General features: G+C 49.4%; 1 protein-coding gene and 2 long non-coding RNA genes across 4 annotated transcripts; 1 reads left to right on the top strand and 2 right to left on the bottom strand.

Annotated features, from left to right (window-relative positions):
• Positions 1 to 17,202: 17,202 nt before the first annotated feature.
• On the top strand, positions 17,203 to 26,609 carry LOC135969336 (olfactory receptor 10Q1-like). Of its 2 annotated transcripts, XM_065538793.2 has the most exons (3): positions 17,203 to 19,317; positions 19,943 to 20,093; positions 21,878 to 26,609. In XM_065538793.2, exon 3 carries the CDS (start codon positions 22,229 to 22,231, stop codon positions 23,060 to 23,062), a length of 834 nt encoding a protein of 277 aa, XP_065394865.1. In that variant the 5' UTR covers positions 17,203 to 19,317; positions 19,943 to 20,093; positions 21,878 to 22,228; the 3' UTR covers positions 23,063 to 26,609. The 2 variants fall into 2 exon arrangements, with proteins under 2 accessions (XP_065394865.1, XP_065394866.1); XM_065538794.2 differs by lacking the exon at positions 17,203 to 19,317 and having other exon boundaries at positions 19,733 to 20,093.
• Positions 26,610 to 28,113: 1,504 nt separating this feature from the next.
• Positions 28,114 to 28,773, bottom strand: LOC141409428 (uncharacterized). Its single transcript, XR_012430115.1, has 2 exons — positions 28,637 to 28,773; positions 28,114 to 28,362 (listed from the first exon to the last, which is right to left on the bottom strand). It is a non-coding gene; the product is annotated as an uncharacterized lncRNA (long non-coding RNA).
• A 10,331-nt stretch (positions 28,774 to 39,104) lies between these two features.
• LOC135969340 (uncharacterized) lies at positions 39,105 to 40,036 on the bottom strand. Its single transcript, XR_010584523.1, has 2 exons — positions 40,005 to 40,036; positions 39,105 to 39,831 (listed from the first exon to the last, which is right to left on the bottom strand). It is a non-coding gene; the product is annotated as an uncharacterized lncRNA (long non-coding RNA).
• Positions 40,037 to 64,005: the final 23,969 nt, after the last annotated feature.

Below are 64,005 nucleotides of genomic sequence, written 5' to 3'. Positions count from 1 at the left end.
AAACAATGTGTCTCCATTCCTAATTGTTTTAAACACTTTAGGAGGGATTGGATTATATAGATTGGTTGTGTGATAAAGGAGATATTTTAATTATCATTTATCTTTTTGTACTGCGAGAAATTTCTTGTTCGTGAATCAGATTTTGCTGTATGTAATAGAAAGCATCCCAGGTGGCTGTCTGAAATGGCTATCGGTACATTTCTTGAAAAAAAAAAAAAAAAAAAAAAAAAGATTCCTGAAGCCTTTAAGTACTGCCACTTTCAGTCAAACTTTAAAACTGTTAGCAGTTTCAAAGTGCTCAGGAGGTGTGTGCAAAGACAGGTTTAATGGAGCTTGCACAGGTTGCTTTTTCCTTTGAACCTTTGAAAAAATTTACTCTTCACATTTTCTGACTCGAAAATTATTGAATCTTGTTGAACAAAACTTTTACATATTGAGATACTGTTTCCTTTTCATGGCAGAATTCTTTATAAGAGTTCGTTTGTTGAAAACCAGGGATCCTTTTGAATACCACAGCCTTAGTTCAATGTTGCTTTTTAATATATGGAAAATAGTTTTAAAACCAAATAGGAGTAATAGTGAATTATGAGGAACAACATAGACTTACAAATTCCAAAAATACTAACCTGGTGTCATAAGTTTGTATGATGCAATACATAATAATACTCTCACTTGAGAAGCTGTGATTGAGTACCCAGGCTAAGACTTTGCCCCTGTCTCAAATGCTAATCGCTTGGAGGGAGAACACAGCTGACTGCTGTCTCCCTGAATACGTTTGACAGAGACTGTCCAGTTGGGGTTTCTGGCAGCTGAGACATCCAGGCAAGTTCCGACTTATGCGGGAAGGCCAGCACCGGGGCGCTGTCCCAGGAGGCATGGGGCCGCTGGTCACCAGGGCGGGCAAGGAGAGAAGCGTGAACACAACCCTTGCACACGATGACGCTGCTGTAAACGTGTACACCACAGGCTGTGGCTCGGCACGGGCTATCCGGTTCCCTGGAGGGCCAAGTGGCAGATACTCAAGCTGAGTGTGAAGAGATCTATCTAGGTCCCAGCGGAAAGAAGCGGGCCAGACCCCACTCCCAATTCAGTGCCTCCCTTTTGCCTGTCCCCTAAGCCTTCTCTCCAGCCCAAGAGAAAGTGGCAACTGGTCTGGAGGAGCCCTAGGCCCTACCCTGCTGGTTCTGCTACCAGCCCAGCACCTGTTGATGCCAAAGCTGGTGTGTGTCACGCCCCCTCACCAGCACTGTAGACACAATGACTCGGCCAGTTGATAGTAGCCAACCTTCATCCTCAGCTATGCCAGAACCGGCATCCTTTAGCATCATGAAAATGGACAGTGAGACTGAGATATCACCACATCATACTTGCCACAGTGAGATGCCATCAAATACTTAGTAGAAGGGCTAACATGAGAAAGACTGACCGTGCCAAGTGTTGGGGGAAATGGTAGAAAGAACCGAACTGTTGGAGATGTGTCCGAGGCTTCTTGTCACTTCCACAAGAGTCCTACAAGAGGAAGATGAACTTGGACTAGAGCTAGGAGTCTGCAAGCCAGAGCTGGGAGGGGATGCACTTCTGAGAGCGTTGCTTTCCTCCTCCTGAGACCTGAAGTCTTTGTTGAATGAGAACCTGAACATTTGGAACCTTACAGGCTGAGAAAGCTAACTACTTCTAAAGCTCCAACTGCAGCCATTTGCGCAGGTGCCCTGGAATCAGCATCCTGAGGAGGCGATACAGACTTTAGGAGCCAGTCAAGTAGTTAAGATCAGCACTTCAGAAGTGAGACAGCCCAAGCCCCATTCATGAGGGATTCACCCCCATGACCCAAAATCGAGCTGGCACTTCACATGGTGAAAACAGGAGGGAGGGAGGGAGGGAGGGAGGGAGAGAGAGAGAGAGAGAGAGAGAGAGAGAGAAAGAGAGAAGAGAGAGAGAGACAGTGGGGGAGGACGTGCCACACACTTTTATTTATTTGTTCATTTCTTTGAGACAGGGTCTCACTCTGTCGCTCAGGCTGGAACACAGTGGTGTGATCACGGTTCAGTGCAGCCTCAACCTCCCTGGCTCAAGCATTCCTCCCACCTCTGCATCCAGAGTTGTTGAGACCAGAGGTGTGTGTCACCACGCCCAGCTAACTTTTGTGTTTTTTGTTGAGACGGGGTTTCGCCATGATGCCCAGGCTAGTCTCAAACTCCTGGGCTCAAGCGATCCACCCACCTTGGACTCCCAAAGTGCTGGGATGACAGGCGTGAGCCACTGTGCCCAGCTGCCACACACTTTTAAAGACCAGATCTCGTGTGAGCTCAGACTGAGAGCTCACGCATCAGGAAGGAGACAGCCCAAGCCCCATTCATGAGGGATTCATCCCCATGACCCAAAATCACCTCCCACCAGGCCCCACCTCAAACACTGGGGATTACAATTCAACATGAGATTTAGTGGGATCAAACATTCGAGCTGAATCACTGCATGACCTCCAAGAAGGCCATACTCCCCAATGCTCACATCAGGTGTGGCCCAGGGGGACAGATGGATAAGGAGAGACCGCCAGAAGGCAGAGCCAGTGGCCACAGAAGGCAATGTGAGGACAAGGGGTTCTTTCCCAGATGACAGACCCAAGGGCTGCCTGATGGAATAACCAAGGACTTTGCTCCACTGCTGGAGGAAAGCCCTCATGTTATCCCTGCCCAGAGGGATTTGTTCCATTGCTGCGAACCAGAGACTGCAGTGTGTCTCCCATCTTCCCCTTCTGGCTAACTTCAAGTTACCCTCCAGTAATGAGTCTCACCTTCTTCCTTTTTGAAATAAAGCTCGAGTTTTACCCGTGCACATTACCGTCTAGCTGGGGACTTATACCCAGGCTCCCTCGTCGTTAGATATGATTCCATGTGACCAGGGCCAGCGTCCTGCACACGGGACCTCTGCATGGGGCCCTGCTCTCAAAAGGACCTCACTCTTGGTCCAGTGCTCTTCTGTGGCCTCTGAAATTCCTCATCATTTTATATTTGAACTTGTGTTATGTAGGTGAAGTCCCTTGGGACAACAGAGCGTGTGCAAGGGCAGAGGAGATACGCCGGTGTCAGCATGCAGATGTGTGGGCCCAGGCCCGCAGGTGCCAGAGGCAGTGGGCAGCACCCGTTCCATGCCTGGGGCAGTCTGGGGTGACATGGGGCCTTGACAGGTGGCCAGGGTGAGGCCTGGGCCCAGACTGGCAGTGGAAACAGTGGCTGGGACACGGAGGATGTGAAACCCCTGAGCCCTTGGCCATCCACTTCTAACTGCCAGTGAACAGACTCCCCCAAGTTGGGCCAGAGTCACCAGAATTCACATCCCTCCCTTTTGATTCATAAGCCACCGTGCTGTGACTTCTGCCTCTGCCCCTCTACTGAAACTAAGGAGAAGTGGCAGGTGATGGTGAAGGAGGAGAGGACAATGCACAGGTTCTGGTGGAGTTCTTCATAAACCTGATGGGAGATAAGAAGCCTAGAAAGAGAAGCGGGCCTGAGTAGAAGGAAGATTAGGTCACCTGTGCTGTCTAATTCCTGCTGAAATAACCACGCAGGAGAGGTTGACCGACATCAAGCCAGGGGAAAGATATGAGGTGTTGTCGCAGCAGAGAAGAGAGGGGAGAGCCAGGAAGGTCCCAAGGAGGAGCGGGAAGTGGGGCGCGAGCTCTGGAAGGGGCTAATTTGCTCCTGCCGAGGGGTTGGGAGGATAACGGTGACGGATGAGAACGACGAGACCACAGAAAGAAGAGATGAGGGAAGGACAGCATCGTGCACGGAAGGGCAGAATCACAGGGTCCCCAGACCCAGGTCACTATGGCCAGCAGACTGGAGGGCTCCTGCTCAGAGGGTAGCCCAGGCTGACCTGATGGAGTAAAGGCAGACCACATACTCTGAGAAGTACTTTAAGTTAAGACTGCAATGAACGGGGGGAGGAAAGCCATGCTAAACTTCAGGAAGAGAGGAAGCATTGGCAGGGCAGCAGGGCAGGGCTTTCCGACGAGACGCAGGCAGAACAGGGGGAACTAGCGTCGCCATAGCTCCTTGACTCTAAGGGGACCTGCTGCTTCTGTGTATGCAGATGCTGTGTTCAACCTGTCACAGAGAGTAGAGTCAGACTGAAGCCTCCCATCGGAGCCAGGCCCCAGCCGTCCCACATGGCCAAGACCTTGGGAAAGGGTACAGAATGTACACCATTCACTTCAAAGGATCTGGAATTTCTCAATGAGGCATTGTGTGGCCACTGAAACAGAGAGAGGCATAACTAAGCATTCCAGGCACAGGGAGACAGACGCCTTCCCCTCACCCCCTGGGACAGGCTCAACCTGGCAACATGAACACCCCATCCATACCTGGTGGTGTCCAGCCCCAGGAATGACCCACCCACCTGTCACCCCAGATACAGGCAGATATGTTTTCTAAATAAGGTCACCATGTATGAGTCGTGCTCAAACTTTGGTACATATCAGAATCTCTCAGAGCCTGTTAAAATATGGACACTCCCCACCAAGCAGCAGTTAGAAAAAGCAAGTGCAGTGTGCAGCAAATGTGCTAAAATAAGGTCTCTGGGACTTGTTGGCAAAGTTTACGTGTGGTTCAAACGATCTATTTCTACCTAAAGGTGGGTGGGTGGGTGGATGGATGGATGGATGGATGGACGGACAGACGGATGGACAGGTAGATTAGCTAAGCAGATTGGCTAACCCCATTTGTCCTGATGCGATGATTACACATTGCATGCCCATATCAAAATATTTCAGGCACCCGAAAAATGTATCCACCTACTATGTACTCATAAAAATTAAAAGTCAAAATTAAAATCAACAAATAGATTAGATAGGTTGGACAGGTGGATGGGTCATGTAAATACACAGACGCCTCCAGGGCCAGACCTGCCAGAGTCTCCCTCCCACAGGAATGGTGGTCCCTGAGTGGCCAGTTACACCCCTAGCCCCAGCTCCACACCACCTCAGGTTCCGCACTAATATACACTGGTCTTCCCCCCTCCCAGCCTACCAAGTTGATCCTTGAGGTTGTCGATTTCTTTCTGCAGCAGAGGACGCTAGCCCTCCTGCCGGCAAGGTCTAGGATAGGTCTGTCCTATCACCCACCATGGTGTCACATGCTCAGGGCATCAAGACTTGGCCCCACAAGTTACTCTCCAGAGAGCAGCTTGCACAATCTTATTTCTCGGGGCATAGATGACAGGATTTAGCCTTGGGGTCACTGCTACAAAAAGCCACCTCTTTTTGTAGATGGGCTCCCTAAAAGCCATGCGAGCCTTCTAGGGATTAACCTTCAAGGGATTAACCTCCCTTGCACCAGGAAGATGGGATCTGACATCTTGGTGGGGGCTTGCTGGAGAAGACAAAGCCGGCCCCAGACATGTGTCTGACTCCCATGTCTATGCTCCCAGCCACTGTGCTACGACTGATCCACAGACCTTCCGTGCCATTTATCCAGGTATGTACCTCCATTTGTGCATTTGCCGTCTCCTTAAATACCACTTGATCAACATCGAGCTCGTTATCTGGTCCTGTTCCTTTTGGAGCCAATGCCGTTTTCGACTTTGCCGTCTCCACCAGTGTCTGGCACATATGAGGGGCTCCCTGAATGTTGGATCCCTTCTCCGTCTTACTCTCCCTATGTCATCAGTCAACCAGCTCTGTTAATGTGTTCATTTAATTGAATAGGCATTTACACACACACACTGTGGAGCGGGTGCTGGGAAGACTCTTCCTTTGCAATACCCCGTATAGCCATCCCTTCTTCTCTATTCGTAAGTTTTGGGGCACTCATTACCTCACTCCAAGTCTCACTACGAGCAACCTCCTGCACAGAGTCCCTGCCCTCAGGGAGTTCACAGTCTGATGGGAGGGACACGGAAGAACAGACAATTAATTCTTATGTGATATGTCATATGTCGGGGTAGGCTCAAGGTCCTACGGAGAGCACCCAAGAAGGGTGCCTAACCAGTTCTGATCAGGGACGAGGTGACATCTCTGCTGACACACGAAGAATGAGTAGGAACTAGCCAGTCAAGGAGTGGAGGAGAGGTGCGAGGAGACGCAAAGGTGAATGCCCCAGTTCCTGCTCACCATCTGTGGGGTAAGAATCTGACTATTCCAATATAGGATGAGGAGGGTGAGACAGAGGGAGGCACCAGAGAGGAAAGGACTCGCTTGGCTTATGAGTGGCTCTACTGATGAGTGGCTCATCAGTTACCACAGACAGATGCGTGTGCTTAGACCAGGGGCTCTCCAAGTGGGGCCTGTGGACAAGCGGCCTCAGCTTCCTCTGGGACTTGTTAAAGATATGTGATATGGTTTGGCTCTGTGTCCCCACCCCAGTCTCACCTTGGATTGTAATCCCCATAATCCCCATGTGTCAAGGGCGGGACCAGGTGGAGGTAATTGAATCGTGGGGGCAGTTTCCCCCGTGCTATTCTCGTGATAATGAGTGAGTCTCACCAGATCTGATGGTTTTCATAAGCGTCTGGCATTTTCCCTGCTCACACTCATTCTGTCTCCTGCTGGCCCTGTGAAGAGATGCCTTCCGCCGTGATTGTAAGTTTCCTGAGGCCTCCCCAGCCGTGCAGAACTGTGAGTCAAATAAACATCTTTTCTTTATAAATTACCCAACGTCGGGTACTTCTTCACAGCAGAGTGAGAACGGGCAAATGCAATATGGATCCTCAGGTCCCATCCCAGACCTACTGAGTCAGAGACTCTGAGAGTGAAGCTCAGAAATCTGTGTTTGAACAAGTCCTGCAGCTGATGCGGACGCCTCTAAAGTTTGAGAACCACTGGATGGAATAGAGCTTAACTATTCCCTGGTGGTTTTCAATTTGCATCTGAAAGCAGGAAGGAGTAACACACACACACACACACACGCACACACACACACACACACACACACACACCCCACGTTTTAAACCTAGCTTCTGGAATTTTTCATAAGTTTCATCAGTTGCAAAGATATGATCTCTGGCTTACTATAAATATTCATCGTTGAAAACTATCCGTGCCTGGGTATTCTTTGGAGAGACCTTGTTTGCCCTCAGCAGTGTGCATACCTGGCTTTGAAGAGCAGGCACTGAGACCACACAACCACGCCAAGGCTGTTGACGGGGCTTGCTCCCCGGCGAGCTCCCACTGAAAGACTTCCGCCATGTTCTAGAGCACGGGATGGGCTAGTCATTCTGGGAAGCGGTCTCTTCCTGTTGGCATCAGGGCCAACTCTGACCTCAGGCAGATGTGCCTGAGTGAGTGGACTGACTCTTCTCTTCTGGGGACATCATGTGGATGATGCAGGCAATGCAGTAGAAAGTGAGCATGTGGACAGAGCCGAGTACTTCTTCTTTCCCAGGGGTGTGGACTAAATGTCCGTCTTTTTCCATAACTATCAACATTTCCTAACTAACTAGTTGGCACCCAGATTCTGAGGTCCAGCTGGGACAGACACAAGGGACAGCTCTTTAGGTACAAGATTGCCAAAGATGCCAGAGGTCAGGGCTGTGCCAAGAAAGTCACCTGAATCCAAGTGACCCTGCAGCCCTCCACTGTCGACCCATGGCCGATGATTCGGGGCTGCAGTGAAGCCAGGATAGGTAACGTGAAAGTCCGGTCCTCTTGCTAGGGACAGACAGAGGCCAAGCCGCAGCTGGCACATGTTCAGCTAGACTCTAGGAAGAGAGACACTCCAGGAAGAGAGACCCACTTTCCAGAATCACGTGGATCCCAGAGTGGCTCAGTAAAGCAATCCAGACTTTTCAGCCTGAAGTTGGGCTGACTTGGGGGTTAACTCCGCTGACCTGATTAAGCCGAGTCTTAGGAAATACAAAAGGACCTTGGCTAGAGAGGCTCGAGGGAATCACTTAGAGGTATCTGCCAACCCTATTGCTGAAGTTGTGGGTACCCTCTGCGGGCAGCCACGATTGTAAGTGTCGTCCCTGGTGGAGCAAACAGACTGACTCTTTGAGCCAACGAATGACGACAAATAACAAGTCCCTGCTGCAACCTCACAGCCCAATGCATGGGATTTCTGCACTCCTTGTCCAAAACCGAAGACGACCATGGGAGTTCACGGTTCCTTTTGGGAAACAGTGACTCTCATGTCAAAACATAAGAATTATGGGATGGACTGCCATCATTTTCCCGGTGCCGCTTCTATGCCAGGTCTGTGCTGGCAGCTGTGAGGAAGGCTAACACTTGGAGTGGACGTTAAGAATTCAGCATCAGAATTAAGTCAGCTTAGGATGCTTACATTTAGAATCAGCCTGCTTAGAAGGAAAACTGAGGGCGAGACTTGACTGAGGGAGGGACTTAAGCTGGAGCCAGACAGATGGCCAGAGGTCAAGCTCAACTCCACCCCTTCCTGGATGTGTGATTTAGGGCGAGCTAGGATACTCAGCCTCTCTCTCTCAGCTTTAGATGTTTCCTCTTTCACGTGCAGCGAATAATAGCAGCTAGCTCACTTCGTTGTTTGGAGGAATAACAGAGAGAACATGCGGATACCTAGTTCCTAAGTGCAGGCATCCATTCAGAAAAGAAGCATGACACTCCCCCACTCCCACTAGTGAGGCCTCACCCTATGGCTCTCGGAGCAACTACACTGGAAAACAACGGTCCTGTATCAGCACATACCGGGGTATTCTGTGGTTAGCAACAACACACAGAGCATTGGCAGCGTAGGCAGGTCCGGCTACTTTGTCTCCCATTCTGTGCAGAAGTGGAGATGGGCCTGAGACAGCCCCAGCACGTCTCCCAGGGACATTGAATGTACTCAGGTGGAATAACTCCTGGGGAACAGGAATTACACAGCTAGATGCACGGAACAAAAACAGTTTGGTGTTGAAGAAGAAACAGGAAGGCTGGTCAGTGAAACAGATTTAAGAGTCCAGACATAGATGGGTTTAATCCACGTGGGAATTTGGCGATATAATAAAGGAGAAATTTAAATTTCAGAAATGATAGAGGCAGCATTGAATAAATGGCGTTTCGGGCAACTGGCTCTCCATTTGGAACACACAAAGGTGGATCCCTACCTCTAACTTGTTGTGAATAGTTTCTCATTTGTCTTTTGCTACCCATACACTTTTAATTTTATGCAGCCACTTTATCGTTTTTATGGCTTTTCTTCTCTGTGGTTTCTTAGCTCAGAAGTGTTTTCAGGACGCTCAAACGAGAAAATATTCACAGCAGTCTGATGAAGCCAACTTTGTTAACAGAGAATTTTAGGACAAGACAAACAACCCGATTTTAGAAATGGGCTAAAATATGAATAAGGAGCTCACAAGAAAAGAAATACAAAAGCAAATAAGCACATGAAAAGATGCTCAGTTTCACCAATTTTTAAATAATTTTCATTTCCTTCTTCAGCTTTTTTTTTTCTTCTTCTTCTTGAGACAGAGTCTCACTCTGTCACCCAGGCCAGAGTACACTGGTGCAACCTCAGCTCACTGCAACCTCCGCCTCCTAGGTTCAAGCGATTCTCCTGTCTCAGCCTCTCGAGTAGCTGGGATTACAGGTGCGTGCCACCACACCCGGCTAAGTTTTGTATTTTTAGTGGAGACGGGGTTTCATCATGTTGGCCAGGCTGGTCTCAAACTCTTGATGTCAAATGGTCCCCCCGCCTTGGTCTCCCAAAATGCTGGGATTACAGGCGTAAGACCCCCCCGCCCAGCCTCCTTCTTTCGTTTTTAAAGAAAAATTAAAACAATGATTTGTTTTTCCGTCTGATTGGCGAAAATTTAAATAATTCCCATCAGTTCGGCAAGGATGTGAGGCTAGCAACACTGTCATAGGCTGTTGATGACAGTGCATATTGGAGGGCAAGTTGGCAGTGATGTAAGATAAGGGTAGGGGAAGGAGAGTCCAGATGGCCGGGGAATCTCCTCTGGCCAGAGCAGAAAGTACTGAAGGAAGAGAAAGAACAGGCAGGCATACTGAGCACCTTGTCCTGTGTTTTAATTGAGGGGTTTCCTGGGGTCTCACCCTGTGCACTGCAGAGAGCAAGTCAGGACTGTGGAACAGCCTGAGCTGCAGGGAACCTGAAGGAAGCTTTGGCAAAACTTGGTGATGTGGTTTGGCTGTGTCCCCACCCACATCTGATCTTGAAGTGTAGCTCCCATAATTCCCACGTGTCATGGGAGGGACCTGGTAGGAGGTAACTGAATCATGAGGACGGATGTTTCCCGTGCTGTTCTCGTGACAGTGAATAAGTCTCAGGAGATCTGACGGTTTCATGAAGGGGAGTTCCCCTGCACACGCTCTCTTGACTGCCGCCATGTAAGACGTGCCTTTGCTCATCCTTTGCCTTCTGCCATGATTGTGAGACCTCCCAGCCATGTGGAACTGTGAGTCCATTAAATCTCCTTCCGTTGTAAATTACCCAGTCTTGGGTATGTCTTTATTAGCAGCATGAGAACAGACTAATACACTTGTCCTCTCTCCCAAACCCGTGCTCAGTGTCTGTCCTGTTTGGAAAGCCTTTCCTGGAGATACATGCTCACATCTGAAAGACACCATCCTTCCACCCCACAGCCATATTAGCACATTGGCTTTCATATGTGTTCATTCAACCACCATTTATTTAGCATCCATGAAGCAGCAGACACTAGGGCCAGGCTCTAGCGACGTGCCCAATTGCAGAAACTCCTGGGAACACTAGGGACCCAGCTGCCGCCACTCAACACATGCTTGTCCCAGACTGGAGAGCTCATGGGCTAGAGAGAAACATGGAAAGAGTCAGCAGAAGAAAGGTGCTACGTGTTTGCCGGTCAATCCTGAGGAAGTCGTTTCCTTACCCTTAGACTGGCGTTCCATGCCATGTCCCTTTCTTCTTGTGTCTCCTTTTGGTGACCTGGCATGACGGTGTGGTGTCATTGAGCCAGCTTTCACCACAGGGGAAGGGCAAGAAGAGAGCCAGACAGGCCAAGGTCCCCACGGAGCTACTGCATCTGGAGATCATTGTCATGTACATGAGCCGGTACTTTGCTCGAACTGGCTAACATCCATATTCCCATCATCCCCTCCTATCTGTCTCGTCGGCCAACACTGCAACGCAGACCACATCCAGAAGGCCCTTCTGGCTCCTTCTTAGTGGATATGGGAGACTCAGAGAGATAGTCCTGATGATGTTTTAGAGCAGGAGGGTTTTCAAGTTACTCCACACCTTGACTGTCACCTGGGGATAGAGTTTGGATATTCGTCCCCTCCACATCTCATGTTGAAATGTGATCCCCAGTGTCGGAGGTGGGGCCTGGTGGGAGGTGTTTGGGTCATGGAAGCAGATCCCTCAAGAATGGCTTGGGCCATCCCCTTGGTGATGAGCGAGCTCTTTCTCTGAGTTCACACGAGATCTGGCAACTCCCTACCCCCTTGCTCCTGCCCCAGCCATGTGATGGTCCAACTCCACCTTTGCCCTCTGCCATGACTGGAAGCTTCCTGAGGCCTCACCAGAAACAGATGCTACTATGCTTCCTGTACAGCCTGCAGAACCATGAGCCCATTCAACCTCTTTTCTTATCAATGACCCGGCCTCAGGCATTTCTTTATAGCAGTACGAGAATGGCCTAATACACCTGTAAATTTGGGAGCTGGCTGCGGTCATCCTGGGAAAAGGTGCAGAAGACATTTGTCTTCAGAGAAAAGGAAGAAAGGAGCAGATCCACGGGGCTGAAAGACACAGGGAGGGAGGAAGTCTTGATGGTGTCTGAGTCTCTGGCTTCAGTTTGTTCCTGAGACTCAGCTGCAGTCCTGTCCTGGGCTTCTGAGAGACAACCACCCCGCATCCCATAAACCTGGTATTCACATTAGAAGGTCCCATGCTTTCCTGACCTTGGTGGAGTTGCTTTCTGCTTCTTTTGACCCACAGAATCCCAGCTGCCACATCTGCTTGATCATTACTACAGTTTGGATGTTTTTGTCCTCCAAACCTCATGTTGAAATTGATCTCCAATGTCGGAGGTGGGGCCTGGTGGGAGGTGTTCTGCTCAGGGGGGCGGATCCCTCACAAAGGGCTTGGGGCTGCCCTCATGGTGGCAAGTGAGCTCTCCCTCTCTTAGTTCCCAGAATATCTGGTTCTTAAAAAGAGCCTGGCACCTCCTCTCTCTCTCTTGCTTCCTTGTCCTGTGACCTCTGCACATGCCACCTTCCCTTTGCTTTTCACAATGGGTAGAAGCAGCCCGAGGCCCTCCCCAGGAGCAGAGCAGACGCCTCCACCATGCTTTCTGTACAGTCTGCAGAAACCTGAGCCAAATAAACCTCTTTTCTTTATCCATGACCCAGCCTCAGCTATTCCTTTGGAGCAACACAGATGGACTAAGACACTCATCTTTACAGAGGAAGGTCTCTGTCTACCAAAATTGGGAGTTAAGGAGGCTCCATCAGACACACTGTGTTCCAATCTTTCAGGCAGGATGAAGAGAGAGGGAAACAGTCTAGACTCTCTGTGGTTCTACTTTCCAGCTAAGAGATCTGGTAAAATGTGAAGAGCGCAAGACAATGGCAGCAGAGAGGTGGGGCCGTGCCCCCTGACCCAGCACATTCCCCCTCAGAAAGCCAGATCATGGCAGTGGCCAGCCCTTTCCACGGTGCTGCCACATGTAACCAGTATAAGGCAGGAGTAGAGACTCCTGTGGACTTCTCAGAAAGCTGGACTTCCAGGGGTGCTGGTGGGGCCAGATGTTTCTCCTTCCTCCAGCTGCTGCAGAACTCAACCTTGCTTCCAACCCAGGCCCCTCTCAGTTAGTGGGTGTGATTCGCCAAGATGCTGTGTTTTCACAGGCAGGGAGCCACAGGCTGCCCCTGCCTTTAAATTAGTCTTGCACCCTCTCCATGAGAGCCACAGAAAGTGAAGTTCACAAAACGAGGATGCTCCGTGTAGCGGGTTGAACTGTATCCCCCAAAAGTCATGTCAACCCAGGACCTGTCGATGCAACCTTATTTGGAAATAGGGTCTTTGCAGATGTAACCAAGTTAAGATGAAGTCCTTACGGTGGGCCCTAATCCAATAGGACTCGTATCTTAATTAAAAAGGGGAAAATTTGGAAACAGACGCATACGGGAACAAGGTCATATGATGACAGAGATGGAGATTGGAGTGATGTGTCCAAGCGTCTAAAAGCCACAGAATATCAAGGAATGCCACCAGCCACCAGAAGCTAGGAGAGACCAGCAACGATTTTTCCCTGGGAGCCTCTTTGGAGGGAGCGCGGCCCTGCCAACACCTTGATTTCGGACTAGTGGACGCCAGAACCTGCAAGAAAATCCATTTTTGTCATTTTAAGCCGTGCAGTTTGTGGTATTTTGTTCTGACAGCTCTAAATAAATGAATACAGTCTGCAAGTGGACGGTAATCCAGAAACTGCTTCCAGCCTGTAATAAGTACAGGAGTTGAGTGTATAGGCAGGCGGAGTAAATCTGTTTAATCAGAGTGTCTGTTGACTCTAACAATAAAGTAGATGGGCTTGGATTTGGGATCCTTTTCAGTTAATCGTATGATAAATGTTATTGTTTTTACAAAAATACCAATCCATGATAGATTGGAACTACGAGAGAGAGAGAGAGAGAGAGAGAGAGAGAGAGAGAGAGGAGAGAGACAGAGAGAGAGAGATTGAAATTCCTCAGTTCCTGGTGAGGGGCTGCTGCTGTTTCCTAGTTAGCTGATGAACTGGCTTCCCCTTACACTTTATATTTCATTTGTTTCATTTGTCATTTCAGGGTAACTCTGGGGAGAGGACTTAAAAATCTTTGCCCTCCGGTCACTATTTTACCCAGAAGTTCTAATGCTTATGGTTTTCTTGTATCAAAGTTAAAACATCCTTACGAATTATTCCAATATAGAAGTGATGCAATTTCTAGATTCTGAGGTGACATCAATGATTGTAACATCATTTTTGTATATTCATAACCGAGAGAAAGAGAGAGAGAGAGAGAGAGAGAGAGAGAGAAATAGGATAGCAAAACCAAAACCTGAGGGCAACATCCACAATAAAACTAAGTGGTGACAAGATATCCACATGAACTCCAAAATCTGGACTGGCTCAAACCAAATCATCCCTCCTGCACCTGCTCCAAGATCTGCAGAGCCTTAGCATCTGAGGGAAGGAAGTGAGTGGGCACCTGGCAGACCCAGAATTCCAATACTTACGTGCCTTCAGGCAATTGCAGCTATGGAATTCTTTGTGGTTGCCTCCACTACAAAACAAGGTAATAATAAAAATCATCTATAAATCTGTAGCTAACCATTTCAAAACACAAATGGACTGTAATGAGTAAGCTCGAGTGAGACAAAAAAGTGATCAACCAGATGGCTTCATCACGTCTCAACCTGGTACTTGCAGAGGGTTCCATTGAGCAGAGCTTAGTGTTGAGGCTGTGGGTGCAGCTGTGGCTTCCTCACCCCCTCCAGGCAGGCGTGGAGCACCATGGTGAGCGGAGGGGGGCCAGAGTTCGCTGTAAAACCAGAAGTGGTAGTTAAGAAGCCAGAGGAATTCTGAGCCTCCCCCCACCAACCTTCCTGGCAACCAGAATTGCATTCCTGCATATCTAGCACCAGAATTCCTAAGCAATTTACAAGCATTAGCACTGAAGTTGACAATCGGGGGAGCGGGGGGGGGGGGGGGGGGGGAGAGGGGCAATAAATAGCACATCTTCCCTGCTAGGGTTCCTAACCAACTGAGAAATTCCACAAATGTACCAGCAGATGGGGAAGCAGCCTTGGTGGATAGGGCTTGTCAGGAGAGCCAAATGGGCTTGCTAATTCCTCACAAGCCCCCTAGTCTAGACTTAGAGCGACCCACTGGAGGAAGGTTTTGGGTCTGTAGAACAGGCTCACATCCCCAGGATTGCTGCCTGCCACCAAACTGGGCAGGAAGGAAAGGAAAAAGAGGCCAGATCTCCCACAGTGAGAACTTTTGACAAATTAACCACTTGATCTAGAAATGTGGACCTATGGGTACCACCCACCAACTGGGTATTTTACTGCATCTCCATGGGGCGTCTCCTTCCTCGAGGAGACTGGGGGAGAGAAGAGTTACTGCCCCAGCATGCACACCTAATGTTTCACAAATTTTTGCACCTCGATATGGTTTGGCTGTGTCCCCTCCCAGATCTCATCTTGAACCGTAGCTCCCATAATCCCCATGGGTCGTGGGAGGGACCCAGTGGGAGGTAATTGAATCACGGGGGCGGGCCTTTCCCATGCTGTTCTCACGGTAGTGAATAAGTCTCACGAGATCTGATGGTTTTACAGAGGGCAGTTCCCCTGCACACGCTCTCTTGCCTGCCTCCATGTAAGACGTGCCTTTGCTCGTCCTTCGCCTTCCACCATGATTGTGAGGCCTCCCCAGCCATGTGGAACTGTGGGTCCATTGAACTCCTCTTTCTTTATAAATTACCCAGTCTTGGGTATTTCTTCATAGTGAAACAGCCAAGTAGAAAGGAGTCCCAGAGAAGCTCCAACCGGCTAGGGCACTGGGAGAACAGGGTAGCGCCATGGAAGTTCGTGCCGTTTCCAGGCGGGAGGAATCTGGCCCCTCCTGTTCCTGTGTGGTAACCTGGGATTCAACCTGTGAGATGGGGGCCTGTTAACAGAAGCCCCTCTGGCTTTGCTGAGAGTCTTTTTCCTTTTCGCTCAATATATCCCATAACCCCTCACCCTTCAAAATGTCTGCATGCCAAATCTTTCCTGGTCATGTGACAAGAACCCAGTTTTTAGCTGACCTGAGGAGAAAGTCCTACAACAGTAGCAGTGTGAAAATGGTCAAATACATACCTCTTGACCCATTGGGCTTAACTAGTAAGTCTATGGTGTACCCACAGCCAAAAGTTTACCCCTTACTCTGTTTGCTCATCCCAAATTATTTCTGGCCATCGTTGCCCACCATATCTCATCAGAGGTTCTGCAACAAGGTCAAATGGTGTCTATGAGATATTCTAACAATGACAGGCCAACATAGTACATGTCCCAAACGTAAACCCTCTCCCATGAAGAATTACCTGCAGAGACAATAAAGTTCAAAATTCTCCTGGTCAGCCTGGGCAACATAGGGAGACCCCGTCTCTACAAAAACAAAAATAAAAATAAATTAGCCGGTGTTGGGGTGATCGAACTCAACACCAGGTCGTGGGGGTGACGAAGTCTGGCAGAGTCAAAGGAATGAGAAAAGACAGTTTGAGAGAGAAAGTGGGTCCAGGGGGCCATCACGAGTGTATGGAGGCTGCGAAGACCCCGAGCTCTGGAAGCCCAGACAATTTATTGGTGATCAAACAAAGAAACAGGTGGTGAGAATGTGGGGTTGAAAGGGAGCGTTGCTGCATTAAGCACATGATTTACAGCTGTGATGGTTTAGCATATGCTCTGCTACTTGAGATAATGGAGAGCAGATTCTTTTAACTCAAGATACAATTGATTCTGGGAGAGCAAGGAGCAAGGAGCCAGCAAGTCTAGACACATTCCAGAGCCATGAGCCCTGGATTCTATCCAAGCCACGCCCTGGGCTTAGATTATGGTGCGTGAGGGTAGCCTTCCACTCTTTAGCACAGAGCTTGGTGTTCCAAAGGCCACAAGGGATTTTAGACCCTGGACCCCGGACATGTTCCAAGACTTTTACATTATGTCAGACATGGAAGCCCTGCCTCAGCTTCTCTCCCAACACTCAGCTTTTCTCCCAACAAGCTGGGCGTTCACCTGTAGTCCCAGCTACTTGGGAGGCTGAGGTGGGAGGATCGCTGGAGCCTGGGAGGTCGAAGCAGCAGTGAGCTGTGATCGTGCCAGTGCACTCCAGCCTGGCTGACAGAGCCAGACCCTTTCTCAAAAAAAGAAGATGAAATAAAAATTAAATCTCCCGGCAAGCTGAAGCTCAAAGGCATTAGAGAAAAGCCCTGCCCCCCACCCCAGGCCCCCGCCCCCCAAAGTCTTTTGATCTTGTGAGCTAATGTTGGAAGAAACTGAAGTCCCCAATCACTCTCTCCAACCTCCTCTCTGCTCCCACTCAGCTAGATGCTCTCGATGGCTTGTGGGCCCAGAGGTCTGCAGTCTAAACCGCCATCCACAGGAATGGGTGCTGTTTATTCAGTGCCTCGGCAGTTGGGTTATTTAAATGCCAACTCACTGTCACTTTCCCCTTTAAAGAGTTCATAGGATGCACAGGAATATCTAGCCCCAGCCTTACAGCCACCAAATGTAGAAGACAAGCCAGTGTCCCATCCCAGTAGAATTATGTTCCCAGAACTCAGTCCCACGTCGTCCCAAACCCTATCAGAATTGGTGATCTCTAACTGATATCTAAGTTGAGGGAGGTGCAGAAAGTCTGGGTAATTTTCAGAGCTGTGGTACCTGAGCTATTGTTGCTTTAGGATGTCTAGAAATTTGCAAAGGTAACAGCCACAGTTACTGAGGGGTCATTTGCAGTGCCTTTCTTTCAAAATGTTCAGTTTCTATTGGAATCTTCTTCCCTTTCCACCCCTCCCTCAGGGCCCTATGCCGAGGCAATCCTGGCCGGAAAGCTGCCTGCCGAAGGTGCCCCAAGGTCTCCCTGAGCAGGCACTCTCAGGGCGCTCCGTCATTCCCTGCCTGCCGGCCGCAGCCACTCTAGACTGCCAACCCCACGTCCACCACCACTGCCCTTTCCAGGTATACCAGTGCACAGGTCAATGCCACCTGGGCCTCTGGGCCAGCTGTCTCCCACAGTGTCCTTGGGTTTCTGCTGTTGGCCGGATCAGTTCAGGAAGTCTCGGCAACTCCGGAACAGTCCCGCATGCTTCCCACTTGCAAGGCAAGATCCCTCGTAGGGCACCTCCCAAAGCCTGTTCCCTGGGTGCTGAGAACAATAGGGTTTCCATGGCCTGAGCCTCCATTATAAGCAGAAGAGCTCTGTTTCAGCAACTGTGGCTGAGATGAGACGGATGCCCGAGAGGAGGAAGGGGGAAGAGCAAGGTGGAGGGGCTGGAAACGTGCCACCGTGCGATATTGGGAGCCCCTTTGGGGGTGGAGGCAGAGGCAGAAGCTACTGGAGTGGTTCGAGGGGGAGAGTGTGTGATTCTAAGCTCAGACAGGGCTGTTTGGGGGTCCTGTTTCCTGTTTTGTCGTTTCCAGTAAGAAGCCGAGCTGGCCCTCCAAGGACTGGAAGCTTCCGAGGCGTGGCAGTGGCAGTGGCAGTGGCCTGTGCACTGGTATACCTGGAAAGGGCAGTGGTGGCAGACGCGGGGTTGGCAGCCTAGAGTGGCTGTGGCTGGCAGGCAGGGGAAAATGGAGCACCCTGACTGGGCTGGGCAGCGGTGACCTCGGTCCTGCTCTACTGAGAGGGTGACCGTGGTGCGGGCTGGACGTTGGGCTGCACCCCAGTTAGGAGTCATTGGGATGTGGCTACACTCACCTGGGGTGATGATGGGGTTAGGTGGAAGGTTAGGTCAGCTGAGTGGTAGCATTCTCGGGTTCTCTGACTCTGATTCCCCACCTCACTCCATGAAGATGACTCACTCACTTTGATGACTGTGGTTTTGCAGATTAAATGTGGAGGCCTTGAGAGCCCGAAGAATGTCCCCTCCGAGTTATTACAGAGAAGCACAGAATCCCAGTGCAGTTTGTGTGTGTGCGTGTGTATGGGGGGGAGCGGGGGAGCGGTGTCTCAAAGGCCACCAATCTCAAGCCCCGTTGCCCACTTTATGCGTCTCTCTAGCAACGCGTGGGCACGGGATTCCACCCAAGCCAACCCTCTGCATTTCTGGCCTCTGGAGTCAGCCTGAGGTCCATTCACACGCTGGTAATTGCACAGCGGGGGCTGCCTTTTCAGCAGATCTGACTGAAGCAACATTGCCCAGACCTATGCCATCTCTAGGGTTGGCACATAAGACACAAGTGGTCGGGATTTGGGTTCCACTGGGAACCTGAGGAACTGAGTGACCTGGGGAAGTCACTCCCCTCAGTGGGTGAGTCCCAGTACGGTGGCTGGCCAGCGCCTTCCTGGCCTCTCCTGGGACTTCCCGAGTCCCGCCTTCGCCGCTATTTAAGGCAAGTTGCAGACCTTGGCGACTCCTCGAAGGACACTCCCTTTCTAAGAGCTGCCAGCAAATCCTTCTGAAGGCTGCTCCCCGTGGTCCAGACAGGCTGGAAAGCCACCGTCTGAGCTCCAGGAAGCCACTGGGCCCCGCCACTGTTCACCCGAGGATGGACTATTCTCACTGATAGCAGACGGTTCTCAACGGAAGAGTCTCCCAGACAGGGCTGCTCTCCGGATTTCTGCCCCTCCCAGGTCACCCCAGGCCTCCTCTCCAGGAGTGCTCAGGGGAGTGAGAAAAGCCAGGTATGCCATGCTCTATGCCAGGATGCGCTTGGTGCCATGGGCTGTGGTAAAAAATAAACGCCAGAAGCCACTTCAACAGCAAGGTACTCAAAGTCTGATGAAATTATGATTTATTTTAGTTAGATTTTGTTTTTGCTTATGTGTGTTATTACTTTCTGTTATTAATATTAGTCTACAATTAGTTAAATTAGAGCGCATTCATACTGTGGAATGCAGCAGCTACAAAGAATGAAGTAAGCCAGTAAGTGCTGACTGAAAACCGCTCCCAGACATTTCGTTAAGTGACAAATTAAATCACTACAATAAGGGTGGGAAGTTTGTAGACTATGATCCCATTGAATGTTTGCAGTGGGTGAGTGGGGTGTTTGTGCGCATGCACATGTGTGTATGTGTGTGTGCGTGCATGTGTGGGAACCCGTGTGTGCGTGTGTGTGCGAGTGTGTGAGTGCGTGTTTGCGTGCATGGCACCAAGCACGGAAGAAAATGTCCCTGGCAGCTAAGAATGGTTCTCTCTGGAGAGTGGGGAAAGACGGAAGAAGCAGGAACCTTCACTCTGACTTTCACGTCTTACTTTTCAAGTGTTTGCACGACGTGTGACTTTTACCTTCCTTTTTGTGTCTTTCAGTGTTTTCAAGGTTAAGGGCCCAAAGGAAACAAAGCACGCCCCACGTCTCTGCAGCGCTGTCATGGGAGAAAAGAGTGGACATGATTTGATGTGGCAAAGCTACAGGCAAGGGCACGAGTCCAAGGAAGACAGACATGAACCCAGAAAGCAGGTTCTCGCCTACCCGCAGGGAGGGCCGGCCAGGGACCATGGAGGGACTGCGGGAGGCTGGGCTGGGTCGCAGGAGGGGGCTGGGCCCTCTCTGGAGGGAACCCCTGTCTGGAGGGAGGCCGGTCACCCTGCCTTCTGCCCGTCCTTCCAGGCTGGGCTCCTGTGACCATAGCGAGAGGAGATGCCAGAGGGGAAGCCCGAGCTGGGCTGGGCTCCGTCCGGACAGGGGACCTGGGGCAGAAGCCAGGGGCGGGGGCAGGAGCAGGAGGTGGGTCATCCAGGGAAGAAGGTTTCCTGACCCTGTGCTCTAAGGCGAGGAGTGGGCACGTGGCCCTCTGGGGACCTGTCCGGCTCAAAGACTCCAGGTGCCCTTCAGGTGAGTGAAACAACCGAGTAATCCTCAGTGCAATGTGAAAGCGGCTGGAAAGCTGGAATCACAGTCACCACCTATGCTGAGCAAAACCACGATTAAAATGGGTTTTCGGCTTTTGCTGAACCCACTTTGCGCCTCAGTGGTCCCAGTAGAAATGGCTCCTGTAGTTGACAGCTCCACTGGCACTGGACTCTCCTTGATTCTTACTTTGCTGAATCTCGAGAATCTTTTAAGATTGCTGGGATGGAGGGACGCACGGGGAGAAATGGCAGGCGAAACGCCAGGTCCTGCCAAGGGAAGGAGGAAACAAACGCCTCCCCGATAGACTCCAGGGAAACAGACCAGCCAAGGGTGTGGTCCCACACCGGGTGCTTGAGCCCCTGTTGTCCTGAGACCATTCCCTCCCTGACTCTCTCCTAACTCTGTCCCCGTTGCTCCCACTCGGTGACCTGGCTCGCCCTTTGCCCTCTGCTCTTCTCACTCTATGCCTGACCCCACACTAACTGTAGAAAATGCAGAAATGAGAAACAGACATTCATTCAACAAACACTTATTCTTTTATATTATTTATTTATTTATTTATTGAGAGATGGGGTCTGGCTCTGTCACCCAGGCTGTAGTACAGTGGTACGACCATAGCTCACTGCAGCCTCCACCTCCTGGGCTCAAATGATCCTCCTGCCTCAGCCTCCTCAGTAGCTGGGACCACAGGCGCATGCCACCATGCCCGGCTAACTTAAAACAATTTTTTTTTGGTAGAGATGGGGTCTCACTCTGTTGTGCAGGCTGCTCTCGAACTCATGGCCTCAAACAATCCTTCTGCCTCAGCCTCCCAAAGTGCTGGGATTACAACCATCAGCCACCTTCAGGCCAGCCAACAAACATTTATTGACACTCCTAATCTGTGCCAGCCGTGGTTTGAGAGGCCGCATTAACACACTGTGCCTGCCGTCATGGAGCTCATAGGCTGTTGCAGTAGACAGAGAAGTAAACAAAGAATTACAGGGCTCAGAGATAAATCACCCAATCGACTGGGGATGCCAGAGAGGCAGCAGATCCGAGGTGGGTTGGGCCCCTTCCGCTCTAGTGTCCTGCGCTCTAGCGTCCTGTGCTCTAGCGTCCTGCTCACAGTCGGCTGCTGGAACCCTGGGAGTTTGGAGGTGGTAGTCAGGGAAGGACAAAGTGGCTGACGCACAAAGCCAGGAGTGTCCACACCCTACAGCAATTCCCTACAGCCTGGTGACTGTGTCTAAACCTATTTAGTACCTCGAGCTCAGCCCCCTGCCCCCGCCCCAGAAAAGTCTTGAAACCATAGAACAGCGCTGACAGAAAGATTGTCTTTAGCATCTGGGAAAAACAACTTCGTGTTTAGAATTTGCTCATCTGGGTTCATTTTGATAATAATTCAACAGGTGAACTGATGTGGCATCCCATAAGCAGTTCTTCATTTTCAGCGAACAGAGGGCAGAATTCGAAAAGCTGGTGGAGTGAAACCCAGGGCTAAGCCTGGAAAAGAGGGTTGGAGGGCTGCGAGAGCTGGCTGCACTCCCATTCCTGGAAAGGGCTTCAGGGTTTCTCATGACTTGGAGAATTGCTGGAAAAACAAAACAAAAACAAAACCTAAACTCTGTAACCCAGTTCTACAAGGCAGCCTGTAGGATGAACCATTGCAGGAAAACCACACCTTAAGCTCTGAGTTTGTTATCTTGGGCTTCGGGGACCTGGCGGAACTGCAAATCTTCTTTTTTGGACTGTTTCTAATCATGCATCTTGTCACCCTGGCGGGGCACACAACTATTGTGCTCCTCACCCTCATTGACTCCTGCCTGCAGACCCCCATGTATTTCTTCCTCCGAAACCTGTCCACCGTTGAGATTTGCTATACATTGGTTATTGTCCCCAACATGCTGGCCAATTTCCTGTCCAGGAACCAGCGGATGCCCTTTCTGGGCTGTGCCCTGCAAATGCACTTCTTCGTTGCCCTGGGCGGGGCAGAGTGCTTCCTCCTGGCCGTGATGGCCTACGACCGCTTTGTGGCCATCTGCAAGCCCCTTCACTACACACTCCTCATCACCAGGACCCTCTGCCTGCAGATGCTGGCTCTGGCGTGCATTGGCAGCTTTGCGCTCTCCCTCACATTGACCACGCTGATATTCCTCCTGCCCTTTCGTCAGTCCCACGAGATCAATCATTTCTTCTGTGACATCCCCGCCGTGCTCTTCCTGGCCTGCTCGGACACTCGAGCCAATGAGATTGCTGTCTTCCTCGTCTGCACGCTCATCCTCTTGATCCCCTTCCTGCTGATCCTGCTCTCCTACGGATTCATTATCACGGCCGTCCTCAGAATCCGCTCGGCCGCGGGCAGGAGCAAGGCCTTCTCCACCTGCGCTGGGCACCTGTTGGTCTCGCTTCCTCACTATGGCTGTGCAGTCTTCATCTACATTTGCCCCAAGTCCTGCTACGCCCCCGACCAGGACAAAATTGTGTCCTTAATCTACACCAATGTCACCCCCATGCTCTATCCTATGATCTACAGTCTGAGGAACAAGGAAGTCAAGGGTGCCCTTGGGAGACTTCTGCACAGTCACAGTCCATGAAGCAGCAGCCCCATGCGAGTTGAAGGGGAAGGCAGAGCCCTCTGAGAACGGCCTGGCTCCCTTTCCAGAACCCAGCCGTCTCCCGATGCGCCTGGCGGCCCCACCCCTCCCTTTGAGGGCTTCTCCGTGGTTCTGAGTGCACCTGGGACTCACTGCCCCCTTTGCTGTGGCCAGACAGACGGAAGGGATGCGAAGGTTTGCTGAGACGCAGCAAGTCTGGGGTGGACAGTTCCATCCAGCACCCACAGCAATGGCAGAGACGTGGACACTGACAGGCAGAAGGGCCTCAGATGGCCCAAATGAAACATTAAGCCAGCTGCTTCTGTGACCAAACAACCAGCAGGGCTAGAAACACAAGGAGTTCCCAGATCCAAACTAGGGAAGGCTTGGATGGAAAGGCAGAGCCAGCCTGGAAACAGAATCCCTGCGTCACCAGAAAACGACATCATGATCGCTTGAGACACGAGAGTGTAATCCGAGGCAGCAGCTCCAAGGGCGTGTCAGGCTCGGCCCCACTTCTGCTCCCAGTGCAGCTGACCCCTCCTCATCCTACCAATGTCGGTGAAAGGGCCACTTGTTCCCAGAAGCCCCATGGGTGGTCTGTCTCCCCAGCTGAGCTGGAGACTCCTCGAAGGGGAGAACCAGTTTCGAGGTCTCTGCCACCCCAGCCCCTGGCACATAACAGATGCGCCGTAAGCGGTAACGGAACTCAACGGTGAGCCCCCCAAGTTTTGGCACAGGAATGGCTTCAGATCCCAGTTGCTAATGAAACAGAAACTTTTCATATCCTGCCGGGCTGAGGCCTCTGTGACTCGGGGACAAAGGTCAGGTGTAATGATCTCAAGAATGTGTTTGCTGGCCCCACTCTCACTCCACAGGCTGGCCAAGTGGTTGGATCTCTGAGTTTCCCTCGACCATAACACTTAGCAGGGAAGACACACTTCTTTGTTTCTTTTAGAGACAGGATCTCACTCTGTAGCCCAGGCTGGGGGGCAGTGATGTGATCACAGCTCACTGCAGCCTCAACCTCCCAGGCTCAAATGATCCTACCACCTCAGCCTCCAGAGCAGCTGGTACTACAGGTGTGTGCAACTGCTCCTGGATAATATTAATATTAATCTTTTGTTTTTTTTTTTTTTTTTTTGAGGAGACGGGGGGAATCTCACTATGTTGCCCAGGCTTGTGTCCAATTCCTGGACTCAAGTGATCCTCCCACTTTGACCTCCCAAAGTGCTGGGATAACGGGTGTGAGCCACCACACCCGGCCAGGAAATATTTCTTGAAAGAAAGAATGAGAGAGTACCTCCTGTCTCCCCAGTACAGGGTTTGGCACTGGGGATACAGAAAAGCTCCAGACAAGCTTCCTGCCTTTATGGAGCTCACAAAGTAGCCTGGGCTATTAGGCACTAAGACAAATCACTGTCATACAATGGGTACTCGCCATTCCTGCACAGGAAAGGGTCACTCACCCCTACCACCAAACCTAGGAACGGCCACATGCTGCTCAAAGGGTCAACACAGCTGCCTTTCACTGTCCTCAAGTGATGGCGGGTGGGCGCTCAGAGAAGACCAAAGGCTCAAGGCCAGGGGACTAGGCCAGCCGGGGCTTCCCAACAGACCCCCATCCTGAGTCCGACACAAGAGCCCGCAATGACCCCCACAGGGTGAAACAAGCCGCTCTCACCAGCCCTGGTAGGTATGGCTGGGCCCTCCCCCTGGTCCACATGAGGCCAGCCTACACCATCCCCACTTAGACCGCCCCACTCAGGCCAAATTCCTGGGAAAGGGGCTGGGAATCTGTGTAGAGCGGGGGAGATTGTTCTCATCATATAGGTGAGAGATGATGCCGACCTGGCCTGGGGAGGGTGGAGACGACACATTGAAGGAAACTGATTAGACGGAAGGTGAGATGACAGAGTGCGGGGCCATGGAAACACGTGTCGCCAAGACAGAGAACGAAGCAGAAGGAAGCCATTCCGGGAGTTGGGGGACAGGCAGTGAGGTCGGCTGGGGTCAGGTTGGGTTGGAAGTACCTACAGGCCATCCAAGCTCACATGACTGTACTGGTTTGAAACTCCGGAATTCAAGCAAAGAGACCCCTGCTTAACTTTAATTCGATGGCCCTCTCTGAATATAGACATCCTGGCCCTGTCACCTCTGAAGCTTCGCCATTCCAGATGATGCCAAATGTGATTTCAAATACATTTCATCCATTCCGAGCAAGTCTTCTCTGATTCGGAAACACAAAGGCTATCACTGCCAGCGTGTGTGGACCAGGACCAGCCCTCTGGAGAGGAGGGGCTCTTATGGGCCCTGGTACGTTTTGTGTTTAAGCACACATGTGTTCTTCATGAGTGCCCCCAAGGTGTGGAAGAAAAAGAAAATCTCATTGTGTGGTAGTGACAAAATGCTGATGAAGCAAACTATCAACAGCCCTCTGGAGGAATAACTTTCAAGGTAGGATGAACTGCGTGTATGGAATTTGGAAACAATGGTTTTTTGGAAGTGGCTGAAAGCCACAGAGACAACCGGGAGAGCCAGGCGACATCGGCCCCGTGGTGTCTAGCGTGGGCCCCAAGGCTTGGTGACTTCAGGGACTTCATCACGGCACCGTCCGCCTCATTGCGTCAAGAAAAGGTGCCAATTAGAACAAGTTTCAGAGGAAAAATACGGCCTCCAGTGAATTGAACAGGCTAATTTAAACTTTGGCAAACTGGCTCACTCCGGAGCTCATTAGAAATTTTCCTCAACAGCAAGTAATGAATAACTTTCTTAATCACTTTCTGCTTATAAATGTAATACATGTTCACTGTAAAAGAAGAGGAAATGTGGGCAAGTTTGGAAGAGAAAATAAAAAACCAACCATTATCTCGCCGCCAAGGATAACGACAATGAAAATGTGGTGTATTTCTGGATAAATGAGCTGATTCTTGTCTAGTGCCTACGACAGTGGTTTGGGACGTGGTAACCACCCAACAAATGTTACTGGTTATCATTATTCTCATTGCTAGTAGGCTTAGAACAGTCTTTTCCGATGCTATCCCTCCCCCAGCCCCCCACCCCCGACAGACCCCGGTGTGTGATGTTCCCCTCCCTGTGTCCGTGTGTTCTCATTGTTCAACTCCCACTTATGAGTGAGAACACGCAGTGTTTGGTTTTCTGTTCCTGTGTTAGTTTGCCGAGAATGATGGTTTCCAGCTTCATCCACGTCTCTGCAAACGACACGAACTCATTCTTTTTCATGGCTGCATATGTGCCGCATTTTAAAAATCCGGTCTAACATTGATGGGCATTTGGGTTGGTTCCAAGTCTTTGCTATTGTGAACAGTACTGCAATAAAACATACGTGTGCATGTGTTTTTATAGTAGAGTGATTCATAATCCTTTGGGTATATACCCAGTAATGGAATTGCTGGGTCAACGAGTTGATGGGTGCAGCAAACCAGCATGGCACATGTATACCTATGTAACAAACCTGCACATCGCACACAGGTACCCCAGAACTTAAGGTATAATAATGGAAAAACGAAAGAAAGAAAGAAAGAAAGAGAGAAAGAGAGAGAAAGAAAGAAAGAAAGAAAGAAAGAAAGAAAGAAAGAAAAGAAGGAAGAAAGAAAGTCTTTTCCATTCCAACAATCAAATAAAGTTCATCTAAATTTTCTTCCAATGTTTTCACTTTTATTGTGTCTATATTAGGTCAATACATTCTAAACTCTTCAGACACTATAGCAATATTTCTCTATATAGCATTCCCCCTCCCCCGTGCTTCTACTGAGATACGTATCGGCAGCCTGAGAAGTCGGTGTTCCTTTGTCCACACTCATCGCTGTGCATCCGTTCCATTTCATTCGCTCCACAGTCAGCCGCACCTCAGAGTTGTCCTTCAAAGGGTGAGAGACTAAGACAGTTATCCAGTGACTCTTGGCCGCATCAGTGGGGGGCTGTGTCCAAGGGTACAAATTCCCCCGAGCTTCCAGGCCCACCCTGTGCAGGGCACAGGAAAAAAAGGAGATGTGTCGGGAGCTGCAGGAGGGGCGCTGGCACAGGGCACAGAGGTGCCCATCCCAGCAGCTGAGAGTCAGAAGGCACGTGCAGGGGGCCCAGAGGCTCAGCAGGATCTGAAATGTGAGAAGATGTCTACAAACACAGAGGTGCAGGAGGACGCCGGAGATGACAGTCACTGGAGGGGCTCTGAGACGTGCATAGAAAACAGGACAGAGCTTGGCAGCAGCACTCATTTGTCGCCCTGCCACACACAGCCTGTGTTTTCTCCTTGACGGCCCCATCTCAGTAGGACCCAATAATGCCAACGCCTGGAGATCCCCCTGGACAATGGTCTTTGTCCTCCACATCTGGTCCTCCCCTACACCTGGCGCTTGGACCTGCTAAGGAGCTCTTTCCAGCTTTCTAGACACCTGTGGAATCCCTTCACCCATCCTTCCCCGCCAGTGTGGCTGCTCTCCAGCCCACTCTCATCCTGCTCTCCCGCCAAGTGCCTCGGCTCCAGGGGGACGAGGCTTTCCCTGGGCTGCTGCCTTCCCTGCTCCCTTCCCAGTCCCCAGAAGGGTGCCGGCTGCAGAGGCCTCCAGAGCAGAGCCTTGCTCACCGCATCAGCTCCAGCTGGAGGAGGTTCCCCCTACCTCCTGTACCCCAACCCCTTCTTAAAGCAGCAGAGGCGGAAGCCGGAGCCTGCTTTGGAAAATGGCATGCTTTTATTGCTGCGTCTGCATTGACTTTTTAGCGCTCTAAGAATGTCCCCGCAGTCCTGCCGCCCTCTGCCAGCCCCAGCCCTCCAGCCTCTGTTCCCGTGTTGGGGAAGCCTTTCTCAGGGTCACTCAGCTGTCTCAGGACTGGATGTGGCACAGACATACGTAGGTAAAAGCTGCTACACGGAAGACTGGAGGTGCGGGAAGTGCATTCGCTTTAAGCCTAGAGGTGGGAGCCGTGTCCGGGGTCCTTTCCTGGGGGTGTGCATGTTACCAAAATACCAAGGGTTTGGTCTAGGTCCTGCTGCTGGCCGCACAGAAAGCCAAAGACTGAGACGAAGACAATTACCAGGGAAGACAGCTTTAATTGGGTGCTGCAGCCGGGGGATGGGAGTTAAGTCTCAAATCCATCTCCCTGACTAAAACTAAGGGTTTATATAGCAGGGAAGAAAGGCACCAATGTGTAGGAAAACAGGAACTCGGGAGGGCCCAGAAAGCAATCCTGATGAATGAGGGGGTCCAGCATCTCATTGCCTGGATGCGATCTGGTGAGTTTCGGTTCCTTGACACTTTGAGAGGCCCCAAGGTCATTTCCTGAGGAAGGAATTCAGATAAAACAACTGTAAGGTTCAAGCTTGAAGACCAGAAGGGTCAGTTTCTATGTTTATCAAAAAGAACAGCCTACGGGACGATTGGATCGGTTTCATGCCCAGCCCAGGGTGCAGGATGTGGGAGGCCTGAGTTGGCCTGGTGAGCAGCCCAGACACCCGGGATGGAGGAGTGCAGCCTCTCCTCCCACAGACTTGTGAACAGGGTGTGGAGACAGACACCCAGCTCCTAGGACCATGCCACCCCCACCCCTGCCTACCTCTCGCAGCACCTTTCCTGTGGATCTGACGCCCTTCCAGACACAGAAGTAGGCCAGCACCCGGCAGGCCAGCAGACCACAGGGTCACCTCCCAGCTGAGGGCCCTCCGCACCTCCGACGCCGCCAGGGGAGCAAGGGAAGGAGGGAGAGAGGGAGATCCCATGAGGTCTGTGCTGGGAGACAAGGGAACTATGGGGTCCCCTCAAGGAGTCCTGGCTCCCTTCCCTCCCCCAGCTCTGGTCCCGCTGGTGCCTCCCATCCACGTGGGCTGGACCTGGGGCCAGGGAGCCCCTGGGTGATTGGGGGCCCGACCTGGGGCCAGGGAGCCCCTGGGTGACGGGAGGCCACCCCCGAACCACCCGACCTGCAGCTCCAGCTCCCCCACCTGGCTGGGCGACCAGGACAGGGACCGAAGCTGCTGAACCCAGTTAGAGGCCTGGCCCCGGGGTCTGTCCTGGGCACTCCCCCAAGGACAGGCAGGGCAGGCAGAGTCTGGGACGATGGCCGCACAGCCCTGGCCCCATGTTCCCAGGCCCGCCTTGCTCCTCGGTGTGAGGGAGACCAGGGGGACGGGACAGGCTGGGCCCCGCCGTGCCTGACTCCCTGCAGGGCTCCCGGGACAAGGGCCCGGCGGACAGCCGGCTGCTCAGGGGTGAGGGGTCCAGGCTGGCATCGTGGCCACCTTCCGGCCCGGGCTCTCTTGGGGTGGGGTGGGCGGGGAGAACCAGTCACGTGCTCCAGGGCTCGCCCAGGGTCTCTCAGGGCCGGAAGTAGGACCCCTGTGCGCAGGCGCCCTGAGGATCCCAGGCTGCCAGTCGCACGCACGCCAGGGGGCGGAACTTCCTGCAGCCTCACTGCCTCCGCGTCCTCGTGGGCCCTGACTTTGTCTCTGAGCACACCACAGAGGCCCAGGAGCCATGCGGGCCGCAGGCCAGGGCACAGGGGGTGCGGCGGGCGATGCTGATGGCCCAGGAGGCCCTGGCGTTCCTGGCGGCCCAGGAGAGGCGGGTGCTGCGGGCGACGGAGGTCCCCAGGGTGCAGGGGCAGCAAGGGCCTCGGGGCCGGGAGGAGGCGCCCCACGGGTGCCGCGTGGCAGTGCTGCTTCTGCACAGAATGGAAGCTGCCAGTGCGGGGCCAGGGGGGCGGAAAGACGCCTGGTTCAGTTGTATCCTGTTGGGGGCAACAGGGTCAAGAGGTGGGGGGCAGGGCCAGGAGGTGGGGGAGGGCAGGGCCAGGTGCAGGAGGTAGGGTTTGGGAGATGGGGGTAAGGGGCCGGGTGGGGGGGGAGTGGGGGCTGGGAGTGGGAGGTGGGGGGGTGTGGCTCGGAGGAAGGGAGCAGGTGGGGGATGGGAGGTGGAGCGTGTGCACGGTGGGTGCTGGGCGATGGGGTGACGGGCAAAGCGCCAGGAGGTAGGGGGTCTTGGGTATGAGAAAGGATCAGGAGTTGGGGGGAAGCGTGCAAGGTGGGAGCCGGTGGCTGGGGTGTGGGCTGGATGGGGCTGGGGGGGGTTCAAGTGATGGGGGGACGGCTGATGCGGCAGGGGTCATGGTGGGGAGGGCCTTGGAAGGGCACACAGGAGTCAGCTTGGGGTACAACAGAGGAAAGTGGGGAATCAAGACAGCTGGGTGGGGTTGCTTCAGGACCTGGGCCAGTGCGTGGGAAGACAGCCTGTGGGGATGAGATGGGCACCGGCCAAGTCCTAGGCATAGTCCAAGCTCCTTAACCGGGTCCCCACCGGGAACATCACGATGCCTTTCTCATCGCCCATGGAAGCGGAGCTGGTCCGCAGGGTCCTGTCCCCGGATGCCACACCGCTCCCCCGACCAGGGGCGGTTCTGAAGGACTTCACCGTGTCCGGCAACCTACTGTTTATGTCGGTTCGGGACCAGGACAGGGAAGGGACTGGGCGGACGATGGTGGTGGGTTGGGGGCTGGGATCCGCCTCCCCGGAGGGGTAGAAAGCTAGAGACCTGGGAACACCCAAGCACAGGGTCTCAGAACAGAGACCTGGTACACCAGGTCCGCCGCCACCCGAGGGAGCCCGGGGAGATGGGTGCAGAGGTGTCGCCTTTAACCTGATGTTCTTCGCCCCTCACATTTAGCCGACTGACTGCTGCAGACCACCGCCAACTCCAGCTCTCCATCAGCTCCTGTCTCCAGCAGCTTTCCCTGTTGATGTGGATCGTGCAGTGCTTTCTGCCTATGTTTTTGGCTCTGCTTCACTCAGAACAGAGGCGCTAAGCCCAGCCTGGTGCCCCTTCCTAGGTCGTGCCTTCTCCCCTAGGGGATGGTCCTTGCACGAGCGGCCACTTCATTGTGGGGGCCTGATTGTTTGTCGCTGGAGGAGGCCGGCTTACATGTTTGTTTCTGTAGGAAATAAAACTGAGCTACAATTCCGTGTCTGAGTCTCTTCTCGGCGAGCGAAGGCACCTTCAGACTTGCGTGCCCTTGTCCTCGGGTTGCAGGGGAGGCTCTGGGATTCAGAGATTGAAGTAGCACAAGGTAATGGAAGACAATTTGGGAAATGGGGGAAAATGAAAAGCCACTGGGTCCCGCCGTTCAGCTTTAAGTACTGTGGACATTTTAGAATACTTTCCTCAATATGCTTGCATTTATATGTTAAATATATGACAGTAGCATGTATGATGTTTTTCCAGCTCAGCATTAAGTTTGTTCCCAAATTGTCTTCATTGAACATATATGAGCTTTTGTGCTTTCTAAAAATGCTTCAAAAACATGTGCTTGAACAGATGCATAAAACCAGCATTATCATTTCACCATTAAACATGTGATATGGGCCGGGCATGGTGGCGCGCACCTGTATTCCCAGCGTTCGGGGAGGCTCAGGTGGGAGGATGGCTTGAGACCTGCAATTGGAGGCCACTCTGGGCAATGTAGCGAGATTCTGTCTCTATGAGAATCATTTAAAAATTAGGGGTGGAGGGCGTGGTGGCAGGCACCTGTAGTCCCAGTAACTCAGGAGGCTGGCGTGGGAGGGTGGCTTGAGTCCAGGATCTCGAGGCTGCAGTGAGCTATGAATGCACCCCTGAGCTCCAGCCTTGGCGACAGAGCGAGACCCTGTCTCTAAAATAATAATAATAATAGTAATAATGTGAACAACGTAAAATGTTTGTAAACACGGAATGTTAACAAAACGCAGATTCTCTTACCGCTTGCAGAGTCCAATGAACAAGAGCGATGTCTGCTATTAAGAAACGGACTTTCTGCCATGCTTGGTTTAGGGGAAGACGTACAGGCTCCTGCCTTTAAGGGCACTGCTTCCCTTTGGGGGCAGAAAGCAGGGCCTTTTAATGGGGGACTTGGCATGAATGGCACACAGGGGAGGGAGCAGGCAGCTGCGGGGTCTCTGTGACTTGCTGAGTTGCCTTGTCTACCGGGTGGTCACGCTGGCACCATCTTGGGCAGAGCTAGTTTGGAAAGTGGCTGTTGTTTGTCAAAGCAAAAGAGACATATTCTTGAGCTGTCTTCTGGGATGCTCTTAAGTTGCTTGGAAACAAGATCCCTTTGAGTCTTGCTTTCAGGATTTATTCAGTGGGACCAGAGCATATTTTAATGTAAGATTAAAGTATTAGTTGACAATCTCCAGTGCTTGGCAAGGCTGTAGTTGGAAACGAGGACTCATACGCTGTCAGTAGCAGTGGTAGTAGCATCTATTTGGACATTTATTTGGCATTTTCTATTAAGGGAAAAATGTGCATACCCTTTCACCCACCTTGAGGAATCCATCTGAGAAACTCCTGGATAGGCAAGTGAGGTCGAATCCACCAGCATCTTAATGACACCATCACGTAAATAGTTTTTAGAATGTAAATGTTCATCAGCTGCAGAAAAATTAAATAAATCACTGCACAACTGCCCCAGGGGAAAAGTGTGAGGAAGCTAGAGAGAGAGCATGGTAGATAGTCGGGTACTAGCATAGAAAGAGGTTAAAACAAGTCACCAGATCTCTGCATATAGGCTATGGCACACTCTTGTTTTGGCAGTGTGCTCCCGCCATGTGAGCATGTAGGGATGTGCACAGTAACTCCCTGGACAGCCACCTCCACGCTCAAGAGTGCTCATCGCTGGACAATAGCGTTAGGGAAATAAAACCTTCACCTTTTAAACCTCAGACTTCCATGCTGAAATATTTTCATCAAGCATGTATTACTTTGGAAATACACGTCTTTACTTTGTAAAAGAAGAGTCTGCTCGAATAAGAAACCATCTCTCCTAGTCCTGTTCTTTCAAAACATTGGAAGTGGATTTTGAGTGTGTTGACATGTCTGTGCCACAGCAGAGGGCATCTTTTGGTTTTGTCAGCCAACCTCTGTTCCCCTGTACCAGTGTCCATATTTCCCCTAGAACCACTCCCTCCCTTTCCCTTCAGCAGTTTTGATTCTGCTGGAGTTGACTTCACCCCAGATTCCAGGTGGAATGGCTCATCCTTCCTCTCTCACCATGCGATGCCAGCTTTCCGCCACCTCCCGCCAGGAGTAGATGCGGTCTGAGGCCCTCACCAGAAGCAGATGCTGGCACCACCCGTCCTATAGCTGCAGAACCATGAGCCAAATAAAACTCTTTATGAATTTCTCAGCATCAGGTACCCCTCTATAGCAACACAAATAGACTAAGACAGGGATTGAGTCCTTGCTGATAAGCCCTCAAAAGCTGTGATGGTAGAAAAAGCAGTGAAGGAGTCTTCTGTGGATACGAATCCAAATAGGGAGGGGTGAGCCTGCAAGGGAGTCCCAGGAGGAAAGGGAGGAGGAGAACGGGCACAGGGACCAGCTCTTTCCAGATAGGGCTCCCCAACCTGGTCCACAAGTGTGGGTTTCATTCACCCAGAGCATGAGTCTTTAGTTTCGTTGTCCCATGACCCCGTCCCGCCACCTCTGCCCAAACATGGCCCAGGTGCAGCCGGCCACCCTAATCCCACGGCCGGATGGCTGGAGCTGGTAGCTTTTAAACCCAAGTCAGGTGGCCTCAGTCCTCTGCTCTAAGCTGTCCAGTGGGCTTCCCTCACTCACAGTGAAAGCCAGAGCCCTGATGGCAGCCTGCAGACCCGACATGATCGAGCGTTTCCTCTCTGGCCTTCTCACCTCCCACACTTCCCCTTGCTCACGCTGACGCAGCCACACAGGGCCCCTGGCCCTTTCTGGAACACACCAGGCACACTCCTGCCTCACGGCCTTTGCACTAGCTTTCTCCTGTCGAGAAATCTCTTCTTCCAGCGTTGCACACAATTGTCACCCTCTCAGAGAGGCTTTTCTGGCCAGCCTCTTTAATACCGCATCCGGCCTCCCCTGCCTTCTGCCTGGTCCTGTCTGTCACTCCCTCTCCTTTCAGGGCCCAGGTGTGCCGGAGACATCCTGGCCAGGGTGACCTGCCCCGCAACACCCAATTCAGGGCTCAGCCCGGGGACCCAGGCTTGAGCCAGCCGCTCCCCAGGACAGGAGGACGGCTCAAGACTGAGAAGCCCCCTCCTCACCCATTCCACCACCCATAGCTTTCACTGGGCACGAGGCTGACGATCTTCCAGCTTCTGTCGCCTTGAGGCATCTCGGTCCAGAGCCGTGAGAATCTGGGGGAGAAGGGATCCCCTGGAGCTGGGCTCTGTATGGGGGAGCAGCTCCTCCCGTGCAAAGCCCCCATTTCCCAGCTGGGCTCTTCCCTCCCACACACCTCACCCCTCCGTTCTCCCCCACAGCACCTGTACAAACCCACCAGCTTCTCCTCAGCCCCAAATGCCCCTCCAACGACAGCACTTTCTCCTCCTCCTCTCCACGGCTAGGGTGCGGCCCTTCCCCACTGTGGTCTGGACTGTGGACTCGCCATGCCCCACTCTTCTTCCCCACTCCTTCCTGGCCCAATCATCTCAGCTTTTCCTCTTAAGACCCTAGAGGAAAAGAGAAAGCTAGCCCCAGACAAGCAGGAGGAGGACCTAATAAATCACAAAGCAGACATCAGTGAAACAAGTCAAAGGCTAGTAAAAAATGCTATTGGCCGGGCGTGGTGCCTCACGCCTGTAATCCCAGCACTTTGGGAGGCTGAGGCGGGCGGATCACACGGTCAGGAGATCGAGACCATCCTGGCTAACACAGTGAAACCCCGTCTCTACTAAAAATACAAAAAAAAAAAAACAAAAACAAAAAAACAAAAAAACCAGCCGGGTGTGGCGGTGGGCGCCTGCAGTCCCAGCTACTCGGGAGACTGAGGCAGGAGAATGGCGTGAACCTGGGAGGTGGAGCTTGCAGTGGGCCAAGATCGCGCCACTGCACTCCAGCCTGGGCGACACAGCGTGACTCTGTCAAAAAAAAAATAAAAATAAAAAAAACAAAAGGAATGCTATTTAACAACTCTGTGACAATAAATTCAATGACTTCGATGAAATGTATAATTTCATTGAAAGATACATATTACTAAAACTGACACAAGAAAAAAAAAAGGAGTTTTATATCAACTACCCATATCAGTTCATAATTAAAAACCTTCCCACATAGAAAACTCCAGGCTGGATGCTCTATTGGTTAATGAATCAAACATTTAAGAAAGAAACTCTGGCCCCCTGAGGTGGCTCATACCTGTAATCCCGGCATTTTGGGAGGCCAAGGTGGGAGAATTGCTTGAACCCAGAAGTTTGAGACCAGCCTGGGCAGCATGGTGATACCTCGTCTCTACTAAAACCAGAAAACATTAGCCAGGCAATGTACGCCGTGCTTGTAGTGCCAGCTGCTCGGGAGGCTGACGTGGGAAAATCACCTGAGCCTGGGGAGGTGGAGGCTGCAGTGAGCCTTGACTGTGCCACCGTACTCCAGCCTGAGCAACAGAGGAGGTGCTGTCTCAAAAATAATTTTTTTTAAATAAGGGGATGAAGATGTCCCTCTTATGGGGCAGACCATGTCTCAGGTACTACAGTCAGCCAAAGAACAGATCAAGTGGTCACTCCTTCAGTGAATAACTCACCATTTCTGGCTCCTCACCTCCTTCCAAACAATGCACGTCTGCCGTGAATTTTCATCCAGTTCCCCAGCTGATGCTCTCAGGGTCATCTCGGGAATCACAGGGATCCTTAAATCTCCATCCTGTCTGTGGTTGCCCCATCCCTCCTCGCCCCCGCTCCCAACCCTCCCTATGCCCTTCCTGTTCCTTTGCTTCTTTGGCCTCTTTTTAACTTGAATTATTAGATTTTTTTTTTCTTTCCCCCCTACAACATTGTTTGAGTTCCTTATGTATTCTGGTCATTAATCCCTTATCAGATGGGTAGTTTGCAAATATTTTGTCCCATTCTGTGGGTTGTCTCTTTACTTTGTGAATTGTTTCCTTTGCTGTGCAGAAGTTTTTTAACTTGATGTGATCTCTGGTTAAATAATTTTTGACAAGAGTGCCAATCCTGCAATCTCTTCAACAAACAGCGCTGGAACAAGTGGAATTACTCCTGCAAAAGCATGATGTTGAACCCCCATGTAACACGGTAAGTAAAAATTAATGCAAAATCGGTCAGCAACCTAAATGTAAGAGCTAAAACCATAAAACTCTTCAAAGAAACCACAGAGTGAATCTACATGACCTTGGATTTGGCAATAGATTCTCAGATATGAAACCAAAAGTACATGCAGCCAGAGAAAAGACTGTTAAACTGGACTTCATCAAAATGAAAAACTTTTGTGCATTAAAGAACATTATCAAGAAAGTTGTTTTAATTTTTTACTTATTTGTATTTATTTAGTTTTTTATTATATTTTATGTTCTAGGGTACATGTGCACAACATGCAGATTTGTTACATATGTATACATGTGCCATGTTGGTGTGCTGCACCCATTAACTCGTCATTTACATTAGGTATATCTCCTAATGCTATCCCTCTCCCCTCCGCCCTCCCCATGATAGGCCCCGGTGTGTGATGTTCCCCTTCCTGTGTCCAAGTGTTCTCATTGTTCAGTTCCCACCTATGAGTGAGAACAAGCGGTGTTTGGTTTTCTGTTCTTGCGATAGTTTGCTGAGAATGATGGTTTCCGGCTGCATCCATGCCCCTACAAAGGACATGAACTCATCCTTTTTTATGGCTGCATAGTATTCCATGGTGTGTATGTGCCACATTTTCTTAATCCAGTCTGTCATTGATGGACATTTGGGTTGGTTCCAAGTCTTCGCTATTGTGAATAGTGCCGCAAGAAACATACGTGTGCACGTGTCTTTATAGCAGCATGATTTATAATCCTCTGTGTATATACCCAGTAATGGGATGGCGGGGTCAAATGGTATTTCTAGTTCTAGATCCTTGAGGAATCGCCACACTGTCTTCCACAATGGTTGAACTAGTTTACTTTAGTTCCTTTAAAATGGAGAGTACTCCTTCAGCGATTAGAAGAGCCAGAAGACGGAAACAAAGAACTTCTGTTATTCATAGGTTTCGGTGGCTACACGGAGGTCAGTCAACATGTGCAGAGGGTGTGCCTGGACCTGGGGCACTTGCCTTTATTTGGGTCCAGGGAGGTGGTCAGAGCATCACAGTAGGGGGTGAGAAGATTGGAGCATTCGAAGCAAATGCCCAGAAAAAGGGGCCTAACCTAACTACATGGACCTAACCTAACTTTACATTTGGTCAAGCAGCTGGGTGTGTGTGTGTGTACTGGTGAGACGGCTTTTAGGGGAAGGAAAGTGGAGTCGAAAGGCAGCGGTTGGGAACTGGGCTTAGGCTATTAACCAAGGGCATCGTGTGGCATCTGGGGACTCATGTCAAGACAACAAAATGGATGCCGGGGCAGCATGGTAATATTAAGCCTCAACCCAAAAGTGAAAAGACAAGCTGAAGAAAGTGAGAAAATATTTGCCAATCATATATCTGATAAGGGTTTAGTATCTGTAATACACAACACACTCCTAAAACTCAACTCATAATATACAACAAACTCCTAAAACTCAAGCAAAGCGATAAACAATTGAGTTAAAGAATTGACAAAAAACTTAGAAATTTCTCCAAAAAACATAACAGAAATGACCAGTAAGCACATGAAATGATGCTTAACATCCTTAGTCATTAGGGAAATGCAAGTCAAAAGCACAATGAGATACCACTTCACAGTTACTGGGATGGTTACTTAAAAAATAGAAAATAGGCCGGGCGCGGTGGCTCACGCCTGTAATCCCAGCACTTTGGGAGGCCGAGGCGGGCGGATCACAAGGTCAGGAGATCGAGACCACGGTGAAACCCCGTCTCTACTAAAAATACAAAAAATTAGCCGGGCGCGGTTGTGGGCGCCTGTAGTCCCAGCTACTCGGGAGGCTGAGGCAGGAGAATGGCGTGAACCCGGGAGGCGGAGCTTGCAGCGAGCCGAGATCGCGCCACTGCACTCCAGCCTGGGCGACAAGAGCGAGACTCCGTCTCAAAAAAAAAAAAAAAAAATAGAAAATAGTAAGAGTTGACGAGGATGGGGAGAAGTTGGAACCCTCATCTATTCCCGATTGGAATGTAGTCGTGCAGGCACTATGGAAAACTGTTTGGCGGCTGCTCACAAAACACAGGTGCTCAAACAGATACTTGTGTGCCAATGTTTGTTGCATCATTATTGACAATAGCCAAAAGGTGGAAACCATCCAAGTGTCATCCATGAACGGATGAATGAACAAAATGTGGCTGTAGTGAGCTAGGATTTCACCACTGCACTCCAATGTGGGTGACAGAGAGAGACCCTGTCACATACACACACACACACACACACACACACACACACACACACACACAAAGTGATCAGGCTGACACCACCTGAACCTAAATAACATCACAATGAAGACAAACACAGATGTGGTGCACTTCCTGGTGCAATGTAATGGGAAAGCACAGTCCCACCTGGAGAGCAGTCTTGGCCGAAAAGAAAAATGTTATATGTTTCTCGAGTTCATTATATTTTCCTAGTACAATGTCCAGTTAATCATTTTTTAAATTTACTGCAATGAATTTATCTTATTGTTTTTAAAATCTCTGCTATACCTATAGCTATATATATTTTTTCCATTTCTAACATTTCTATTATGACTTTTCTTTTTCTTTTTTCTTTTTTTTTTTTTTGAGGCAAAGTCTCACTCTGTGGCCCAGGCTGGAGCGCAGTGGCGCGATCTTGGCTCACTGCAAGCTCCGCCTCCCAGGTTCATGCCATTCTCCTGCCTCAGCCTCCTGAGTAGCTGGGACTACAGGCACCCACCATCATGCCCCGCTAATTTTTTGTATTTCTGGTAGAGACAGGGTTTCACCGTGTTAGCCAGGATGGTCTCGATCTCCTGACCTCGTGACCCGCCCGCCTTGGCCTCCCAATGTGCTGAGATTACAGGCATGAGCCACCGTGCCTGGCCGCTATTATGACTTGTAACGTTTGTTTTATCCATCAATTAGGAAGGGATATCTTGCACTACTGTCCCTGCCTTTACTCGGCTCTTTTTCTAACGTATAGACTTGTAGGCTTAGGTCATTCTTTTCAGTCATTGTTTGTTTATTCTAAGCCTTCAAAACTTTAAATTTCCCTTCAAGAACCGCTCATGGCACATTCAACAAGTCTTCATAATTATTGTTGAGGACACATCTTGATAATTGCATCTTACTGTTCATTCTGCCCAGAAGGAAGGTGCTAAAAGCATAGATCTATTTGAGTCAATGGGAAGTTTATAAGAGTTTGTTCATATGGTGGTGACTTGGAAGTAACAATATTGGAAGATTGACAGCAAGGCATCTTGGAGAAGAGGCATGTGGATGGACTTCCCAGATTGGGCCTAGAATACCAGGAAATGCACATCCCTTGTGTGCGTTCCCGAGGTGCTTTCGGTACTCACATGGATGTGATGACCTGCTCTGGGGATGTGAGTTAACTTCCTTCCTCAGTTACTCCGATTCTTGCTCAGTGGGCTCATGATAAATGCGGCCATGAGGACAGAAATGGAAGTTACTCACGGGCTCAACGACATGGTCTTCACCAAGTGCCAAATCTCCCAACAGCAGAGCCTCATATATGGGCTCATCCCACAGGGGTCTGTCTTAGCCCATTCAGGCTGCCACAGCACAATACCATAGACTGGGTAGCTTATAAACAACAGAAATTTATTTCTTACCGTTTTGGAGGCTGGAAGGTTCAAGATCAAGGAGTCAGCAGATTTGGTGTTTGGTGTCAGCCCACATTCTGGTTCATAGATGGTGCCTTCTAACTGTGTTTGCACATGGAACCTCTCAGGGGTCTCTTTTATGAGGACACTAATCCCATTCTTGAGGTCTCTGCCCTCTTGATCTAATCACCATTCAAGGCTCCACTTGCAATAACATCATATCGGTGATTAGGTTTCAACATATGAAATTTGGGGTTACAGACATTCAGACCTACCTGGTGAAAAGATGATTATATCATATCAAACCCCTTCCATTCTGCAGGGGGCAGCAAGTTTTTCTCTTTGGAATAGATGCTTTTTCTGTGTATACACATGCTCTCCACTGCCGCGGTTTCGCCAACACCACCATCTACGGATGTACTACGGGCTCATTCACCATCACCATGTCCTACTCGAAAGCTGCAATGAAATGGATTAGAGACTGTAATCTGAAAATCTGGGATCCCTGTGGTACTGAGCTAACAAATGAGAGGAGGATTATTGTGTTGGCTAGGTAATGGACCCTGACTGTCAAGAAGAGATATAATTTCTGCTACATATGTGGGGTCACAGCAAAATATTTCTGAGATTCACCGAATTTTAGGGAACATTTGCTAATATTGCTATCTACAGTGGTAAAATTTGGTGGAAGGTGACAACTCCTAGACAGGCCCAAAAAGGGCTCAGACCCCTCAGGAACAGAAGCCTGTGTCACCCACCGAGTGAAAAATCATAATCAGCCAATATGTTCGCTGAGGCCAACTATGGGTATGTATGTAATTCCAAAAATGAGGATCACAGGAGGTCATGTCTACTTTACTTCGTTGTTATTTGGCACATAATTTTATTTGTATTAGTTCATTTCCCCCCTTCCCCACCTTCTCTCCGCCATTTTGTAATTTAGTCTACAGATGATAGGCTCTCAAACCAGCATCATTGTTGGCAGCAAAAGCACAATCTGTAAACTATTTCAAAGAGGTGTGTTCTGAGCCAATATGAATGATCGCAGCCTGGAGAAGACACGAACCCGAGACTTGAGCAGTGGCCCCGAGGCAGTCAGACTGCAGCTCTATTTTATACATTTCAAAGGAAGCAGAAGTTACAGGCAAAGTCATAAATCAATACATAGAGTTTAGACACTGGTTTAGCCAAAACATTGGGGTATCCTGAAGCAGGGCTTACAGGTCATAGTTGGACTCAGAGATTCTTTAATTTGTACTTGGTTAAAAGAGCAAGGCTTTGTCTAAACACTTTGTGAAACAAGTATACACATACATATACATATATCTAATACAAATATACTTATGGATGTGGAGTAACCCAAGGGAGAGCCATGGTGCATTCAGTGGCTCGGCTCCTCAGCCTTCTCATACAGCAGATGTTAAAGAAATAACAACGTCGGGCCGGGCGCGGTGCCTCAAGCCTGTAATCCCAGCACTTTGGGAGGCCGAGACGGGCGGATCATGAGGTCAGGAGATCGAGACCATGCTGGCTAACACGGTGAAACCCCGTCTCTACTAAAAAATACAAAAAACTAGCCGGGCGAGGTGGCGGGCACCTGTAGTCCCAGCTACTCGGGAGGCTGAGGCAGGAGAATGGCGTAAACCCGGGAGGTGGAGCTTGCAGTGAGCTGAGATCTGGCCACTGCACTCCAGCCTGGGCCACAGAGCGAGACTCCGTCTCAAAAAAAAAAAAAGAAAAAAAAAAAACGTCATGTCCCTGGCCCCTTTTGAAGTGGCATTCTGTGCAGCCTCACAGTATGTATGCGGTCTAGACCTGGACAATTGTTTGCACTAGCAGGTGACTTGGAGGGCAAATTGAGGTGGAATCAGCAGCCTCTGTCCTCTCTGCAGGTCACAGAGACTCCGGTTTTTGTGTCAGTGTTAGCCGAGATTCTGCGTGTGGTGCGAGGCAGGCATGCAGAGGTGTGCCGGAGCCAGCCTGTACTTGCTGGTGGTGACAGCCCAGGGGGAACATCTCTTCACAACTCCACTCCGGAGACTCCACAATCGGCCTCGGTGGGAGTACGTACACCAAGGCAGTCAGCAAATGCCACCAGTCAGGGCTCCTCCCTGCCTCTCGAGAGCCCACTGTTCAACCTGGACTGGCACACCACTGGGTCCAAGGCATCCTTTTTCATGGCCCGTTCAGACCTAGCAGCTGCAGAGTGGCTCTGGAACCTATATTAGAGAGGAAATTTCCTGATCCTTGACCCACAGCAAAGGCGCTGTGTTCCCAGGACCAAAGGTGGAGCCAGCAGCCTCCTGACTCTCTACCTTCCACGTGTGGCACAGGCACTGGCTCCTGGGCAGGTCAGTTCTGTGGTGTTCTGGGAGTCACTTCCAGAGTTGCAGCCTACATTTCATTCTGACAGGTCTTTGAACGATTTTGTAAGCAACTGGCTCTGTGTGTTAAGGTCCCGGTGCCAAACTAGCCAGAGAGGTTTTCGTTATCTGCACTCACACCCCAACTGATACACGAAGATGTGCCCGTGTAGTTCTATAATAAGATGCCTGCATCTACCTTTGGAGTGTTAGTCGGGGCACGGCAGGAACCAGGTGGCACGCTCTAACATATTTAACTGAAGAGCATTTAATAAAAGGACTGTCTAGAGAGGTGTGAGTAGGGGAGAGGTGTGAGTAGGGGAGAGGTGTGCTCTTCTCCTCGGTGGGAGTGCTGGAGCTGCCCCATATGGGCTCCTGAGAGCTGGCTGTTGCATTGTCCGAAATGTGGGAGCCAGTTGTCAACTGGTACCATTTCCAAATTGTTTGTTTGCTGCATAAACTTACAATTCAACAAATTGTGTGAATCTCTAAGGTGATATATATAACTGAAAGTGTGTAATTGCATCGTTGTAACACAAAGGATAAATGTTTGAGGGGATGGGTACCCCGTTTTCCACAATGTGATTGTTACGCATTGCATGCCTATCTCAAAACATCTCATGTGCCCCAGAAACATGTACCGCTACTAAAGTACCCACAAAGATTCAACTAAAAGATTACTTTAAGAAACAATAAGAAATAACTAAGATGATTTATATAAGAACTGATTATTTTCTAATTATTTTACTGATATCCGTGCCCTTGTGGTTATTCACGCCTATGGCATCTGTGTGCTGCAAATACTGTATAGCTGTGTGATATGGTCCACATCTTCCCGACTCTGTGAGGAGCGATGACATATTTGTTACTTGGCATCATCCATGTTGGGAGTATTTACACCACGGACAATGGTGAATACTGCAATTCAGGGCTCCACTTACTGTTTTGTTGACTTCCCAGTCTTAAGCACATGATGGTGAAAATATTAATGATGGAAATTAACCTTTAAAGTGCACCACATCGTCTGTCGTGGTCACAAGGTGAGTAGCCTCACAATTTGAGGAAATAGTTTCCTAGCATTCAAAAACTATTATCTGGCTCAGCAAAGAGGTCTTTCATGGCATTTATTAACACGTGAAGGGTCTTCTTTCACTTTTGTCTGTGTCGTTAACCTAAATGAAAATATCAACCAACATTCATGTGAGAACCCCTATCCTTCATCGCCTGCAACCACAGAGTGATCACAAACACAAGAGTCTGGGAAAAAGTCACGGAAGCAGCCTGTGAGAATCCATTCTGTGTACGGATTTTACAATCAAGAATGTTTTGTATTTTATGACTGTTTGTCAATTGTGTGCGACACCTTCCAAATGGGAGTCGAAATTATAATATAGTTACATACATAGGTGTAGACATACCTTCTACCACTCCCCTGCCCCGCCCTTCCCACCTCAGACAACCAGTTATCAAACATTTACCAGCATACCACTGTCAACAAGGGATGGTTGGACACCAAGAGAAGCCTTTACCAAACCTAGGCTTGAGAGGAGGACAAGCATAGCGGCTGATGCTCCTGCATCCTGGTGAGAGTGAGAGCCCCTGGGGAATTCGGCCACTCACAGGGAGGAGGTCTCCCTGAGATGGAGAGGAGAGATGCGGCTGCAGGGAGGCCAGGAGGGTACAGGGAGATGCTGTGAAGGCCTCGGGAGTGGGAAGCTTGCATTCACCTCTTGTGGTGCCTGCACGGGCAGTTGGGGGCTTTGGGCATCCATCCTCATGGGAGGTAAGTTTCTAGCTTGGCCCAAGCGAGCCGGTTGCTTGAAAGACAGGTGCCCACTCGAATGAATGGTTATTAGAAACACTGGTGTTCTTGGAGTCTGAACAGTTTAAGACTGGCAGAGCCTTTCGGACTGACCCAGTATCCCCCAGCTTGCTCTCCTTCCCCTGGCCATTAACAGACGAGCACCTTTAGACTCACAGAGGGACCACGGGCCGTGGACAAGTGTTTCTCCCCTCTCTGCACACACGGTGCAAGGCCCAAAGCGTGGTGGCAAATCTCGCCCCCAGGCTGAGTCCCTCGAAGGTCTCTGGAGCCCATTTACGCCACCACACACTGCCCCATCTTTCTGCCCTCCCGTCTGGACTCCCTCCACTCCCTTCCCCACTTCCCATCCCTGGCCTGTCCCCAGCCTCTCTTGTCCAGTAGTCGTAAGTCTACCTCCACAGGCGCTCTGAGAAGCCAAGAAGCGAGGCCTCCTGAGGGAGCGTTGGGCTCTCCAGGGCTAACAGGGTCTCCCAGGGGCCAGGAGCCACCACATGCCAGGGGCCTGTTTGCGCAGGCGCCCTGAGCAGCCAGAGGCACGTCATGCACCAAAGAGGTGGAGCCTCCTGAGGTAGCTTCCGGTTCTCCAGGGCCAACTGGGCTACCCAGGGGCCCGTGGGTGGGAGGGCGGAATCCACCACATGACAGGGGCCTGTTCGCGCGTAGGCGCCGTGGGCATCCAGCTTTGCATTGTGGGGGAAGCGGGGGTTTCGTGTGGGAGCTTCATCCCACCAGTGGCCCTCCAGGAGGACAGGCGGCTTCAACGTTAACTCTGAGGTGGAGGCGAGGCGGCCATGCAGGCCTCAGACAAAGGAGCAGGTGATGATGCCAGTGGTGGTGCGGAGGGCGGTGCTGGTGCTCCCGGAGGCGCTGGTGCCCCCGGAGGTGCTGGAGGCCCCGGAGGCCATGGAGGTCCCGAAGACGCTGGAGGTTGGGGCTTCGCAGGATCTGAGAGCGGTGCTGCTGGGGAAGCTCCCCAGGCTGAGGGCTCCTCACAAGCCCCAGGGCAGGGTGAAGAGGCCCAGGCCCTGGCCCCAGCCTCAGCCTCAGCCTCCGCAGGAGGCTCAGGACGCCAAGAGTGGCAGTTGTATCCTTCCCAAGGAGCCCCTAGGGTCAGGGCAGGGGGTGGAGGTTGGCCTGGGGATGGCCGAGGATGTGCAGAGAGAGGCTTGAGGGGGTGGGCAGGGAGAATGCCCTTGAGGGGTAGAAAGAGGAGTCGGAGGAACCAAGGGTGGCTGCAGGACGCAGCAGCCTGGGGGGCAGCAGCTGCCGCAGCTGGCATCAAGACGTTTTGAGGGGGAGCGTGGCCTGCAGAGGCATAGGGAGGGGTCTTGGGAAGCCCAAAGGGCGGCCTGGGCAGAAGGAGACCTGAAGCACACACTCGCCATCGCCTTAACGGAATCTCCACCAGCACCCTCACAGTGCCATTCCTGTCCAGCTTGGAGGCTGAGATTGCCCGCCACTATCTGGGCCCAAGATATGAAGACCTCGGAGGGGGCGTCCGCAGGGAGCTCACGGTGACTGGCAGTGACCTGGTTATGTAAGTTCTAGACGGGGTGGGGCGGGGAGGGAGGGGCAGTGGGACCGGGCCCATCTCTCCACTAGAGGGGCGCTATTGGCCGCACGCAGACGCCTAGGGGTTGGGTCTAAGGAGGGAGTATGACACACTGAGCTTGTCGCCGCCTGATGTCGGCACTCTATGCGAGGCGCCTGAGGATTAAGTCTAATGACGTGGGGGTGGGGGGAGGAACAGGAGGCCACCTCTCTAATAAAATTCTTTTCTTTCCTCTCACTTTTAGCCGATTAATTTCGAACAACTCTGGTCTCCTCCAACTTTCCGTCATCTTCTTGCTCAACCAGCTTTCCATGGTGATACGGACCATGCAGCGCTTGGTGCCGCCAAATTTGGCTAAGCGTCAGCCCGGAAAAGGGGGTTGAGGCCTAAACCTGTGTCGGTCCTGGGCAGTGCATCCTTCCCTAGGGAAATGATTCCTTTTTTTTTTTTTTTTTTTTTGAGACGGAGTCTCGCTCTGTAGCCCAGGCTGGAGTGCAGTGGCCGGATCTCAGCTCACTGCAAGCTCCGCCTCCCAGGTTCACGCCATTCTCCTGCCTCAGCCTCCCGAGTAGCTGGGACTACAGGCGCTGCCACCTCGCCCGGCTATTTTTTGTATTTCTTAGTAGAGACGGGGTTTCACCGTGTTAGCCAGGATGGTCTCGATCTCCTGACCTCGTGATCCGCCCATCTCGGCCTCCCAAAGTGCTGGGATTACAGGCTTGAGCCACCGCGCCCGCCCGGCGGGAAATGATTCCTTAACAGCAGTTGCCACTTTGTGCTTTTGAGGGGTGAGGCGAATTGTGTGCCTGGACTGGCCCCTCACTGCTCTCTCCCCACGTGTTTGGATTGGTGCTGCAATGTTACTGCTGAAAATAAAACTGAGCTACTGTTCTGTGTCTGAGTTCCTTTTCATTCACTTCACCAGTTTGCACAGAGAGAGAGAGAGGCCAGAAGTCTGACTTCTTACCCTTTTGCCGGCATGCCAGGTGTCTGGGTTCCCTTTCTCTGAGCAGCCCTGGCAACCCTGCTCGCCACATCACAGCAGTGGGGGCCAAGTCATATCACAAAGGAAAACCACCTTTTTCCATTTCATGGAACCACAGGCAAAAAACTCTCAATTTTGCAAGATGCCTCCCAAAAAGCTGCATGGGGGAACAAAAATTAATACTTTGAAACCAGCATTCTGTGTACATCCCGAGCCTTAAACGCATAAATAGAAATGTAATGGAAAGTACTTCTATCTCTTGGAATCCGCGTTAAAGAAACAACCATTCCTGTTGAGACTTTTAGACAAGAATCTCTTTGAATCCTTATCTACAACAGGTGGAAAACTGAGAGCAATTTAAATGCTCAACAATTCCATTGTAATGGATCTTTCATGCAGCCCTCCAATAACATGTTTTTGAAGTTTGTTTGTTTTCTTTTTTTTGAGACGGAGTCTCGCTCTGTCGCCCGGGCTGGAGTGCGGTGGCCGCATCTCAGCTCACTGCAAGCTCCGCCTCCCAGGTTTACCCCATTCTCCTGCCTCAGCCTCCCGTGTAGCTGGGACTACAGGCGCCCGCCACCTCGCCCAGCTAGTTTTTGGTATTTGTTAGTAGAGACGGCGTTTCACCGTGTTAGCCAGGATGGTCTCCATCTCCTGACCTCGTGATCCGCCCGTCTCGGCCTCCCAAAGTGCTGGGATTACAGGCTTGCGCCACCGCGCCCGGCCTGTTTTTGAAGTTTTTAAGAAAGAGGTGGAAGTCATATGTCGCAGGAAGAAATTTCAGGAAAAAACGGACGTTTAACTTGCAAAACCTTATACCTTTATGTGTTTGCTATAAAGTTAACGTCTAATACAATTAGAAAACTATAAAACTATTCCAAAATGCTGTCAGTAGTTAATGCTGAGGAAGGACTCAACTGACTTTCGCCTTCTTCCATTTCCTAAATTGTCTTCAATTACAACTTGTACTACTTGACTACCTGAATCCCAGCATCTTTCCTCCAACCCGAGGACAAAGGTGGGAAAATCCAGAGGCGCAACAGATGAAAAAAAAAACTTTTAACATTTTCCATCCCAGCCGAAGCAAAATATATGTAACAAAACCGACGCTGGTCACCCTGGTCAGCACCCAATATCAATCTGGCAATCCAATCTGGCAATCCAATCTGGCAAGGTTCGAACTTGCCCCCATTGGTCCCCATTGTCTTTGATCCATTCGAGGTGGGGAGGGATGACCTCCAACCGGAAATTCGATGGGTGGTCTCAGGGCAAGATGAAGAGCAGACGGTCACCCTGAGACAGGCCTGTTCCTGTTGAGCTTCCACTAACAGTTCCTTCAGTGCTCAACGAATGTGACCAGACAAATAAGGAAGGTTCTCCGAGTTAGGCCTGTGGAACTTCCATCAGCAGTTCCTTGAGAGATCCCCTCCACATGTACAAAACACACACACAAAAGAGACGAGATGGACCAAGATTCCAAACCAATATTCCTGACCAAGAATTTTTAAGAGTATTCTTCCAAACTAACCTCCTATTCTCCATCTGAGAAATGTCCCCAATTGAGGAGAAATCTCCCAAATGAAGACTCTTCCTACTATTTAGGGAGAGACAACCCAGATCCCAGAAGGAGTCGAACTGAGGCATCCAAAGAAGCTGAACTAACCAGGATAAGGAAGGAGGTGTTGGTCGCGCCTAGAATTCCCACCAGAGCGGTTGAAAGACGGCTTTCCGGGAACTGTTTCTACACTGCAATCGGGCCCAAGCTGTGAGGTGGTTGGCCGCACCTCACAAGCAGGGACAGTGCCAGAAATGGCCTTCAGTTAAATAAGCAGTCACCAGAGCTCACCTCCAGGTCCATCAAGGTGGTGGGGGGGCTGAGGAATCACAAGTAGGAGATCCCGGATGAGGCCGCAAATTTGTAACCACCCAAGGGGCTCCTCCTGCCTGCTGCACAAAAACAGACCATGGCATTGCAGTAAAGAAAGAATTAAATAGACACGAGGCCAGCCACGCCACGTGGGAGACAAGAGTTAGTACTGAAATCGATCTCCTCCAGGTTAGGGGTTTTTCAAAGGCAGTTTGTGGGAAAGGGTGGGGGTGGCTAGGCTTGCTGCTGATTTGTTGGGGCAGAGATGAAATCATAGGGAGTCGAAGCTGTCCTCCTGAGGGCTGAATCACTCCTGGGTGGGGACACAGGAGAAGGGTTGGTGGGTCCAGGTGGAGCCATGGGTGTCAGACATGCAAAAAAACGGAAAACATGTCTCAGAAGGCCAATCTACCATGGTGGTGTCATATGCAGGAATGGCTGGCAATACCTTAGCAGAAGCAAGCTCCTCTCCTCCTCCAGCCTGATGGCCTTTTGTTAGGTTTACATAGCTTCATGAGTTTTCAGGAAGGGCTATTATCATTTAAACTATATGCTGTCTCTCAAAGTCAGCTTGTCCCAAAATCTCAGGAGTAATTAAGGGAGAGGCAAAATGGAGAGTGGGTTAGCCCAGCTCACTATCATAATTTGTCTCACAGACACAATTTTTGCAAAGGTGGTTTCTTTTGGGGGAAGGAGGAGGGAGGATTGTAGTGTTGGGAAAATAGAATGAAAGGCAAAATCACTTGCCAACGTAGAAAACATCTCCACAAAGGCAGAAAAGTTTCATGATTGAACAAGCATTGCACTACAATGTGATGCACATCACAGGCAATCTGCTAAAACACTGCAAAGACAGAAGGAAATATGACCCTTTTCTATAGCCAAGTAGATGCAACCCATGACATACATGCTCTCAAGATGAACAGTAACCAGTCCTCAAGTGAGACGACTTGACAGTGCCATCTCTTGCCCATAGTTCATCCTACAATTACCTGATAATTGGGGTGACCATGTGTATCAGTTAAATTGGTGTTAGGGACTGAATGTTTGTGTCCTCCCCCAGTCGTATGTTGAAGTTCTACCCCCAGTGTGGCTGTACTTGGAGACGGGACCTCTACGGGTGTAATTAAGGTTCCACAAAATCACAGGTTCAGGGCTCTGATCCAGTTTGATCAGTGACATGAGAGCTCTCGTGCTCTCTCTCAGTGCGCACGAACTGATGCAAGGCCATGTGAGGACATAGCCAGAAGGCGGCCATCTGCAAGTCACGAAGAGAGCCCTCACCAGAAACCAAATTTGCTGCCACCTTCATCATGCACTTGTAGCCTCCAGAACCGTGAGAAAGTAAACCTCTGCTGTTTAAGTCAACGCATCCATGGTTCCTCGTTATAGCTGCCTGAGCAGACTAATGCAATTGACTTTATCCAAAGAAAAAATAAATTTCCCCTGTCTTTACGCAAGGGGTTAGTTTTGCAACTTTGAGCAAGGTGCCCACTTCCGAAGCAAGTTCAGCTACTCTTCTCCCATGGAAACTGGGAGATAGGGGCACTTTCTTCCCTGATGTTTACATTTCAAAGAGAGGATTCCCAGGTCCTTGAAAATGACCTTCTGGGCCGGGCGCGGTGGCTCAAGCCTGTAATCCCAGCACTTTGGGAGGCCGAGACGGGCGGATCACGAGGTCAGGAGATCAAGACCATCCGGGCTAACACGGTGAAACCCCGTCTCTACTAAAAAAATACAAAAAATTAGCCGGGCGTGGTGGCGGGCGCCTGTAGTCCCAGCTACTCGGGAGGCTGAGGCAGGAGAATGGCGTAAACCCGGGAGGCGGAGCTTGCAGTGAGCTGAGATCCGGCCACTGCACTCCAGCCTGGGTGACAGAGCGAGACTCCGTCTCAAAAAAAAAAAAAAAAAAAAAAAAAAAAAAGAAAGAAAATTACCTTCTGGGGTCATGAACATGGCAAGAGGCTGTATTAGCTCTTAAAAATATCTTCATGCTTTTCAAAAAGACAGAGAAAGGATGTATAAGTTCTCTAAAATAAATGCTTTATCAAACGAGAGGTGGAGGAGTCTCTTCCCTTATCTTCAACGGAGAGAATTAAACCTCTATTTTTAATTTGCACTGGTCCTTGCAGCAGCTCTCTCTAAAATATGCTGTGCCCTGCAAATTTGCTAAACTAACTAATTAGTCTAGTAACTCTTGCGTAGATTCGGTTGGATTTTCTGCAGAGACGAATGTGTTTTCTGAGAATAAAGGCAGTTGTACCTCTTCCTTTCCACTCTGGATCCTTTCATTGATTGATTTCTGTCCTCATTGAGCTTTGCATCTTCCTGCTTCTCTGTATCCCTGATAGCTGTTGATTGGACGGCAGATGTCGTGCCTGTCTCCTTGGCTGCTGGGTATTTCTGTATTCCTAGACGTTATCCATGAGCTGTGTTCTGGGAAGCTGTTAAGTTACTTGGAAACGGTTTGACCCTGCTGAGTCTTGCTTTGAAGATGTGCTGCGTGAGACCAGAGCAGCTCTTACTGTAGGCTTCAGTTTCCCACCCTACAGAGGTAACACCATTCCTGGCATCCTGGCTGATGCCTGCCAAGTGAATAAGAGCTTCTCTACCCTGGAGGGTGGGGACAGCTCCTGATCTCTATCCTGCTTGAGCACTGAGCAAAGTTACCTTTCACTTTCTCGGGGGATCCCCTCCCTGGCCTCAGGTAGCTTCCTCACACACCTGTGCTCACCGGTAGTTTGCTGAATACCCGAGCAGGACCCTCTGTGGATATCCAGGGTTCTTTCCCTCTGCAGCTCTCTTCTCTCTGGTCCCCCACCCTGCAAAATCCAGCCACCCAGACTCGCAATCAGAGTTTCCTCTGCCAAACTCTGGGTGTCACCTAGGCTCCAGCAAAAAAAAAAAAAAGAAAGAAACTCTCTTGGTTTCTCTCTGTCTCCCTTCTCTTTTTCCCCCTCTTTCTTGAATGCTATTTTATGGGCATTAATTACCGATGCATTTTACTTCCCCTCCTCTGCACTCTACTTCCCCTCCTCATTCTCCCACTTATGGTTCTGTTAGATTCTATTTATTTCTGAGGCTTTTTTTCCTTCCTGAGGTTAAAATTGCCCTGTTTCTTTTCCTTCCTTCCTTCCTTCCTTCCTTCCTTCCTTCCTTCCTTCCTCCCTCCCTCCCTCCCTCCTTTCTTTCTTTCTTTCTTTCTTTCTTTCTTTCTTTCTTCCTTTCTTTCTTTTTTCTTTCTCTCCTTTCTTTTCTTTTTCTTCTTTTCTTTCTTTCCCTCTTCCCTCCCTCCTTTCTTTCTTTCTTTCCTTCTTTCGTTCCTCACTTCCTCACTTCCCTTCCCTTCCCCTTCCTCATCCTTCTTTCCTTCCTTCCTTCCTTCTTTCTTCCTTTCTTTCTTTTTTCTTTCTTTCTCCTTCTTTCTTTTCTTTTTCTTCCTTTCTTTCTTTCCTTCCTCCTTCCCTTCCTCCTTTCTTTCTCTTTCTTTCTTTCCTTCCTCACTTCCTCACTTCCCTTCCCTTCCCATCCCCTTCCCCTTCCCCTTTTCCTTCCCCTTCACCTTCCCCTTCCCCGTCCTTCCTTCCTTCCTTCCTTTTTTCTTTCTTTCTTCTTTCTTCCTTCCTTTCTTTTTTCTTTCTTTCCTTCTTTCTTTTCTTTTTCTTCCTTTCTTTCTTTCCTTCCTCCCTCTCTCCCTCCTTTCTTTCTTTCTTTCCTTCTTTCCTTCCTCACTTCCTCACCTCGCTTCCCTTCCCCTTCCCCTTCCCCGTCCTTCCTTCCTTCCTTCCTTCTGTCTTTCTTCTTTTCTTTTTTCTTTCTTTCCTTCTTTCTTTTCTTTTTCTTCGTTTCTTTCTTTCCTTCCTCCCTCCCTCCCTCCTTTCTTTCTTTCCTTCCTTCCTTCCTCACTTCCTGACTTCACTTCCCTTCCCTTCTCCTTCCCCTTCCCCTTTTCTTTCCTTCCTTCCTTCTTTTTCTTTTCTTTTCCTTTCTTTCCTTCCTTCCTTCCTTCCTTCTCTCTCTCTCTCTCTCTCTCTCTCCTCTCTCTCTCTCTCTCTCTCTTTCTTTCTTTCTTTCTGACAGAGTTTTGCTCTTGTTGCCCAGGCTGGAGTGCAATGACACAATCTCGGCTCACCGCAACCTCTGCCTCCCAGGTTCAAGCAATTCTCCTGCCTCAGCCTCCTGAGTAGCTGGGATTATAGGCATGTGCCACCACGCCTAGCTAATTTTTTTTTTTTTTTAAGTAGAGACGTGGTTTCTCTATGTTGGTCGGGCTGGTGTCAAACTCCGAACCTCAGGTGATCTGCCCGCTTCGCCTCCCCAAAGTGCTGGGATTACAGGCATGAGCCACCAAGCCGAGCCTGCCTTGTTTCTTTTCTTTTGGCTTAGTTTCTGTAATCTCACAATGGTAATATTTGGAACTATCTCCCTTGTTGTCCTCTGTCCTCTGTCTGTTGGGCTGCCTCTGTCTGGGTTAACTGAGTACACAGCCTCATCCTGGACTTCTCTTGGATGTGGGTTGCTGCACCTGTCTTGCTCTTTTCCGTTGTATTCCTTATTTTTGTTTAGCTGTATATGTTTCTTTTAACTCAGGCTTACTGAGGTACCATTAACACAGTGTGAAATTCATCCTTTTTCTGTGTACCCTCATAGGAATTTTGGCAGGTGCATACAGTTGGTCACAAATTTTCCCTCATGCCTACTTGTCATAAATTCCTCCCCCAGTCCTGGCCTTGGGGACTCTCTAGGGTCAGGTGAAACTAAGGACACCCCTTTAGCTGGCACTTCAGGGAGCCCCCTGATGGGTGGAAACGGGAAATCAAAATTCTCTGGGAAGAAAGTCCATATTGCCGCTGCTGGCACTGGCTACCTGGGACAGGTGTGGTGGCTGTAGTCCTCACACCTGTTGCTGATCTGGGTATTGGGAGATGTTGCAGTGCACTCTTACCACAAAAGCAGCACTTTCTTTCTTCACCAAGTCTTTCCCTGGTGGTTGTAGATTTTTGACTAGATCCCACATTGTATAAAAGTTGATTCTGACAGTTTTTACCAGATCAGTAGTTGTTTTGTAGAGGAACAGAGCCCCAGAGTTCCCTATCTAGTAGCGTTTTTGGTGATGTCACCCAGAAGATCTATGCATTACATATTCATTAATAAATAACAAAGTTCTACAGTCAAATAAAGGGAGGAAGGACAGAAGGAAGGAAGACGCACAGTGAGAAAGAGAGAAAAGAGAGAGAGCTGAAGGGATGGAGGCAGCAAGCACACCAACAATCTTGGGCTCCAAGAAAAATACAGTACAGTTCACACTCAGGTCTTACTGTATGGCCATACCAATTAGTAAACCTATGTCATTTTTAATTTTGTTACCCCAAAATTGTATGAAAAATGACAACTCAATCATTACTTTCAGAAACTACAGTGATGCTAGAGACTATAAGTTTTCTATTTTATCACCAGAGTAATGAACAGAGTTGTGTCATCCCTACATCAGTTGCTTAAAAATTATTCCCTTAGTTAGCCAAATACAGTTTTTATCTGCAACAAGATATTTCTAAGACAGCAGAAACATCATTTGCACTCCAATTGTCATTCATCATCCTCCCCATTTATTCCTAGTATTTTTCTGAAACAACGTAACGATAACGATGATTCCTATATTCTGCTATATTACAGTAATGATTTTATATAGTGAAGAAAAGCGATCATAAAATTATAAGGTTACCCAGAAAGGTACTCGAAAGTCATTTGCCAGTGAAAATAAGGATGGTATTTTTACACTAGAACAAACAAAAACGTACATATCTCCTACTTGTCTGACGCTCCAGCCCTTAGCTATGGCAATGAACCATCCTTCTTGGGATTCCTTTTGCTTCCTGAAAAAGTGCCCCAAGTATTTAATCAATGTTTCCTAAGGCCATGATCTTAAAGTTTAAAGTTATGTTAACTGTGCAAAATAAAACTTGAAGCCATTTCATATGTCCAGAAATTGCACATCGGTTCTTATGTAAATTATGGGCACAGTTTGGTTCTATTACAACAGTAAGGCAGTTCCTGAAATTGAAAATAAAAGACAATCGTCAAGCTTCAGAGGCTTGTAGTCTTAGAGAAATTATCAATGAATGATAAGCTTGGAAAGATACATTGTGGTGATTGCATGAAAAGTTATAGTATTCATTAAATCAAGTATACAGACAAGCAGCACATACGAGGCATGATAGTAAACTAACTTCTTAACCTAAGGAGCTGTATTGTGTAAAGATTCTAGAGAAAACAGATTGGATGCATATCTTATTTTGGCTGGTGATTATTTTAATACAATGTAAAGCCAAGCGGCAAATCTTTATAAGGCAATCAATGTCAACAACGAATCTGCCAATACTACTATCATAAAACAACATAATCGCATAAACTTCAGGAAATGAGTAATGACAGCAGGATAGACTCCTTATAAATCATAGTAATTCCATATGAATCACATTTGTTGATATGTCCAAAGCATCCAACATTTCTAACATGTATGTTCATTGCCTATTTGAGAACTGCAGGAAATATTGAATGTCTCGAGACTTTCATGAAAGTTCGAGAAGCAGGTTTCCCATATCTTCAAAAGCCATTTGGAGCTCTGCTACCATCTTAGAATGGCAAAATCTAGGGATTTTATCTGATTATACATGAAAAAGTAAAATTCCCATGCTAAGTCGAATTAGCAGAACGTTCACCTTTCAAAAACACAAATGCAGAGGTGCCCAATTTGAAAATAATCACCAGCCAAAATAAGATATGCATCCAATCTGTTTTCTCTAGAATCTTTACACAATACAGCTCCTTAGGTTAAGAAGTTAGTTTACTATCATGCCTCGTATGTGCTGCTTGTCTGTATACTTGATTTAATGAATACTATAACTTTTCATGCAATCACCACAATGTATCTTTCCAAGCTTATCATTCATTGATAATTTCTCTAAGACTACAAGCCTCTGAAGCTTGACGATTGTCTTTTATTTTCAATTTCAGGAACTGCCTTACTGTTGTAATAGAACCAAACTGTGCCCATAATTTACATAAGAACCGATGTGCAATTTCTGGACATATGAAATGGCTTCAAGTTTTATTTTGCACAGTTAACATAACTTTAAACTTTAAGATCATGGCCTTAGGAAACATTGATTAAATACTTGGGGCACTTTTTCAGGAAGCAAAAGGAATCCCAAGAAGGATGGTTCATTGCCATAGCTAAGGGCTGGAGCGTCAGACAAGTAGGAGATATGTACGTTTTTGTTTGTTCTAGTGTAAAAATACCATCCTTATTTTCACTGGCAAATGACTTTCGAGTACCTTTCTGGGTAACCTTATAATTTTATGATCGCTTTTCTTCACTATATAAAATCATTACTGTAATATAGCAGAATATAGGAATCATCGTTATCGTTACGTTGTTTCAGAAAAATACTAGGAATAAATGGGGAGGATGATGAATGACAATTGGAGTGCAAATGATGTTTCTGCTGTCTTAGAAATATCTTGTTGCAGATAAAAACTGTATTTGGCTAACTAAGGGAATAATTTTTAAGCAACTGATGTAGGGATGACACAACTCTGTTCATTACTCTGGTGATAAAATAGAAAACTTATAGTCTCTAGCATCACTGTAGTTTCTGAAAGTAATGATTGAGTTGTCATTTTTCATACAATTTTGGGGTAACAAAATTAAAAATGACATAGGTTTACTAATTGGTATGGCCATACAGTAAGACCTGAGTGTGAACTGTACTGTATTTTTCTTGGAGCCCAAGATTGTTGGTGTGCTTGCTGCCTCCATCCCTTCAGCTCTCTCTCTTTTCTCTCTTTCTCACTGTGCGTCTTCCTTCCTTCTGTCCTTCCTCCCTTTATTTGACTGTAGAACTTTGTTATTTATTAATGAATATGTAATGCATAGATCTTCTGGGTGACATCACCAAAAACGCTACTAGATAGGGAACTCTGGGGCTCTGTTCCTCTACAAAACAACTACTGATCTGGTAAAAACTGTCAGAATCAACTTTTATACAATGTGGGATCTAGTCAAAAATCTACAACCACCAGGGAAAGACTTGGTGAAGAAAGAAAGTGCTGCTTTTGTGGTAAGAGTGCACTGCAACATCTCCCAATACCCAGATCAGCAACAGGTGTGAGGACTACAGCCACCACACCTGTCCCAGGTAGCCAGTGCCAGCAGCGGCAATATGGACTTTCTTCCCAGAGAATTTTGATTTCCCGTTTCCACCCATCAGGGGGCTCCCTGAAGTGCCAGCTAAAGGGGTGTCCTTAGTTTCACCTGACCCTAGAGAGTCCCCAAGGCCAGGACTGGGGGAGGAATTTATGACAAGTAGGCATGAGGGAAAATTTGTGACCAACTGTATGCACCTGCCAAAATTCCTATGAGGGTACACAGAAAAAGGATGAATTTCACACTGTGTTAATGGTACCTCAGTAAGCCTGAGTTAAAAGAAACATATACAGCTAAACAAAAATAAGGAATACAACGGAAAAGAGCAAGACAGGTGCAGCAACCCACATCCAAGAGAAGTCCAGGATGAGGCTGTGTACTCAGTTAACCCAGACAGAGGCAGCCCAACAGACAGAGGACAGAGGACAACAAGGGAGATAGTTCCAAATATTACCATTGTGAGATTACAGAAACTAAGCCAAAAGAAAAGAAACAAGGCAGGCTCGGCTTGGTGGCTCATGCCTGTAATCCCAGCACTTTGGGGAGGCGAAGCGGGCAGATCACCTGAGGTTCGGAGTTTGACACCAGCCCGACCAACATAGAGAAACCACGTCTCTACTTAAAAAAAAAAAAAATTAGCTAGGCGTGGTGGCACATGCCTATAATCCCAGCTACTCAGGAGGCTGAGGCAGGAGAATTGCTTGAACCTGGGAGGCAGAGGTTGCGGTGAGCCGAGATTGTGTCATTGCACTCCAGCCTGGGCAACAAGAGCAAAACTCTGTCAGAAAGAAAGAAAGAAAGAGAGAGAGAGAGAGAGAGAGGAGAGAGAGAGAGAGAGAGAGAGAGAAGGAAGGAAGGAAGGAAGGAAAGAAAGGAAAAGAAAAGAAAAAGAAGGAAGGAAGGAAAGAAAAGGGGAAGGGGAAGGGGAAGGAGAAGGGAAGGGAAGTGAAGTCAGGAAGTGAGGAAGGAAGGAAGGAAAGAAAGAAAGGAGGGAGGGAGGGAGGAAGGAAAGAAAGAAACGAAGAAAAAGAAAAGAAAGAAGGAAAGAAAGAAAAAAGAAAAGAAGAAAGACAGAAGGAAGGAAGGAAGGAAGGACGGGGAAGGGGAAGGGGAAGGGAAGCGAGGTGAGGAAGTGAGGAAGGAAAGAAGGAAAGAAAGAAAGAAAGGAGGGAGAGAGGGAGGAAGGAAAGAAAGAAAGGAAGAAAAAGAAAAGAAAGAAGGAAAGAAAGAAAAAAGAAAGGAAGGAAGAAAGAAGAAAGAAAGAAAAAAGGAAGGAAGGAAGGAAGGACGGGGAAGGGGAAGGTGAAGGGGAAGGAAAAGGGGAAGGGGAAGGGGATGGGAAGGGAAGGGAAGTGAGGAAGTGAGGAAGGAAAGAAAGAAAGAGAAAGAAAGGAGGAAGGGAAGGAGGAAGGAAAGAAAGAAAGGAAGAAAAAGAAAAGAAAGAAGGAGAAAGAAAGAAAAAAGAAAGAAAGGAAGAAAGAAGGAAGGAAGGAAGGAAAGAAGGATGAGGAAGGGGAAGGGAAGGGAAGTGAGGAAGTGAGGAACGAAAGAAGGAAAGAAAGAAAGAAAGGAGGGAGGGAAGAGGGAAAGAAAGAAAAGAAGAAAAAGAAAAGAAAGGAGAGAAAGAAAAAAGAAAGAAAGGAAGAAAGAAAGAAAGAAAGAAAGAAAGAAAGAAAGGAGGGAGGGAGGGAGGGAGGAAGGAAGGAAGGAAGGAAGGAAGGAAGGAAGGAAGGAAGGAAGGAAGGAAGGAAAAGAAACAGGGCAATTTTAACCTCAGGAAGGAAAAAAAGCCTCAGAAATAAATAGAATCTAACAGAACCATAAGTGGGAGAATGAGGAGGGGAAGTAGAGTGCAGAGGAGGGGAAGTAAAATGCATCGGTAATTAATGCCCATAAAATAGCATTCAAGAAAGAGGGGGAAAAAGAGAAGGGAGACAGAGAGAAACCAAGAGAGTTTCTTTCTTTTTTTTTTTTTTGCTGGAGCCTAGGTGACACCCAGAGTTTGGCAGAGGAAACTCTGATTGCGAGTCTGGGTGGCTGGATTTTGCAGGGTGGGGGACCAGAGAGAAGAGAGCTGCAGAGGGAAAGAACCCTGGATATCCACAGAGGGTCCTGCTCGGGTATTCAGCAAACTACCGGTGAGCACAGGTGTGTGAGGAAGCTACCTGAGGCCAGGGAGGGGATCCCCCGAGAAAGTGAAAGGTAACTTTGCTCAGTGCTCAAGCAGGATAGAGATCAGGAGCTGTCCCCACCCTCCAGGGTAGAGAAGCTCTTATTCACTTGGCAGGCATCAGCCAGGATGCCAGGAATGGTGTTACCTCTGTAGGGTGGGAAACTGAAGCCTACAGTAAGAGCTGCTCTGGTCTCACGCAGCACATCTTCAAAGCAAGACTCAGCAGGGTCAAACCGTTTCCAAGTAACTTAACAGCTTCCCAGAACACAGCTCATGGATAACGTCTAGGAATACAGAAATACCCAGCAGCCAAGGAGACAGGCACGACATCTGCCGTCCAATCAACAGCTATCAGGGATACAGAGAAGCAGGAAGATGCAAAGCTCAATGAGGACAGAAATCAATCAATGAAAGGATCCAGAGTGGAAAGGAAGAGGTACAACTGCCTTTATTCTCAGAAAACACATTCGTCTCTGCAGAAAATCCAACCGAATCTACGCAAGAGTTACTAGACTAATTAGTTAGTTTAGCAAATTTGCAGGGCACAGCATATTTTAGAGAGAGCTGCTGCAAGGACCAGTGCAAATTAAAAATAGAGGTTTAATTCTCTCCGTTGAAGATAAGGGAAGAGACTCCTCCACCTCTCGTTTGATAAAGCATTTATTTTAGAGAACTTATACATCCTTTCTCTGTCTTTTTGAAAAGCATGAAGATATTTTTAAGAGCTAATACAGCCTCTTGCCATGTTCATGACCCCAGAAGGTAATTTTCTTTCTTTTTTTTTTTTTTTTTTTTGAGACGGAGTCTCGCTCTGTCACCCAGGCTGGAGTGCAGTGGCCGGATCTCAGCTCACTGCAAGCTCCGCCTCCCGGGTTTACGCCATTCTCCTGCCTCAGCCTCCCGAGTAGCTGGGACTACAGGCGCCCGCCACCACGCCCGGCTAATTTTTTGTATTTTTTTAGTAGAGACGGGGTTTCACCGTGTTAGCCCGGATGGTCTTGATCTCCTGACCTCGTGATCCGCCCGTCTCGGCCTCCCAAAGTGCTGGGATTACAGGCTTGAGCCACCGCGCCCGGCCCAGAAGGTCATTTTCAAGGACCTGGGAATCCTCTCTTTGAAATGTAAACATCAGGGAAGAAAGTGCCCCTATCTCCCAGTTTCCATGGGAGAAGAGTAGCTGAACTTGCTTCGGAAGTGGGCACCTTGCTCAAAGTTGCAAAACTAACCCCTTGCGTAAAGACAGGGGAAATTTATTTTTTCTTTGGATAAAGTCAATTGCATTAGTCTGCTCAGGCAGCTATAACGAGGAACCATGGATGCGTTGACTTAAACAGCAGAGGTTTACTTTCTCACGGTTCTGGAGGCTACAAGTGCATGATGAAGGTGGCAGCAAATTTGGTTTCTGGTGAGGGCTCTCTTCGTGACTTGCAGATGGCCGCCTTCTGGCTATGTCCTCACATGGCCTTGCATCAGTTCGTGCGCACTGAGAGAGAGCACGAGAGCTCTCATGTCACTGATCAAACTGGATCAGAGCCCTGAACCTGTGATTTTGTGGAACCTTAATTACACCCGTAGAGGTCCCGTCTCCAAGTACAGCCACACTGGGGGTAGAACTTCAACATACGACTGGGGGAGGACACAAACATTCAGTCCCTAACACCAATTTAACTGATACACATGGTCACCCCAATTATCAGGTAATTGTAGGATGAACTATGGGCAAGAGATGGCACTGTCAAGTCGTCTCACTTGAGGACTGGTTACTGTTCATCTTGAGAGCATGTATGTCATGGGTTGCATCTACTTGGCTATAGAAAAGGGTCATATTTCCTTCTGTCTTTGCAGTGTTTTAGCAGATTGCCTGTGATGTGCATCACATTGTAGTGCAATGCTTGTTCAATCATGAAACTTTTCTGCCTTTGTGGAGATGTTTTCTACGTTGGCAAGTGATTTTGCCTTTCATTCTATTTTCCCAACACTACAATCCTCCCTCCTCCTTCCCCCAAAAGAAACCACCTTTGCAAAAATTGTGTCTGTGAGACAAATTATGATAGTGAGCTGGGCTAACCCACTCTCCATTTTGCCTCTCCCTTAATTACTCCTGAGATTTTGGGACAAGCTGACTTTGAGAGACAGCATATAGTTTAAATGATAATAGCCCTTCCTGAAAACTCATGAAGCTATGTAAACCTAACAAAAGGCCATCAGGCTGGAGGAGGAGAGGAGCTTGCTTCTGCTAAGGTATTGCCAGCCATTCCTGCATATGACACCACCATGGTAGATTGGCCTTCTGAGACATGTTTTCCGTTTTTTTGCATGTCTGACACCCATGGCTCCACCTGGACCCACCAACCCTTCTCCTGTGTCCCCACCCAGGAGTGATTCAGCCCTCAGGAGGACAGCTTCGACTCCCTATGATTTCATCTCTGCCCCAACAAATCAGCAGCAAGCCTAGCCACCCCCACCCTTTCCCACAAACTGCCTTTGAAAAACCCCTAACCTGGAGGAGATCGATTTCAGTACTAACTCTTGTCTCCCACGTGGCGTGGCTGGCCTCGTGTCTATTTAATTCTTTCTTTACTGCAATGCCATGGTCTGTTTTTGTGCAGCAGGCAGGAGGAGCCCCTTGGGTGGTTACAAATTTGCGGCCTCATCCGGGATCTCCTACTTGTGATTCCTCAGCCCCCCCACCACCTTGATGGACCTGGAGGTGAGCTCTGGTGACTGCTTATTTAACTGAAGGCCATTTCTGGCACTGTCCCTGCTTGTGAGGTGCGGCCAACCACCTCACAGCTTGGGCCCGATTGCAGTGTAGAAACAGTTCCCGGAAAGCCGTCTTTCAACCGCTCTGGTGGGAATTCTAGGCGCGACCAACACCTCCTTCCTTATCCTGGTTAGTTCAGCTTCTTTGGATGCCTCAGTTCGACTCCTTCTGGGATCTGGGTTGTCTCTCCCTAAATAGTAGGAAGAGTCTTCATTTGGGAGATTTCTCCTCAATTGGGGACATTTCTCAGATGGAGAATAGGAGGTTAGTTTGGAAGAATACTCTTAAAAATTCTTGGTCAGGAATATTGGTTTGGAATCTTGGTCCATCTCGTCTCTTTTGTGTGTGTGTTTTGTACATGTGGAGGGGATCTCTCAAGGAACTGCTGATGGAAGTTCCACAGGCCTAACTCGGAGAACCTTCCTTATTTGTCTGGTCACATTCGTTGAGCACTGAAGGAACTGTTAGTGGAAGCTCAACAGGAACAGGCCTGTCTCAGGGTGACCGTCTGCTCTTCATCTTGCCCTGAGACCACCCATCGAATTTCCGGTTGGAGGTCATCCCTCCCCACCTCGAATGGATCAAAGACAATGGGGACCAATGGGGGCAAGTTCGAACCTTGCCAGATTGGATTGCCAGATTGGATTGCCAGATTGATATTGGGTGCTGACCAGGGTGACCAGCGTCGGTTTTGTTACATATATTTTGCTTCGGCTGGGATGGAAAATGTTAAAAGTTTTTTTTTTCATCTGTTGCGCCTCTGGATTTTCCCACCTTTGTCCTCGGGTTGGAGGAAAGATGCTGGGATTCAGGTAGTCAAGTAGTACAAGTTGTAATTGAAGACAATTTAGGAAATGGAAGAAGGCGAAAGTCAGTTGAGTCCTTCCTCAGCATTAACTACTGACAGCATTTTGGAATAGTTTTATAGTTTTCTAATTGTATTAGACGTTAACTTTATAGCAAACACATAAAGGTATAAGGTTTTGCAAGTTAAACGTCCGTTTTTTCCTGAAATTTCTTCCTGCGACATATGACTTCCACCTCTTTCTTAAAAACTTCAAAAACAGGCCGGGCGCGGTGGCGCAAGCCTGTAATCCCAGCACTTTGGGAGGCCGAGACGGGCGGATCACGAGGTCAGGAGATGGAGACCATCCTGGCTAACACGGTGAAACGCCGTCTCTACTAACAAATACCAAAAACTAGCTGGGCGAGGTGGCGGGCGCCTGTAGTCCCAGCTACACGGGAGGCTGAGGCAGGAGAATGGGGTAAACCTGGGAGGCGGAGCTTGCAGTGAGCTGAGATGCGGCCACCGCACTCCAGCCCGGGCGACAGAGCGAGACTCCGTCTCAAAAAAAAGAAAACAAACAAACTTCAAAAACATGTTATTGGAGGGCTGCATGAAAGATCCATTACAATGGAATTGTTGAGCATTTAAATTGCTCTCAGTTTTCCACCTGTTGTAGATAAGGATTCAAAGAGATTCTTGTCTAAAAGTCTCAACAGGAATGGTTGTTTCTTTAACGCGGATTCCAAGAGATAGAAGTACTTTCCATTACATTTCTATTTATGCGTTTAAGGCTCGGGATGTACACAGAATGCTGGTTTCAAAGTATTAATTTTTGTTCCCCCATGCAGCTTTTTGGGAGGCATCTTGCAAAATTGAGAGTTTTTTGCCTGTGGTTCCATGAAATGGAAAAAGGTGGTTTTCCTTTGTGATATGACTTGGCCCCCACTGCTGTGATGTGGCGAGCAGGGTTGCCAGGGCTGCTCAGAGAAAGGGAACCCAGACACCTGGCATGCCGGCAAAAGGGTAAGAAGTCAGACTTCTGGCCTCTCTCTCTCTCTGTGCAAACTGGTGAAGTGAATGAAAAGGAACTCAGACACAGAACAGTAGCTCAGTTTTATTTTCAGCAGTAACATTGCAGCACCAATCCAAACACGTGGGGAGAGAGCAGTGAGGGGCCAGTCCAGGCACACAATTCGCCTCACCCCTCAAAAGCACAAAGTGGCAACTGCTGTTAAGGAATCATTTCCCGCCGGGCGGGCGCGGTGGCTCAAGCCTGTAATCCCAGCACTTTGGGAGGCCGAGATGGGCGGATCACGAGGTCAGGAGATCGAGACCATCCTGGCTAACACGGTGAAACCCCGTCTCTACTAAGAAATACAAAAAATAGCCGGGCGAGGTGGCAGCGCCTGTAGTCCCAGCTACTCGGGAGGCTGAGGCAGGAGAATGGCGTGAACCTGGGAGGCGGAGCTTGCAGTGAGCTGAGATCCGGCCACTGCACTCCAGCCTGGGCTACAGAGCGAGACTCCGTCTCAAAAAAAAAAAAAAAAAAAAAGGAATCATTTCCCTAGGGAAGGATGCACTGCCCAGGACCGACACAGGTTTAGGCCTCAACCCCCTTTTCCGGGCTGACGCTTAGCCAAATTTGGCGGCACCAAGCGCTGCATGGTCCGTATCACCATGGAAAGCTGGTTGAGCAAGAAGATGACGGAAAGTTGGAGGAGACCAGAGTTGTTCGAAATTAATCGGCTAAAAGT

This window comes from Macaca fascicularis, chromosome X (genome assembly GCF_037993035.2).
Source record: "Macaca fascicularis isolate 582-1 chromosome X, T2T-MFA8v1.1".
In the NCBI taxonomy this organism is placed as follows: domain Eukaryota; kingdom Metazoa; phylum Chordata; class Mammalia; order Primates; family Cercopithecidae; genus Macaca; species Macaca fascicularis.
This window is presented reverse-complemented; position numbering and strand designations above follow the sequence as displayed.

What these genes read in the sequence shown, in the direction of transcription:
- LOC135969336 (XM_065538793.2), top strand. Translation starts at nt 22,229, where the DNA reads ATGCATCTTGTCACCCTGGCGGGGCACACAACTATTGTGCTCCTCACC.